Source organism: Corvus kubaryi, unplaced genomic scaffold (assembly GCF_017639235.1).
Source record: "Corvus kubaryi isolate FWS band 111438036 unplaced genomic scaffold, C.kubaryi_AGA036_p1.0 split1-131, whole genome shotgun sequence".
Lineage (NCBI taxonomy): Eukaryota > Metazoa > Chordata > Aves > Passeriformes > Corvidae > Corvus > Corvus kubaryi.
The window spans coordinates 26,738,798-26,808,765 of record NW_024582073.1 but is presented as its reverse complement, the minus strand read 5'-3'; the positions used below and the strand labels follow the sequence as shown (position 1 = coordinate 26,808,765).

General features: G+C 45.9%; 3 protein-coding genes across 8 annotated transcripts; 1 reads left to right on the top strand and 2 right to left on the bottom strand.

The window, feature by feature from the left end:
* Window positions 1-1,138: 1,138 nt before the first annotated feature.
* Window positions 1,139-9,777, bottom strand: THNSL2 (threonine synthase like 2). Of its 5 annotated transcripts, none has more exons than XM_042053591.1 (9): window positions 9,546-9,777; window positions 8,747-9,317; window positions 7,885-8,079; window positions 7,483-7,635; window positions 6,458-6,688; window positions 5,461-5,609; window positions 2,702-2,827; window positions 1,643-1,782; window positions 1,139-1,558 (listed from the first exon to the last, which is right to left on the bottom strand). In XM_042053591.1, exons 2-9 carry the CDS (start codon window positions 9,012-9,014, stop codon window positions 1,306-1,308), a joined length of 1,515 nt encoding a protein of 504 aa, XP_041909525.1. In that variant the 5' UTR covers window positions 9,015-9,317; window positions 9,546-9,777; the 3' UTR covers window positions 1,139-1,305. The 5 variants fall into 5 exon arrangements, with proteins under 5 accessions (XP_041909525.1, XP_041909527.1, XP_041909526.1 ...); XM_042053593.1 differs by having other exon boundaries at window positions 8,747-8,974; XM_042053592.1 differs by having other exon boundaries at window positions 8,747-8,971.
* A 9,678-nt stretch (window positions 9,778-19,455) lies between these two features.
* Window positions 19,456-22,820, top strand: FABP1 (fatty acid binding protein 1). The gene is made up of 4 exons (XM_042053511.1): window positions 19,456-19,598; window positions 20,645-20,817; window positions 22,056-22,148; window positions 22,701-22,820. Exons 1-4 carry the CDS (start codon window positions 19,532-19,534, stop codon window positions 22,749-22,751), a joined length of 384 nt encoding a protein of 127 aa, XP_041909445.1. The 5' UTR covers window positions 19,456-19,531; the 3' UTR covers window positions 22,752-22,820.
* Window positions 22,821-24,824: 2,004 nt separating this feature from the next.
* Window positions 24,825-49,278, bottom strand: SMYD1 (SET and MYND domain containing 1). 2 transcript variants are annotated; one of them, XM_042053509.1, is made up of 10 exons: window positions 48,896-49,278; window positions 40,214-40,390; window positions 39,356-39,569; window positions 37,813-37,943; window positions 36,022-36,060; window positions 33,161-33,353; window positions 29,663-29,755; window positions 28,385-28,548; window positions 26,700-26,868; window positions 24,825-25,276 (listed from the first exon to the last, which is right to left on the bottom strand). In XM_042053509.1, the coding sequence occupies exons 1-10, from the start codon at window positions 49,030-49,032 to the stop codon at window positions 25,118-25,120; spliced, it is 1,476 nt and encodes a 491-aa protein (XP_041909443.1). In that variant the 5' UTR covers window positions 49,033-49,278; the 3' UTR covers window positions 24,825-25,117. The 2 variants fall into 2 exon arrangements, with proteins under 2 accessions (XP_041909443.1, XP_041909444.1); XM_042053510.1 differs by lacking the exon at window positions 36,022-36,060 and having other exon boundaries at window positions 48,896-49,275.
* Window positions 49,279-69,968: the final 20,690 nt, after the last annotated feature.

The window sequence follows — 69,968 nt, the reverse complement described above, 5'->3', positions numbered from 1 at the left end:
TAAATAAGACACATTTTGTTGGTTTGGCTCTTCAAGCAGGGTGAATGATGTCCTCATGAAACATCATTCCTACACCCCACCATCATTTTCCTCCCAGCTGCTCAATCTATGCAAGTAGAGCTGTTAGCATCAAACACATCCAAGTGCTGTGGTTTTTACATCATTCTCAGCTAAGCTGTTTCCCGCATCCCTGTTAACTGGGATGGGGCAGCATCAGCCCCCACCCTGGAGGAGGCACAGGTCCCTCCTCTCCTGCAGGGTTTTGGTGGGATGGAAGGAGGTGGCATGGGGCCGGCTGTGCCGGAGGGAGCTGAGGAAAAGGCTGCCTGAGTGCCAGCAAGGCAGCTTGCAGCCCAGGCCAAACTTCCCACTCTTCCCGCATGTTCTGCAACATCCCAAGCTGAATCACTTCACAGAATTTACTTTTACCCTGTTAAATGCCACTAAACCTTCAGATTAATCCTCCCATTACAGGACTTCCTTTGATGGCAAAGGGGGAATTTCTTTTTTGATGGCAAAGGGGGATTTTTCCCCCCGGTATAATTATTCCCATTTTTCTTCCCCCTTTTTTATGTGCAAGAGATTCCTGCCAGATGCATGACTTGTGGAGGCAGCTCCCACACAAGGTATTTATATATTTATATGTATATGATGAGAATGTGGTATTGAAAGACCTGAAGTTTCAGGCAGAAGATAAGGGGAATTTCCCATTTCCTACTTGTTACAGTGGAAGTTGCCTGGGAAGAGTCTGCAGCAGGACTAGGACCAAAAGCTGTAAGATACAGTACTGGAAAGTATCTCTAAGATAAGCATGTCCAGGGAAAACATCTGCTATTTAACACTATCACAGAGCAAGTTTCAATACCTGGGAATGATCTCTGAAATTGCTTAAATCACAGGGATGGCTAAAGCAGATCCACTCCACTCCTGCTTGCATTTCCTACTGAGCATCTTGGGTGCTATTGGGATTTTCTGCGCTGAACATCCCAGCACAGAGCCAGAATCACTAGATAATGCTCAAGAAGCAGGCAACTGTGGGTAGTGCTAAGGAGGTTTTCTGTAACAGCCAGTAATGGTGGATGACCCAGGTTAACTCAGAGTTTAAATCAGTTTTTGTGACTTATTAGGAAAAAGGGGATACAACTGCAGTGCTCTTTATTGAAAATGTTATGAGATAGTCCATGTAATTCAACAGGGATGTGTATTCTTGCTAATAAATCATTGCATGGAGACTCCCAGCACAACACAGGGCTTTCCTGGGAGTGGAGAATGAGCCCTGGGAGGCTCACACACATACAGGTGTGACTACCTGGCCGGTGTTCCCACCCTGCTCTGGGGTGCAAACTGACCCGCCTGTGCCTCCCACTGCTGCGCCACGGCTTCAATCCGGCCCCGGAGCACCTGTGCCCAGTCCCATCCCCGCTCCAGGGGATTGGATCTGGTCTCCATTGCTGTTAGGGCAGTGATTTCAGGGGGGATCTGGGGAACCAGGTTGGCTCGGAGCACGGCATCCTGAAATTTGGCTGGAGAGGCTGGAGCCAAGCAACACCGGGGGATGCTGGAAAGGAAAGAAAAGCAAGAAAACTTAGGGTGTGAGCCAGCCCTGAGCTGGAGAGGCTGCAGGAACAAGGGCTCTCCCTACCTGTGTGGCTGTGAGTAGTGGTAGTGAGCAGCCACAGCAGAGTGGGGGCACAGCAGGTACTGGTTCTCCTCCCAGCAGTGTCTCATGGCTCCCACAATGTCCTCATCAGAGGCCGAGCATGATCCCAGGGTCTCGGAGAGCTGTGGGAAACAGGGAGGTTTGCACTGGGCATCACCACAAAACACGTTCCCAGCAGGGTTTGTGCCAGGCACACACCAAAGCAGGTGGAAATAGGGAGGCTGGAGGATGGGTTTTCCCAGGGACTGAAGGAAAATGGGTTGCTGCTGCAGCTGAGAGATGAGGCACTGCTAGAAAAAACCACAGGGATGGAGTGTGGGCAAGGGGTTTCCATTCACAGGCGCTGCGAGTGTGGGTGAACAGGAGCCAGGAGTCAGCTCCTCAGCTTTGTGCTGCCATTTCCAAGCTCTGAGGGAGCTTCTGAGGACTTGTAAAATCCACCTCACTGTAATAGCTCCTCTTGCTTTTAGTAATACCATTTTTTAGTATTTATCTTTCTGCAGCACAAACAGGAGTGGGCACTGGGCAAAGGCTGCTCTGTGAGGAACAGCACATGGGAAATTGGATAGGAAAAGGTAGGACTTTGCATCTGGCCCTCTCACAAATCAAATATTTGGTTTTCTCTTGTATCTCTCTCTCTGCTTTGTGTTTGTGCTCCCCTTTGCTGTAACAGTGAGGCTGAATTGCACCAAATTCAGCAGACCCACTCCCAAACACCCACTTTGTGCCAGCATCCACTGCACGATGCTTTGGTGCATGGCCAAGGATGGGGTAATTTCATATGCTATCTAAATAACTGCAGGCAATTTTTAAGTTAGTTTTGTGAAGAAAAAAGAGCCTGCTTCAAAAAAATATATATAAAGGGGTTTTTAACATGTCCATGTACACAAATTGATATAAAACTTCTGGTCTCACACTTAAATTTTTGGTTGGATACTCTCCCCTACGACTTTTTATTCTGAAAATGAGTTGAAAACACCTGGTAACAGGAATTCTCCTTACACATGTACATGTACAGTGTTGTGTGTGTGAGGAACTGACCTTTCTGTGCAAATCCTCTGGCAGTTTCAGCCTTTTTGAGATGTTGAATTGCTCCATCAGCGTTTTTATCTGGCAGCTGTCAGAGCCCGAGAGCAGCCAGAGGATCCTCTCCACATTGTAAGGCTCCTGGGATAACAAGGCAACAGGTGAGGAAATTCAAGCACCTGTTCCAGGGGGAGAGCATCCCTGTGGATTCTCTGATGCCTCGTTAGGGCTGAGGTCCCACCACTGTGTTTTTCTTGGTGGAAGCCAGGGTGGGCTTTTTGTCTTCCTATGCTCATCTACATCCCAAGACAAGTCTTTGGGAACACAATGTCTTTTGAACTGCTGACCTGTCAGAGCAGTCTGACAGTGACCATCAGATTAAAACAGAAAATGAAGGGATGACTGATGAATCAACAGCATGACCACATCTGTACCATCGCCGTGAGGAGCCCAGGCTAATAACACACTGTGTTTTGGAGAACCAGAAATATCCAGCTGTTTACTCAGTGTTGCAGATGCTGCTGTGAGTCATGCAGCTCCTGTGTGACTTAATGAGACAGCCAGCTCGCTGCAGGGCTGGCTGCTAATCTTCATGGACTTATAGGGCACATATAGGGCCTGACTGGCCTATATGGCTGTGTAGCAATCAGCATTGCAACACTGCAGCAGAACTCTGTGCAAGACCATACAGGAAGGTCCCAAACCAATTTTTCTTTGCCCCATCTCATTCCTGCATGTTTACAAGCACCAAGTAGCATTCATCCAGGTGGTCTGGCTGAGATACCTTGTAGAGACAGACAGGACAAGAGGCACCAACTTACAGAGTCCTCATCTCACCTCCTGGATGCTGGGTTTGGATGAACTCTTCATAACTTTTAGCAGCTGTGACCTTTTGTCAGTCCATCCTGTCCTACCTTGTCGAGTCATCAGGACTTACTCAGCCTTTTGTGTCCTTATCTGAGTGTCTTATGGCCCCAGTTCTGTTCTTCATCTTTCCACCATCGTCTCCCAGAGCCTCCAGCTCTAATCTTCAGTCTAGTCTGGGTGTAGCCTGCTCTTTGCTCTAGGCTGTCCCCTAGTTTAGGCTGTCCTGAGAAGATACAGGTCAGTATGCCTGGACTTCCATGACCTGCTCCTGGGGGGGCCTCCAACACTGTGCTCCTGATACCCCTTCTCCTGTCCTTCTTTCTGCTACTCCTACATCCTTCCCACATTTCCCCTTCATCCTTCATTCCCACCAGCCTTATGGCTTCCATTACAGATCACTGTGTTGACACCAGAAAGTCAAACTGGGCCAGGACCCTGGTGCAAGTACTGGCCTTACCATCTAAGTAAGGCTTTTACTTCTGTCCCATGCCACACTGGGGCCCAGTTTGGAGGACAGGTCATGGTGGGGACAAAGTCTGGCCATGTGGGCATGAGCTGTGTCATGCTTCCTAACCTTAGGGACAGAGAGCAGCCCCTGCTTTGCTTTAGGCGCTGCAAAGACACAGCATCAGCTGTGATTGTCCTGGGATTGCCCTCACGAAGCTCATCCACACCAGACTTTCTGCTTCACCTTCAACTCTTCAGGCAGCATCTAACAGGAAAGTTTTCTCTGCTTTACCTTAGTCTGCAGAAGCAGCAACCTAAAGAGACTGTGCATTCTTCATCCTTGAAGGTTTCCAACACCCAAATGGAAAAAGCCCTGAGCAATCCTGTTTGACCTCAAGGCTTATCCTGCTTTAAACAGGTCCCAAACAGAGACCTCCTGAATTCCCCTCCAGAGCAAATGGTCTATTTAGCTATGGAAATATTGGCATGGCTGCTTCAGATGTGAGCTGAACAGAGATGTCCCATGCAGCCATGGAGAGGGATGTGCAGAGGGATGCACTCATCCAGCTCCTCAGGAACCTCAGGGTATCTGCTCACCTGACTGCCTGCCCCCATGATCCCAAAGTCTGGCACCTGCTGACCAGTGTTGCTGAAGGGAGATGGGCTGAGAGAGGAGCCCCGTTATCCCTGGAGCTCTGAGGAGCCCCACAAGTTCCTGGCTTGGGAGGAAGGCCAAGCTGCAGAGTACAGCGTGGTGATGGGGGCATACGGACTTATGACTGCAAAGCATGGCAGTCCCTCTAGGCTCCCAGGTCCTCCCAGTGTGTTTGAACAGCTTTTGGAAAATCCAGGTAGCTTAGGGCCACAGAGATACAACACCAAGGGTTTCCCACTTTGATCACTTGTTTGGAAGCAGATCCAATCCTTGGGGATCACAGGGTGGGAGTGAAACAAGAGGTATTAGCTTCCAGGTGTTTGGTTTCTGTACCTCCATGACTTTTCTTTCTGAGGCCTTCCCCTGCCTGGTGAGGCTTGTTTTGCTCTGACCAAGCTGCAGACAGCCACAAATGAGGCATTTCTTCTGGACTTCTCTACCTTCTTCCTGGTCTCTTCTCTCACTCTTGGTGGAGCCTTTCAGAAGCATCAACAAAACCCTTGAGACATGATGGCATTTTTAGTTCTCTAATTGTCACATGTTGTGAAAATGTCCCTCTCTTGCTAAGCTTGCACAGAACAAATCCCTGGAAACCCAGCACTCAACAATGAAGATCAGAAAGTCAAGCCCTGAAAAGTGAGGGGGAAGGTGTTTGGTCTATCTCAGCTCAGCAGTCTGTAGCATAAGTGGTCAATATGAATCACACCTCCTAATGCATCATCGAGTGGCAGCAGGTGGAACAGAGTAAAAGATTTAAAAAATACAATATTTGCTATTTTTGCATTTTGGCCAGTTCACTACACACCTGGATATCCATGGCTGGTGCTAACGTAGCCTTCACGCTCTCTGCCAGTGAGAAATCTCCATGTTGAACAGTCCTATGAATGATGTCATTGCTGTTCACCACAGCAACAAGTCGAATTGGGAGACCCATCTTCTGGGCAATACAGCCAGCTAGAGAAAAAGAGTGAAAATACGCGTGTGCTTGATGAAGAAACACTCAAAGGAGATTTAGCAAAGAAGTCATTGTACAAATTGATTGAGCATCCAGTTCAGAAGCAGACACAAATTATATTCCCTAGTGGACTTTGAGATATCTGAGGTCAGTGGTTTGGTAGAGCAGAGATTATAAAATCCAGGGATGGAGTGCTCCACCTGCCATTGAAGACAGACCCTTGCTCATCTCCACTTTTGTGGATGGATTGGCAGGGGACCGACAGCTCAGACAGCTGCCAGGCAAGCAGGAGAGATGAAGATTTTGGGCTTTTGCCTCTCTGATGGGCAGCCTGGAAGAGCAGTGAATATATAAAATCCTTTATTGCTTTCATAAAACAGTTCTACACCTATTTTGGGACTGAGGCAATCAAGACTCTCATTTAGAAGGCCAGATTATGCAATTAAGAGTGGTTCTCCTGACCATGCACTACCACACAAACCAGAGTAGGACCAGGCAGGACTCCACACCTCTGTTAATGTCTCACTTAAGAAATCAGAGCCACAGTATTTCCCCTCTTTTTCTGCATCAAACACATTCTGTCCTCTCCTAACGTGCCCATCCTCAAGATAGTTACAGTCATCATCAAAGGGTGGTTTGGGTTTTTCTGCACCTTGCAAATCATCAGTGACACCTAAATTGAGTAATAACCAGACATGAGTAATAAAATATAAGTGGTTCTGAAGAAATCCTACCAGAGAGTGGGTGTTTTAATAAATAGCAATAGCCAGTATCTGCAAAGTGCTTTTGGTCCACAGATCACAGCATTCTCTCTCTCTTATCTAACCCATCTTTTTTTTCCCTTTACCTGTGATATTTCCTCCTCCTCCTGTTGGCACAACAATTTCCACCACTGGCAGCGGGGTGGTGTCCAGGGATGGGGCACACTGAAAGTAAGCATAGAAGTAGTGAGCAATCTGCACCATAATCCTGGACCAATTGATGGAATTCAAGCTCATCAGGTTGTATTTTCCAGCAAAATTGACATCAGCAAACAGTTCCTTGATCGGCTCATCGATTTCATCGCTGTTCCCATGAGCTGCCAAAAGGAGAAAGGAAAGATTAGATCTGCCAGCAGCAGTACATCAGGCACAAGGTATTTATGCTCAGAAATAGGCTTGGTCTCAAGCCCTGGGATTTGCTGTGGCCAGGAGTGTCCTGAGCTGCCTGTCTGCCTTGGGGGCTGTACAAACCAGGGGGTGCTGAGTGGCACCCCGTGGATGTCAGGCGGTTTCTGCAGACATGGCACTCTGGGCTCTTGCTTCCACCAAATATATACTTGACAGGAAGGCAAACGGTGTATGCCCTTGTGAGATGCCAAGGTGAGACCTGGCTGAGCAGAGGAGTCCATGGGAGCTCAAGCAGCTCAAGCACCCTGTGGTGATGCCAATCCATGGGGATGGCATGCCTGCAGCTCAATTTTATCTCATCTCTCTCCACAACATGGTGGTAGGGGGTGGATCACCCATGAAGGTGAGAGGATAGAGGGAAGGGGTGACTAAACACTTTTAGCAACAAAAAATTGTGCTGAATTTAGTGCAGCCAAATACCAACCACCTTCATGGAGGCAGCTCTGATCTGTGGCCAGGAGAAAAGGAAGCCTTAAACTTCTTGGTTGTCAAACGGGGGATGAACATCCTGCAGCCAGCCAGGTCATTGCCATCACCACGCCCAAACATGTTAGCCAGATGTCTGGGCATGGTGATGGCAATGACCCGGCTGGCTGCAGCTGCTAAAGCTGCAAATCCTATTGAGTAGCCCCCTCAGACTTTTAGGGTCAAGGTTTTGACACAGCGAGGCCATAAAGAAGACAGTACAAACAGCAGTGCCAACCAGCAAAGACGTGGACGTTGTCTTCAATGACGGTGGTCATCTGAAGTTCCTGTATCTGGGTGCAGAGCCCCTTGGGCAGCAGAACAAAGATGTCCACGTTCTTCTGCCCTCTTACACTCTCGATGGCCGAGCTCCCGGTGTCCCCTGAAGTCCCTGTTTCGAAGTGAGGAAGCACCAAGAAAAGCAAAAAATTGCTGTGTCACTCAAACCTGCATCGTTGCACTTTAAGAAAAAGATACAGAGATGCTCCATGAGATGTTTTTGGTCAGAGCACCCACCTCGGCATTGCCTGGAGATTATGAGGCAATACCACCCTTGGGCATCTTTGGGGAGGGCTGTGGGATGATGGCTCTTAAGGTAAAGGCCTGTCGAGGAACCTTAGCCCCAAGGAGTCATACTCACCCACCAGAATATTGACATGCTTCTGCTTTTTCTCCAAGAAGTACTGTAAAAACTGCCCTGTGCAGGACAAGGACAGGTCCTTAAATGCATAAGTAACACCATGCCAGAGCTCCAAAACATTCAGCCCATCTTTCAGCCTGGACAGATGCACGACATCCTTGTGTCTGAATCTGCTGAAGGCCCTGTCGATCAACTCTAAAGGGAAAATGGTTAAATGGCCTGTTAGATTGGGTAGAGGAGTGTTTTTCTCACCCATGGCTTCATGCATCTGTGCTCTTTGTGCTCCTGGGTACCTTTCTGCACAACCAAAGACTCTCAGTTGCTGGTGCAGTGACAGATATCCAACAAGTTATTCGTAGCTATTAGGAGTGAACCAGCTGAGCTTAATGGTGTTTGATAACTCTGTGCTAAGTAATCCCAGGTGACATGCCACACAATCAGAATACTGTATTAAAACATAAAATACAGGAAAGCCGAGTTTTAGCTCAATGTGCCGTTGAGACAGAGGGTGCAGCTGCCCTCTGGTGGAAGTGATAGCTCGTAAGTGTTAAAAACATTAAAAAACAGATCTCATGGCAAGCATGAAGCAGCAGAAAGCCCTAGAGGGAGCCCCAGCAGCGAGCAGGGCCACAACATCAGCTTGTTGCAGTCACCAGAACCCCCATTTATTCACAGGGGACACCTTTTCCACTAGTGCCAGCAAGGTGACAGAGGAGAACAGGGCACAGAAAGGAGCAGGCAATGGCGCAGCACGCTCCCTTCTCTGAGGGCTGCGAAGAGGATGGAGGGAAGGCAGGCAGATGCATCCAAACCCCCCAAACCCTCGTGCACATCCCTGCGAGCAGCTCCCCACTCAGCTCACCATGGAGTGCGTTCCGCGGGACCAGCTCGGCCGGGATGAAGAGGGAGCACAGCTCCTTGACCAGCCCAGGGTAGGAGAGGCTGCTCCACCTTCGCAGGGTGTCCCTGTCCAGCGAGGGGATGCACTGGGGCATGAAGAGGCCCCCATCGGGCGCGTAGCCAGACAAAAGGGCTCCCTCAAAGTTCACGGCCCTCACGCCTCCCCGTGTGCTGACGTATTCCATGGCTGCTGGGGAGGCACCACAGTCACTGCCAGGAACCCAGAGCATCCCCACACCAAGAACAGGCCCTCATCTCCAAAACTTCCCCCATGGACAGACAGAACTCCCCAGCGAACAAACCACCTCGTCCCACAGGGAGCCGGAGCAGCCGGGCTCAGTGGAGCGCAAACAGCATTTTGCAAGAGGTGGAAACGCTGCCTGGGATTTGTGCCAAGTTTCGAGCCTCCTTGTCCCTCTTTCCCTCCACCCAGCCCAGGGAGACATTTCCCCCCCGAGGAAAAGCCCTGGCGGCACAGAAGTCGCTTCACAAGCACGTCATGTCCCTTTGTGGGCCGTTTGCAGAAGCCGGAGCTTTAAATTCAAGAAAAGAGAGAAAAAGTAAATAAAAGGAAATCACCGTATTTTTAGAGGAAGCTGATTTTGTTCAAAGGGGTTAAACTAAGGACAGGATTTGACGCAGTGTAGGAAGGGCTGGGCTAAACCTTCCGGATTCATGCAAATCCCACCAAGCGGCCGCCGGCGCTGCTGACCGAGGCCTTTTCTCCCCCTGGCCCCGTGAACCCCCTCAGCTGTGCCCACCTCAGGCCCCTGGGCCAACGCTGCAGCCCCTCAGCACGGCTCAACGCGGTGGGCAAGTGGCCAGACAACCTCCGGCCACTGCTTCCAGCCCGGCCACCTTTTGCACTTGTGCTCACAGAAAACTTGTCCCCGCTGCCGCCCGCCGATGTTCCCAGGGCCGCGGCAGCCGGCAGAGACGGCCTGATCCAAGCCTGGGAATGGGAATATGTGGGAGAGACGGAGCCCAGCTGCTCCTGCTGGTACCAGGCGTGGGGACAAGGGGCAGCAGGCGCAAGCTGCAGCTAGGGGGAAATCTAGTTAAATATTAGGAGAGAGCTTTTAACCTGAGAGTGATCAAGCACAGGGCATGGAGACCTTATGGACTCTTGTACAACCCTGGAGACATTCAAACTTTAGCTGGGAAAACACAGAGGCACCTGATTAGACTGTGAGTTTTGGATTTAAATTTAAGATTGAGCCTGCTTAAAGGAGAGTTTGAGTCAGAAAAACCCAGAAGTCCCTCACAAGCAAAATCAGTCTGTAACTCAGCTCTGCAAAGCAAATTGTTCAGCCTCCCAACAGCCCAGTCACACCAACAGGGAAACTGAGGCACAGGAGAGAGAGGAGACACGGGAGGCGTTGTGCAAAAAAAATCCAGTTCTTCACAGGGAAGGGCTGTGCATCCCTTTGTTGCTTTTTATTTTAATACAATCAGCATTTTTTGAAGGGCAAGGTCAGCACAAGACCAGTGGCTGCACAAACCCAGGACACAGCTCAGTGCTGGAGCACGCACAAGGGCTTCAGCCCAGGCAGGCAGGAGCAGAGGTAAAAAGAATGGCTGATAATAACCTGCTGTGAGCCACAGAGCCCACGTCTGCAGCAAGGGACACATCACCTGCCAAAGCATTGGTGTCTGACCCTAAATACATTACCTCTCTCTTTCTTTTCTTACGGTTCTAACTGGAGCAATGATAAAAGTCTCTGGTAGAGAGTGGTCCAGTCACTGCCCTGGGCACTGGTGTGGAAAACAACTTTTCTACACCCAACATCCCAAATTACTCTTTCTGCAGGCTCTTCAGGTAGAGGCAGTAGGTAAATTTTAGGCTCTGGACAGAGGTACCTGTGATGGTGTTGCTCAAGGTTGAACAGGGTAGCTGTAGTAGAGCAGGAGGCAAACAGAAGCTTTTTAATAATATATCTGAGCTCAAAGAGTGGGCCAGAGCAGAGCACACCTCTAGGAAATCAGCTAGGGAGAAAGCTCCTTATCCATAATTATATAAATTATATCACCAACCAGCCTGCATCTCCCCACCATCTCTGTGCTCAGTATTCCCCATGACATTGCAAAGATGAAGCCTGAGTCACCCAAACCTCCTGTGACCCCATGGTCCTCCCTGCACCTGTAGTCACCAGATTCTCATGGCACACTGGGGTGCTCACCCTTTAATAGAGGTTTGTCCCCATTCCAGATGTGGATCCAGGTCCTTTCAGAAGGTGCTGGATAAAACAGGAAGGCTGGACCTTGTTCTTCAGGGATTGGTCAGGTTTAAATCAATGGTGAAACCTCCCCATGGCCATCCCTGGAGTCACTAAGCTCCCAGGTTTTACTTGGATGCTGAGATGAGTGGCTGATATCTCCAAAACAGAGTCGCAGCTCCTCAACATGCTCCAGTGGTAGCTAACACAAAAAACTGCAAGTGGTATCTCTGGAGAAAACAGTGAAATTTTAGAAATAAAGCAAATAGTAAAAGCTGCTGGATATGTGATTTGACTCCTCTATTCTAACCTCTCCCTTTTCCCATGATGGTGTGTGCCAAGGAGAATTAAGGACTTTCCTTCCTTGCCCATGCAGAGGCAGAGCACACTTCGAGCTCAGCTCTAATTCAGGCTAGAACACGGACAGGAACAAATCCATAGGGAAAACTGCAGCAGCTGTTAGTTTTTATTACCAATGCAATAATTTAATATCAATATACATCTTTGCAGGGGTCACCCAGCACACTTCAATGAGACTTCACCTATTCCCACCACCATGGGACTTTATGCCTCTGGGCATTCACTTACCATACATCTAATTCTTTTAATGTGTGTTTTAGCTGTGTGCAATGACTTCATTAATGCATCCAATTTTTTTTTCCAAGTGAAGAGCTTACAATGAGATTGATGATTAATTCAACATTACATCTGTCTGGAAAGCAGGAACCCTGCAAAAAAATGGATTACACCAGGATACCTGCTGCTTTGCATATGCAAAGAGGTTGTTGCCACAGGTCCATCCGTGCCCTGGGTCTATCAGCAGTGATAATCCTCCTGAACAAGGTCAGTGGTTAATGCTGGGGTGCAGGGGCTGCTGATGTGGCAGACACAGGTGAGCAGAGAACACAGCCTGGGACACAAACCAGGATGACAGTGCCGTTCACTTGGAGAGCTTTTCCCATGCTCAGTCCTGCAATTTCCATGCACTCAAGTTTATAGTGGCATTTCATTTTGGATGGAGCTCTGAGCAACCTGGTCTAGTGAAAGGTGTCCCTGCCCATGGCAGGAGGGTTGGAACCAGATGATCTTTAAGGTCCCTTCCAACCCAAACCATTCTGTGATTCCATGATTCATTCTATGATTCTTTAATATTATTTTGAATTTTTAAGAAAAGGAGGGGAGGAGTGTGTCTGTGCTGCCTGTCAGGACTCATCCACTGCAGCAACAGGTCAAGAACTGGAAAATGTAATAACCTCTAATTAACCTGATCTTACTCAGTGCCTCCCTATTCCTGCTAACAGACTTTTCCAACTTGTTGTTTTTTGTTTTTTTTTTTTTTGTAATGCATAGTTTTTCATCCCTCCAGGTAGAATTTCCTCAGCCTCTCCACCTTCCAAAGGCATCCCAAAGCGCGATGAGGACTGAGGAAGCAGAAAGACATGTATAACAGCGAAAATTCAATTTTTTCCTGCACAAATCCCCCTAAAATTTCATGTCTCAGCCCCGAGCACCGCAGCACTCAAAAACAAGCACAGCAAAACTCTCAACTTCTTGTTTGCTGAGCATCTTTTCCATCCTCCCCAGCAAAGTGGGCCCCCCTACGTGTCCCAAGCACAAGCAGTACTTTGGGTAGGGGTCCCCGGCCCATTTCCCCGGCAGGGCACCCCCGGAGTGCTGCCGGAGCCCCCGGTGAATCCCAAGGCACTAGATGGCGGCAGTGCCTTGTGTCCCGGCATCCAGGAGGCGATGCACGCCCCTTTCCGTGCGCCCATCCAGCCTTTCCCACCCTCCCAGAGGTCCCTCCACCCTTCAGGCTGCGGACGCCCAGCTATCCCAACACAAGCCGGGAAACACCTCTCCAAAGTTTTGGAGCTGAGGAAAAGGAAGCACGGGCTGCGTCCTGCGGCGGGAGGGTTGGATACAAAGCTGATGCAGGAGCTGATCGGGGTGGGAAGAAGGTTCTTAATGTTCACCCATCTTCTCCCCAAAGAAACCCATTCTGGGATTTTATCACCTTCTTTTCAGCAGGATCTCTCCTATCCCCATGGAGACACTCAGAAAGGGGCACACAGAAAGGACCCCAACTCTCATCCAGGTTCAAAAAGCACCAAATTTAATAAAAAAAAATCACATTACCCTGAGCAGAACAAAAATGTTCCCATATCTCCTAGTCCTGTCTCTGCCCACAAGCTGTCTGGGGTCTGAAACCCTCATACAAACAAAAGCTTTCAGACTTATAAGTGGCCCAGGCAACAGCAGGCAGGTCCAGAAAGGGAGTGACCAGGATATTGGGGATTTTGCAATGTCATTTACTACCCTGCATAGAGTACATCCCAGTGGGAAGTGTGTTATGTTGGCTGAGAAAAATTATGGGAGCTTATCACTGGGGGTTGTTGAAGTTGTGTGTCCCTTGCCCTCTCGTACAGAAGTGTGAACACTCACGGAGAAAACAGGGAGATTCCAGGTAAAAACTGCAAGGTTCTGGCCAGAAATCAAAGTATTACAGTTCTGCCTTTCTCAGAGGCAGATCTACATCTTATTCAGGCTCAGAATCTGCAGCAGGAAGGGGGCTAAGGAAGTTTGCAAAGTATCTGCAGCTGCACAGGCAAACGTGCACCCACAATTATTTATCTGAGCCTCATGTCAAGGAGATATAAGGCAGAAATGTATGACTGAAAATAAATTTAAATCCATGAAGCTGTATCTTTGTTACAGCAGAGGTGGTTCTTTCCCCCTCTTTCAAATCTGATCTAAATTGTCAGTATCTCAGCTGACATGAGGCAGAACTTCTACATGGGACACCTCATCTACAAATGTGCATAGAATAGACTTTTCCACCTTGGTTGATTTTGCAGGGCAAGGAGCTGCCAGCTTATCTGCACTTTCCCCACATCTGGGTGCAACTCTTTCCTCAGAGCAAGGTGTTTCACAACCAGGTCAAGGACATCTGTGTTGTGTTTTGGGTCTTGTACACCAAAGTGCAAGACCCACTCATAAAGGTAGAGCAGAAAGGGAGCACAAGGAATTGTGCAGTGGTGACTTCCCTGGTGGGATATTGGAGAAGCTGTTACCTGGAGAAGGTTGTGCAATCTGGTTCAACTATGCTGAAGTTTACATTACACTCCTGAGACAAATTTTATCTCAAATTCTGCAATCCCGTAGCTCTATGACCGCCCACTAGGGACTGCACCAGGAAGATGCTTTATCAGCTTCTCCAGGTGACTTTGGGAAAGTCAGGCTCCATAATGTGCAAAATGGGGATACTTGTGCTCAGGGAGGCACTTTGACTATCACAAACCAAGCAGGACCAAGTGGGACATGGGCAGTGGCACTCCTGGGCTTTGTCCACAGCTCTGGTCTTGCTGGCACCATGGTTGTTCCCCATGGAGCACCTTCCTGGTCCTGAACCTGGTGAAAACTCACCTGCTGTCAGACTCCGTGCAATTCTCTGCCCTCCTCACAGCTGTTTCCTGCCTCAGTGCTGACCCTCTGGAGGGTGCATCACTCCTGGCTCATTGCTTTCCCCAGCCACAGAGCACCATCTGCTAGGGAAGGTCTTGGGGGTTATTGCCTGGACTTTCCTTCATTTTATATTTAAATTGTGGTTCTGTATTTGCCTCAGGGAGAGATAGGAACAGGCTCCTCCCCACACTTGTATGGCCCTGAGAGGCTCTCCTTGACTAATCAGCTGCAACCCACTGTGAGCAGCACTGAGTGAGCCACAGCTCTTGATAAATCAGGATGAAGGGGAGCACAGCTGGACAGGTGAGCACTGGCCCACAGTGACAGCCAGGTGTCCCTCCAGGACTGGAGTTCATCTGACCACCTGTGGGCACTTGGAGGCTGCTTCCCTTTCCATCCCAACATGCCAGTCTCCTGCACTTGGTCACATGAAGGTTTCCTTATCCCCACTGAGTCTCAGGGGCTCTTCACATGCCTGGATCAGAGGGAGATGTTTGCACTGCAGGTGTGTGGTGGGGTCAGATGCACCATCTGTACTGGTTAAATGTTCACTGGCTCTGCTTTGGGGAACTCTTCCTGACCTTCCCCACTCAAGAACATTGACTGCTAATGGCTCCATTTCTTTCCCAACATTTTCTTTCCTTGCCCTGGCACAAACCAGCTCCATTAGCAATGAGCACCATTTTCAGTCCTTTCTCCTTTCAGTCCTGACTCCACAAATGGGCTATGGGATGGAGGGCAGCCTCATCCCACTGAAAGCCAAGCTGCAAGGACAATACCTGTCCTCTGAGGGCATAAACAGACGGGTCCATGTGCCTGGAGAGAGGCCACATCACTACCTCACAGATGTTGGAGGCAAGAGAGTGGGAAGTGGGAGGCAGAGCCAGCAGCTTTAATTCCTACTCTAAAGCAAGATCCCAGCAGCAAAGTCCAACTCTTCTGTAAGCTCTGCTGCCCCGGTGATCATTGGTAAGCAGAGCTAAGGCTCTTGTGCTATCAGTGATAGAGCTGCCTTGACCTTGAAGAAGCAATACCAACCCTCTGCTCCCTTTGATACCTTTGCAATGAGATGACAAGGGCTGAGGACTGCTGTTCTCTGAATATCAGCATCGATGGAAAGCTTTATCAAGCAGCAGCTCTCTGCACAAGCTACTGCTTTTGGCAGTCTTATCAGGGCTCTGATAATGACATATCTAATCTAAACCTATGTGAAATGGTACTTGCATGTCTGCAGCTTGGAAGTTACAGCTTGGAGGCAGGAGTCTCCAGCAGACTGCCAAGGCTGTTTTAAAAAGAAAAAAATCTGAGAAAGGTGTTGTATTTCATCTCAGTGCTGTCTTGGTAATGCAGCACAAAGAAAACCTGGCGGAAACCAAGAGGGATGGAGAGCTCACAGCAGCAGCAACAGCACCTTTTCCCATCCCATCCAACCTTTCAAAACAATGCAGCCATGTGGCCTGATGAAGAAACCTTTGCTCCTCAAGGTTCAAACTAGTCATACCAGAGATGTGAAAACCCAGCAAGAGACCAAGTTCCCAGGTTCAAGGGCAGCAGAAATAATGATTACCCAATGATACCAAAGGTTGAGACAGAGGGAAGCCCACCCGGGGATCTGTGACTGGCAAGCTTGTGGCCAAGCTTTTAAAATATATGGCATGGGGTTTTGGGGTGTTCAACTGGACCTGCACTAGAAAAATCCAGGGCTGAATCATCAAAGGTCCTGGCTTGCAGCCTTTCACATTTGGGCCAGGAAAATCCTAGTGTGGAGCCCAGCCCTGGCTTCCCAGAGCAGTGAGGTGCTGGGCTCCCTGAAGTCTGGGGAGTCACTGGTGGGACAGATAAGAGAAGCAAGGGAGGTGATGGAGTAGAGATACATGAAGACATTCCCAGACCTCCACAAGGCTGCCAGGGACCCTCCCCTGGGCTACAGCAAAATGCCTCTCCCTACACAGCGCTTTGACTGTAAAGTCATTTTTGCAGTTCAGAACTTTTAATTAAGAGTTTCACTTTGAACTGGAGGAGGCAGAGATTTTTTTTTTCTATAGGAGCCCTAAATCTCAAAATCTGGATATAATGTCCAACTCTTCAAGAAGTAGTGCAGGTAGGTGGGTGGCTTCCCAGACACTGAGTGAAAGTGAGAGCTGAGATCAGGAATCCCAGGGAATTGAGGGGAAGTCCTAAAAGGATGCAACTGCTCCACAGGCAGCTACAGAGGTGACAGAGCCAAACTCTTCTTGATTATGGAAGATGGTATAACATGAGACACCAGCCACAAATTGAACTTTGGGAGGTCTGGGTTGAGCACCTTCTTCCAAGAGGTGGGTGGTGGAGACCCAGGATGAGTACCCAGGGAGCCAGAGCAGGTGGGATTTGACATTTGGCCCAGACCATGGCTGATCCACTGGTGATATCTTTGCCTGAGAAGATCTGCATGTCCGTATCTCTGATTCAGGTGCAAAAAGCAGTAATAAGACACTTCACTCCTTTTTTTCTAACAAGATTCTAAGACCCTATGCTTTATTTTCAAAACAAATTAAAGACAGAAGTACCTGATGACTTCCCACAAGATGTAGCTTCCTCAATAATTTTTGAAAATGATCCATGCCTTTTCTCTTTATACAAACCAGATTTAGGTTTTGGGGAATGGATTTAATTTAATCAAATTATCAATTGACATGGCCTCGAGTTAGTTCAAATCAGGTGCATTTTCTTGGCTCTGGAGAGTTAAAGTGATATCGTATTTTAAAAGATCCCATATTCTGATGGGGAGATGTACAAGTATTCTGAACTTTGCTATTGAGATTAAGTTTATCTCACCTGCCATTTGCTCAGCAGGCCTGGCTAGATATTAATTACCTTGGCCAAATTTCATTCAATAAGCATTTCTCCTTTTCTTAATACTAACTTCTTTTTTTTTTGCTAAAGAAAATTAAAAGAACATTGAGCCCAACAGAACACAAAGAAGTTTTATTTTTGTCCATTGATCAAAAATAAGATGGTCACATTTCCAAATTTTCCAGCAGTGATTCACAGTCCCCATTTATCCAGCAGCAAATCAGGAGCACAGATATGCTATAGCTATTCACAGTAAGCAGAGAAGGAGAGGATGCCTACAGAAAACAACTTGGGGTCCAAACGGGGTGAATTCTCCCATAAGCCGTCCATTTCTGTGAATGGAAAACTTTCTGCCCAGTTACCAAGAGAATCCTGGACAATTATATTCCCCTTTCAACACTTGATGAGTGACATCCAGCCCTTAGGTGCTTCGTCTCCATGGACACGGTGGGCCTGGGAACTCTGCAGTTTTTTCAAGCCTAATATCTCTCCCCATCATGGAAAGAGAGGGGACCTGAACTGCCTGAAGGAGCAGCCAGAGGTCCAGGGCATGAATAGGTGGGAGGCACACGTGCTTCCAGGTGGCCCATGGCCAGAGAACTTTGGCTGACAGGAGGCAGGGATCTACCAACTTGGGCTGCTGCCAGGACACAGCAGAAGAGGTCAGTCACCACTGTCCCCATGAAGAGGACACTGAAAAGGGACATGTCAGCACAGCCCCATGTGACACCGGGGTATTCACTTGAGACAGGCATAAAAACAAAATGAAATTCCTAAGGTGATGTAATTCCTGAGGGGATAAAAGGAAAAACAGCAAAAAAGCTGTTTGGAGAAATTGCTGAGTCAACCCACCCCCCCATGAATGCTCTCTGAACCTGCCTGGCTCCCTCCACGATGTGTAGGCATGATGTCCCTACAGATTTTCTCCCCTCCCAGCCAACTTCATCCACTGTCCGTCCAACCAGCTGAGGTTTTCCCTCTCCTGCCTCATCTGGCAGACACTGCCTGTACTAATTAACCAGAAACTGAGGCTCGCTCCTGCAGCACGGAGAGCGGGGCTGAGCCGGCAGGAGCGGGACAGGAGGCAGCAGAAGGCTCTGACAGTGTCTCCAAATTGGAAAGAGATAGATCTTTTTCATTCTTATCCATGATTTCACTTCAAGAAAGGACAAAGGTGCTAGGAGAAGGGAAAACGGAAGAATTGCAAAGAGGAGAAGGAATGTGAGTGAAAAGGTGGAAAATCCCTGAGCTGACTTTCGGAGGCAGGAGGAATTCATTGAGGCAAGAAGCCGAGCCTGGGAGTCCAGACCCAGAGGATGGCTGCTCAGAGGCCGTGAAGCAATCTGGGACTCTCAGCCAAAGGGACCAGACTGGCAGAGGAGCCCAGCTCTGAGTCCTACTTTGGAGGGAGGAATGGGGCTCAGCTTGGAGGCTGCTGCTAGCCCTTCTTCTGATGTGGCACTTGGGAGAGTTGCAGCTCCAAGGGCTGGAATGCTCCTTCAGTACACGAGTGACTGTAGCCCCTATGGGGAAGGGAGATGAAAGGGGTTTGGCAGATCACTATTGGCACCAGCTCTCTATCCATGCAGGGCCATAGTGGTGGAGCCTGAATCAATCTGCAGTCTTCAGGTGGGCCAGTGCAAGGCCAGCAATTGATCTGGAGTCATTTTCTTAGGGGACAATGATGGGTTTGGGCTACTGCTGCATCTGGGTTACACCAAACCCCACCAGAACAGGTCTGTGAGCCAGTCAGTCCCTGGCAGTGTGCAGCCACTATTCTGCCAGTGATAAAGACCCACTGTGCACCCACCAGCGAGCAGAAGCCCCCCAGTGTCAGCTCCAGGGGACAACAGTCACCACGTTCTCCTCCTCAGGTGCGTGCTTCCACGCTGCAAGATCATTAGATGATTTGGCTCGTTCCTCTGATAACGAACCTCTCTGCACAATTATTATTTTTTTTATCATTTGTTTATGGATGCCACATTGCGACCTCCATGAAATGGATCTTATGGGGTGTTCCCTGCCCCCACATTGTAAATTGCAGTCTGTAAATTGTAGGGCAATTTATCACTGACCGTTGCCCAGTTTTACGTTAATGTTTGAACATGCCCATAAACTAATTACATCATCTTACCTCTGGCCAACTTTTAAGGCAGAAGGATGATATAAAACCAAGTTCTGCTTACCAGCAAGGCACCTTCTCTTGTGTTAGGAGCACAGAGACCCTTTCCACCATGAGCTTCACTGGAAAGTACGAGCTCCAGTCCCAGGAAAACTTTGAGCCCTTTATGAAAGCCCTTGGTAAGTGCCTGCATGTGCTATGTGCTGCTTTGCCCCCTCAGATCCCAATGATTTTTGGCAGCCAACTGTTCTCATGTGCTGATGATGTAGATTGAGACATCTCTTAGGTTTCCTGTCTGTCACCTAGTAATTGTTGGGCTTTTAAATGTATATGTGTGGAGATATGATCTCAAAATAGAAGAGAAAGCACCTCTCTGTCTTGGGGGCTGGGGGTCAAGAGATGATGGGTAAAGTTTTATGGCTTGCAGGAAGTCAGTGCTGGCAGGCTCTGCAGCCACTGGCCAGTGTGGCTGAGTGCTGCACACACATGATAAGCCAGCAGGACCCTGGTGGCTTAGGGGCATTGCAGATCTGCTCCATCAAGCTGTGAAATTTGAGGGCGAGCAGGACATTGGTCAGCCACTGTGCTGTGATGCTGCAAAGCCTCAAATCTCACCGTTCATCAGAAAAATAGTTAGTGTTGTTTAAATGCTAAATGATGAATGTGTCTGATAGATTTCCACTCATGTCTGTCACAGGGAATGTGGTCCTGCAGGGATTCACGGGGCTTTGTACTATTACTGCACAATTATGTGCCAGAAGGGCTCTACCTGTCAGATCACCTTCAGACTTTGGGAGAAGATTTTATAAACTGGTTCTGAGGAACCCTGAATCTCGTAAAAAAACCACTTTGTTCCTTTGTTCTGTCTTCATTTAATCCATTTTTCCTTGCCTGTCAGTGAAAGAAGGAAAGCAGGATTTATTCTGAGACCCTGTCTCTTTATTCTGAGACAAAGGTGATGTTTGTTCTCCCAGTCAGCTCAGTGGACAAGGGACATGCCTAGTTCCCACACAAAATCCAGGATGACAGTATTGATCTTCCTCCCCAGCAGACTCAGGGACCTGTGGCTCTTGGGGAAGCATCGTCACTGAAATGTTTTTCCGCACTGGAATAGAAATTTTCCCAGCTGTAGGTCCCCAAATCCTGCTACATTCATTCACTCAGCAGCAACAATCTGCCCACAGATGGCTCCACCGTTCACTCAATGTCTCTTGTTCCTGGGCAGGGCTCCCTGAGGACCAGATCCAGAAGGGCAAGGACCTCAAGAGCATCTCAGAAATTGTGCAGGATGGGAAAAAGTTCAAGGTTACTGTGACCACTGGCACAAAAGTGATGAAAAACGAGTTCACCATTGGGGAGGAGAGTGAGTTAGAGATGCTGAATGGAGAGAAAGTGAAGGTGAGTGAGCAGCCCCTCCTCTTCCAGGGCTGTGGGGGCTCAGGGACATTACATTTCCTTTCCAGCCATTCCCTCTGCATATGAGCAAAGGGACTGACCATACCACAGGTATTAATTAATGTACTGCACTTCCTGCAGAAGAAGCCTTGCATTTCTAAAATTATTTTAGTAGTCACTTTGGAAAGCACTGGGAGCCAGTGTTTTAATATCCCATTTGGAAAAGGGGGATAGAGATGCTTTGGTAAATTTTTTTTCACGGGAAGAGTTCTGAAAGATTTGAGGTGGAAAAAGATTGTGTCTTTTTGCAACACAAAACATACCTCCGCCTCCATTTTGTTGACTCAAAAGTAGTGCAGGAAAATCAGACAATCAGTCATAAACCAATAAATCTCTCAAATTTTAAGTCCCAGTAGCTGTTAACTTCTCTGCTAGCCTTTCCCACTGATTCAGGTTATGCTGGGTGAGATGATTTGGCAAGGTGAGGAGTTATCACCCTTGGACTTGGGGCAGCTCCTGCTCCTGGATATTAGTTTCCAGTGGTTCACAGAACGTCAAGGCAGCACCACTGGTAAATACGGCCTCTCACCTCTACCTCAGGAGAAGATGGTATTGCAGGGACTTTTGAAAGCAGGAGGGTGATCAGCAAAGAAATGCCCCGTGAATGGGGCTCTGAGAGCTGTCACGATTTCCAGCATCACTTTGGCATAAACCAGGGGGAAACAGTTATTAGAAGAGTTTACAGTATTACACTCTGCGTAAAGAGTTTTGCATCAGCAGCTCAAGGGCAAATGAACACATCTTATAGCTGGGCAAGACAGATAAACAGAAATAGGCTTTGCTGGCTTATTTATTTGTTTAATTTCATTGATCAGTGATAGCTGCCCTGGGACAGCTATCTGTAGCCTTTTTAGATGTGCAGCTCCCAGGGGGCAGAGACTCAGCAGATGTGCCTGTCCCTTGATGAACTTTCCACCGATGTCTGAGTTTCTGAAAGCTCCTTAAATAGTTTCCCACCTTGACTGAGACTCGCTCTAGCCCCTTACTGTCATCCAGCTCCCAGACACCTCACCCCAAAGGAGGCTGCTGCAGCAGTGTGCAGTAGGTGGGTGGTGATGTCGTGACACACCCTGGCCCAGCTCAGCTGGCTCTGCAGTCCCCTCCTACTGAAGCAGGGGAAGGACAAAATGCAGGGGTCGAGGTGGTCTCCGCAATAACATGAATGCTCTGTCTTCCACCAGGCTGTTGTGCAGATGGAGGGTGACAACAAGCTGGTCACACAGCTGAAAGGGATGAAATCTGTCACAGAGCTCAACGGAGACACCATCACCCATGTAAGTGCAGAAGGGCAATGGCTGGAATAACAGAGCTGCCTTCAGGGACCTGGCCCTAGGAAACTACAGAGGTGCTGGGCACCTTGGGGAGGTGCTGGAGCAGAGCATGTGCTTGCACACAGGCTCTGCAGCCAGGCACTGAAGGCAGTTTCTCATTAGAGTACAATCCAAAAAGTACTTTTAAGACCCCAGTTTAGGCAGAGCTGATCAAAGATTCAGATAATGAGGGCATGTTCTCACTCACCCAGAGGAACAGGAATGTGCCAGGGCTTGGCACTCTTAGAGAAGAGAGGTGAGGCAAACTGATCCCAGCTGAGGGATGCCAGATAATCCCTACCTGCTTTGGGGTATCCATGAAAAAAATCCAAAGCTTTAAAAATTCAGTTTATAAGAGATAGGCTGGGGATCAGTCCTGTTTTGATTTGCAAGACCACATCCTAAGTACAGTTTGGAGCTAAAAACAATGATGATCCTTATTTGTCCCTTCCAACTTGAGATATTCAATGACTCTACAAATTCATAAAAAGCTAATACCTTCCATTTCTTTTTCAGACAATGACCCTCGGTGACCTCACCTTCAAGAGAGTCAGCAAGAGAATCTAGAAACCTTACACATGCCAATCTTTTTACCATGTAAAATGTGTCCATTAAAATAAAATTTTATTGAAGCTCTTCATTGTCATCAACCTCTTCTCTGCTGCTATAAATAGACACAAGCCTCCAAAGCTCATGGAAGCAATGGTAGAAATTGGGCAACAAACTGAGCTAAGGGTGTGCTGAGGTTGGGGAGTGGAGTTGAGGCAGGGCACAGGCTCAGAGCTACTCACGATGCTGATGAGTGTTCTTCCAGCCCTTTCCTGGGGACAGGTGCCAGCATCCCGCGGGGGATGTCCCAGTAGGTCCTGTACCCATGGCTGATCTGGCTGGGGAGCACTGGGCAGGAAAAGGACTCTGTTCCCTTTCCTTACAGACATGGCCAAGGTGACCAGAGTGACCAGCAGGGCCAAAGAATGGGGTGGTTTAGGTGGAGTCAAGGAAGTGCCAGTGCTCCTGTTTGGAGAGCTGCCTTGAGGAAGCACCCAGCATGGGCTAGCAGCTGCAGTCTTCATCCTCACACCTCTGAAGTAGGATCCATCCCTATAGGCTCTGGCCACCCCATCCTCATCTCCTCCTCACCCCTTCCCACCAGCAGGAGGGCCACAAACTCCCTTCAGGTGTCCAGTGTGTGTTTCACCCCAAGCTGCTCCTGATAAATTGGGTTGAACTGCAATCAAACACTTCTTCCAGGGTGAAATACAGATTTTTGTCTCCTGGCAGGAGATGGGCTGGTTGTTCTCAGTGTAGACAGAGGGAGCAAACTCATCTCCCATGCTCTTGCTTGGCACTTCAGGCCAAATGGAGATGCAGTTTTCTGCTGCACACAGGAAAGAAAACTCTTCCCTCTTATCTGCCTTTTCCAAGGCTGGTGCTTGGGTGATGATAGGGAATTGTCACTGGGAAATGAATACATGGCTGCGTGATACATCTAGCTGGGATGATGTTCTTACAACCTCTCAAAGCTGATCAGGATGTTAGGAAAACACCACAAGTGCTCCCCCACCTCCTTCTGAAACCCCAACACATGCCACCAAAGGACCAATTTGTTCTCACATGCATCTCTGCCAGGACTCCTCTCTGCCCAGGAAAGGTTTTCATATCACAGATCAACACTGATCCTCAGGCCAAGAACTGAACCAGTATGGATTGTCACACAGGGCAGCAGAGAGGTACCTCACGGACAAATGGAAGGGCTTAGCTGAACAGTGCCTAAAAAGCAGATGTTAGTCTTTAGTGAACTCAGATCTGGAGAAACATCAGCAAAATCACTGAGAAACATCAGAGAAGAAAAGCCCTGGTTTTGTTTTCTTTCTACGCTGCTGAAGAGCAGGTAGGGGATTCTTGAATAAACCTTTTCCTCTCCTGGACGTCACTGAAAGTCTGCAGGAAATTAGTAGGATTTTGAGACAGATGGTGAGACAGCAAATCCCTTTTTCATCTAGAAATCCAGCTTTAGTCATTAGACTTCTCCTTAGTTCTGTTGGCTGTCCACTGGCAGCTGATCTATGGACTATCCCTTTTTCCTCAGTTTTTTGTTGATTAGGCACCTAAGTCTAAAGGCAGGTGCTGAAATGCATCAGAGCCCCCAGCTCACCCTGAAGGTGAGCAAAGGTAGATGCCCTCCTTGGAAACTGCTTGCCCAGTTAGAGCAGTCCACGCAGCCAGTGCATCAAACCACAACAAGTGGCTTCTGGCACGGCCCCATGTCCATCACTGCAGACATTTTCTGATTTGTAACTAAGGAGAATAATTTATCCCAATTAACTTATCTTGATGTCAGAATTCCATTTAGTCTCACTTGCAAAGAGCCTACAGTTTGATGTTGCACCTGTGCCAGCTGCAGAATCATTTTCCAGCAGTTTTTCATCAGAAAAATATCATTTAACACAAAACACCACCTTGGGTGGGTCTTGTTCAGTTTGCATTCATTGCCCACAGGTGTACACAACACTTCTTGGAACTGGCTTCCCACTTCTACCATCCCATGGACACTACTGGAAAGAAATTATCCCAAGGAAGCAATAAAACCCCTTAGGAAAAAATCAATTAAAATTTAACAAAAGAATTCAGAATAAGGGCTAGAGAGAAACAGGCTTCCAATAAAAATGTAAATAATTTGATAACAGGGTTTTTTGCTTTGATTTTTAATGCCTTAGTGATAGAAGAAGAGTGTTGTTTCTGCCAGGACCTCTTCTGCTTTAAGCCCTCTGAAGATTTTTCAGGATGCTCCCCCAGCAGGTCCATGCTGTCAGATTTGTGCCATTGGAAACAGTCCTTATGGATATATCACACTGTTGTATCATATTCCCAATGTTTGGAAGTGCCACAGGTGATGTTACCCAGCAGGCATGAATTGGTGTCAAGCTCAGGGTTTATTCCTTTTTGTGGAAGAGGCTTGGTGCATTCTCATTGCTGGGTTCAGGCATGACCTGGATCTTCTGGTTTTTGAGGGCAGCTTCCCTCATCTTGTAATACATGAACTCATTCTGCTGGAACATGCGCAGCTCCATCTCCGTCTGGACACGCATGACCTGAGGGACACAGCAGGTTACAAACCCTGTGATGCAGGGGACCTCGAAGCAAGTGAATAGAACATTGCCAGAAAACAGGCACTGTCCCCAGGGGATGTCCTAGGCCATGCAATGACTGAGGCACCGTGCCCTCGGTGTCCTACCAGCAGGACCAAAGCTGACTGGACACAGATATTCTGTTCTTTCTCCAACCCCATTTGCCTGTGTACTGAGGAAGGCATCAGCCTTTCCTGCATGCAGCTTTTCCACAGGCTACTGGGAAGCCTCATGCTCCCAAAACCGATGCAGAACCTAGAGGTGATGCTGTGCAGAGCCAGGGAGTGAGTGCAGTTCCCATCCACACCCTGGGCCTGGCCCATCACCAGCGTGGGGGTCACCTCAGGTGGGAGGAGAGGGATGCTCAGTCCCACAGCTGCACCCTTTACACCCCAGGATTCGTCATCACCAGAGTCATTCCTAGTGCTGCATTACAGCAGAGGATCAGAAGGGGTTTTAGGATACATTTTTACACCCCTCTGTGCATTTATTCAACCCTTTGTTTAGGAGCACAGAGATAAGCATGTGCCTTATATCCACTATTTTCCTCCTAAAGTGTGAAAGGAAACACAGAAATGGAGGTGCTGTGTCTCATCCTTTGCTACACATATGGAAACAGTGAACAGATTGGCTTGAGGTAGTAGATATTAATTTTTCTGAAGATATAAAATTGCACTAATAAAGGTTATAGCTCTGCTATATGGGGACTAAGACATCAATAAAGGATTTCATGTGGTATCCTATAATTTTTCGGGAGTAATAAAGGAGAATGCTATAAAGCCAACAGGTCACATCAAGTGAATTAAAGGCTAAAGAAATGATAGACTCCCAGCTGAAATTGTAAGTAATTCCTCACATCTGAGCAGATGTAATTCCCTGGGATCTCAAGATCTTGACTCTAAGCTAGGAAATGCAGTCATCAGTCATCTGAGGAAAAAATACACTGCTGCTTAGGAGGAATGGGGAGTGATAAATAAAGAAGAGTGGACACCAGTAAAGAAAATCAGGTGGTAAACATCCACCATACGTAATTTGATGTACTCAAATTGCAACGTCATCCATCTGAGAGCAGTGAAATCAGGCCGTTGAAAGAATAGGAGGCTCTGTCTTTGGGCACAGCAGTTTCAAAGAAGAGTCAGGGGCTCAGCTGCCATTTCTCATGTATGTTCTGGTGCAGAAAAAGAGGTATTTTTCAGGGAAGAAAATTTCCAATAAGAAAGGACATGCATTTCCCAGCAGAATATAACATAATCTAGATAAAGCCACAGCACCAGTATGAAGCAGTCAGCACTTAATACATCTCTCAGCCCTTACAGATGATTGTTTCCACAGCTTGACTCTAATCTTGTCCAGATAGAGAACAGAGATGACAGGAGATGACACCTACCTCCAGGTCTTTGGTAATTGGGTGGGAAGGTCCATGGGTTATCAGGAGAATCGCATAGGCTTTACAGATCAAGCCATGGCCAGCTTCAATGAGGCCAGCATGCCAGTGAGTCACTCCTGCCCGCATCACGGCCATCCCCAGCTGCGCGTTGTTGGGATGGTATATTTTCCTGGAAAAACATTGGGTAATTTTAGTTCAGGAGAAATCTGGGTTCCCAAAAGTGTCATTGACATGATATGCTTGCCAAAGAGCAGATAGTTTACTCAGGTGAAGAGCCTGTTGCAGCCTTTTCCCCTGAAATGTTCCCTTCTTAGAAAGGGTCAGGGACACATTACTCAAGGACAGAGCTGTACAGGGGCACAAGTTGTGAAAGATGGGATGTGAACTGGGAAAGTTCAACACCTGGCTTGCAGAAAGCCAAGGTCTGTCATCTTATGCCAAGAGAACACCAATCTCTGTCATTATTTTGGCACAAACAGAACCCAGATCTGACCCCGCAGCTCAGGTGGCACCAACTTAACTTGACACACTTGGAGCAGTGAAAATGCAAAAATCACCAGTTTCTCATTCAAAGTGGGAAGAGAAACAGGTGGTTCCAGAAACTCCAGAAATGTTCATCTCACCCTCTGCAGATGCATCCCTATACCTGGGAATTGTCAGCGCCTAAGGCGGGAAGACTGAAACCGCTCCTCTGCATCCAACTTTAAAAGCTGAAGCAGAGTTAGAAGCTGATTGGACTTAGCTGAAAACCTGCCCTCAAGGGCTTATTTGGCATTTTGAATTGGCACTTAAAGCAAGAAAGGAAACTACCGTGGCCTGAGAAACTGAGGAACACGGAGGGGAAGGAATTTCCTCTGTGTCAGTCAATTAGTTCAGTGCCAGGGCTGGGACATGAAGTTGCTTGTCAGGCCTGCAAGCCAGGGAGGTGACTCTGTCACCCCTCTGCAAAAGAACAAAATATCACAGGCTTTTTGGAGTAGAACTGACCAAAAAGACAGGCAATGAGTGTGAGATGGTCTCAGCAGGAGAGTGAATGATACGATGAATTGGGCTTTTCTCTCTTCTCTACAGTTTCCATTGTTTTTCTTCTTTTCCTGTTAAATACTCATCATTCCTGTCATAAAACCTCAGTAATAATAAAGCACATAATTTTTAATGTGAGATTTACCCTGGATCTATGTGAACTAAATCTGAATTTCTTTATTCTCACTGAGCTTTTAGCACAGGACTATAGAATTAGCCAAGACAAAACCCATGTACTATTCAAGAGTGAGGGAATGTCTTGAGTGACAGCCATTTGACATGGCTTCTCTTTCCTCTTTGACCTCTCCTTCCTGCAGGGTGCAGGGAACAGGCCATCTCCTGCAGTCACAGCCTCTCTGTCCTGCACCGAGGCTCTGTGTCTTGCTATCAGGGCAGCCTTGAGATGCTTCTGAGACCAAACAAAAAGGCTAATGAAAGATGTTCCTAAACCATTTGCCAGTTCCAGTTTAGTACATCCAGGTGTTTGGGAGCTCTTGTGCATTTAAGAAGGGGTTTCTGTCTGTCTGGTGGTACAAAAAAGTCCCCATCTGAATTTCATCACCACTGCCTTGATGGGAGTAGATTAAGAAAATTATTCCTGTAACACACAGCTTAACATTGCGTGAGCACAGAGAGCTGCCAGAAGTAGGGCACAGACGCACAGGTAGCCATCCACCATCCTCTTGGCGTAGTCAGCTGCTTCCTCAAACATCTGGAGGTAGGAGAGCACCTCGGAGGCAATGCTGAGGATCCTCAGCAGGTAGATGTTCGTGTCCCCCAGCACAGGCTCCTGTTTTGTCAGGCAGTCACGGCACAGCTTCACAACCTGAGCGTGGAGGAAGCAGGGAGAGGAAGGGTAAGTCCAAGCGACTTTGGGCCTGAAGCTGCCACACCAAAGCCCTGTGGCTTGGACAGTCCTTACCAGTCCCAGAGGCCAAGTCAGCCTCTGTGAAGGTTGGGGAAGAGAGGATGTGCTTTGATTTGTTAAGAAACATCAGCCGAGCAAAATGATTGGCACTCAAAGCTTTCTCTCCAAGGTTACACTCGTAAAACTGGTGAGGAAAACGTGATGTCTTCTGCTCAGAAGAAAGACTCCAGGAGGCTGGGTACTGTCAGGTACCAAGTGCCTACAGGACTCTTACACCCCAGTGCCATCCACCCAGCCTCCTGAAAGCACTTGGTGACAGGAATACTCTCAATGACCCCCTGGGGCTGGAGACACAGAGCTGCACTGTTCCATGCCTGACCTAGCCGTGATTCAGTGTCCTGATTTCTGCTCTAGGCTTCAGCCTTTTCCCAAAGACAGTTAAAACCCAGAGGTTGTTACTCAACCTCGAGTGCACTCTGAGGAGAACAATTAAATATTTCCTGGGTGAGCAAAAGAGGGAGAAAAAAAGAAATTACTTGAGCTCTGTCACCCATTGCCTTTGTTGCCCCAGATGGGACATGTTTCTACCAAACCACACACCTATTCTCAGCACCTGACAAATGAGCAACACAAGGTGCTGAAGTGATCAACACAGGCAAAGACCCCTGACAGTCTTATCCCACTCTCAAACCCACTGTCCTTCTTTTTGTGAGGCTACCTGGCAGAGCTGACTTCTTACACCTGCCCTGTAACTCATGATTTTCACCAGGAGGCCCTTGGTTCAACACCCGTGTCAGTCAGAGGTTCTTGAAGTCACCTGAATCTCCTTGTGTCATCACTACAAAAGAAGTCAGTGTGGGATGTCTCAGACACGGTTGTCCTTCACAGAGGGCAGAAACCAGTGTCAGCTTCTTCAATTTGAGCTTCCAGGAGGGCAGGAAGCACATGGGGATATTCAGGTTACAGCAATGGGGAGGTTGTTTCATCCATAAATCCCAAATGTAGAGGGGGACAAGGCCTGCTTTCTTGGGCAGTGTGTGTGCAGCAAGAGAGCAAAAGGACCAGGACTCACCTCGTGGTAATGTCCCTCCATGCGGGCCTTGTTGATCTTCTCCAGCGTGTCCTTGGAGAGCTGGATCACCTCCTTCACCGTGTCTGCAGAGGGCTGGGAACAACATTAGGAAAACCAATGAGGAAAACACACTGCCTCACACTTCCAAAATATATTGGTTGAAAGCGTGCTTGGCCCCAGTCGGCTTAGTGGGATGTCTCCCACATCACCCAATTCCTACTGCTGGATGAAAGTACCAGCGTGTCCCTCAGACCTGCCCAAGGCTGAAATGAGCTGAAATGGGTCCTGCTGACTTCAGCGAGAGTGTTACCCATCCGGGTAGTGGCCATGTCTCTGACAAGTGTGACTGGGCTCCTCAACTCTCCCTGCCACTCCTCCCCTCTGGAAATTCACCCTGCCACTGAGAGGTCTTGTGAGATACCAAAGAGGCTGTGAAAGCCACCAGCTGGTGAGTATCAGGTGTTCCAAGTACAGCTGCTTGAGAGAAATTAGGCTCTTGAGTCAGAGATGGGTGGAATAGGAAAGATCCCTGAATTTTACCTACCCTGAGAATTGCTGTCATTAGTTCCAAACACCCTAAGATGGCTGAGCTCAGATTCCAGCTGCACCCAGAGAGGGAAATGTGTTTTCCTGCACACCTTAAAGAAATTTGTGTTTCACTATGCATTTAGAGACGTGAAGCACATTAGGAACACCTGTCAAAACACTAATGAGCTCATAATTAGCTGCCTCTTCTTTCTTGCTTTAATACTGAAATATAACATAATATCCAGCACAACCATTCATCTTGTGCTTCTCTGAGCCCTTCAAGTTTGCATTTTCCATCTATTCTAGCTATCATGACCTTCCTTTTCACAAATGAGACACCTGAAATCAGCCCACAATCACGTGACTCCAGGAACTTTTGGGAAGAGCCTGGTGTGGAGATACACAGCAGAGCCAGCAGCCAGGAAGGACCTCTGGGTGTAGATCAAAAGCAGAGACCCAACATTGCAATGAAGGATGCAAAGATTGTAGGACTATAGGACTCTCCTGTTGTCTTTTTTCCTACACCTGGTCAATTAGACTTTTGAGGAATCTGAAATGCATCTAGTTGGGAAATCCTCTTCAAAGTTTAGTATTGAGGGAAAACCAGTAGTTTTCAGAGCCATTTACCTCCCATCTATTTATGGATACGTTTGTGTTATGATTTATTTTTCTATAGTCTTATACTGAAGCTATTGTAGCTAATCAGATTTGGGCAGCTGTCTGAGCAGCACACAGGGTACCCTGGGGCACAGAGTACATCCAAAGGCAATGTTAACATCAGTGCTGGGCTGTCTGAGTCAAGACTCCCAGAATAGGGACCTTAAACAGCATTCCCATGGTGGCTTTGTCTAATAAAAATCCTCCCTTGCCTTTACTGGACTTGTAAGTCTGTTACCATTATAAACAATGGGAACTTTGCTACTCTTTGGAAGAGGTGAAGGACTGGAGGTCGGAGCAGCTGTTGAGGATGGAAGCTGTCAATCTCCCGTGTATTCCTAGCACTTTTTCCAAGCAGCTGCGAGCGCTGCTGCTCCCAGGCAAGCGTGCCTGCATTCAGGAAATGCGACCCAGCCGACGTGCTCTGTGGGTGAGGTCAGCCTGGATCCTTATTGTCTGTGGATGGGGTGTATTTTTAATAGCTGAAATCATGCACCTTGCATGCTAACAGGCTTTTTCTGCACAAGCACTTCAGGTTGTGGAGGACATTCCCCCAGAAGCATGTGTTTTCCTGCTGTGTGGCACACAGCACCTCTAATGCTCACCAAAAGGGGATGGTGCATCCCTAGTGGAAGGTGTCCCTGCCCATGGCAGGGGAGACAGAAGGAGATGGTCTAAAAGGTCCCTTCCAGCCCAAATCGTTCTGTGATTTATGGTTTCACTGTTCAGTCAAGGCTTGATAGCAGGTGTTGAATGAGAGTTGGAATCTTTTTGTGCTGTCTACTGGGGAATGTGTTCAAAAATATTTCTGCAGAAAGCCGGAAAAAAATCCTTCTGCATCAGAGAACTGAGCTCTGGGACAGCTTTATATTGTAAGTGGAGAAGTACAGTAGCCAGGATTAGCTGTAAGATGAAGCTTGATAATTTAAAATGGAGTTATAAAGCAGGGTCTTTTGCACTAGAGAACTTGACCCAGCAAGGAAAGGGTCTCCTCTATCCCATGTCCTATCTCCCATAAGGGAGCTCCCTTATATCAGCTTGATAATATTTCTCTAAACCTTTCTCAAGGAGAGATTTACACTCTGCAATAATCAGCCTTTCCTGGCTGCCATCTCTCTGAAAGAAGAGTTACAAGACTGAGCTTGGCTTCCTGGCACCTCCTGAGCGGGAGGCTGAGGGTTCTGTGCTCCTTTCCAGGAAGGTGCCTCTCACTGGGTCTCTCCTGGTGGCACTGCTGGTCTGAGGTCACATTTCCTCATCCCACCTTTTCTGTTTGGTTTCCCACCTGCTCCACATCATTCCCTGGGCTGCACTGTGATTCATGGTGTGACTGCTCAACAGTGCAGATCAATGACTTGATGATATATTTAATTGCCCTGCCTCACTTTCCCTTCCCTTACACACTTTATAAGGCTTGCAGGAGGAAAACCCCCCAAGCTAACACTGCCAGAGAGCACAAACCTATGAGCAATTATATCCTTGGGTAGAGGAACTAAAAAGAAGCTCCTAGAGCTGCCAGCACACTCATAAACTGGAGCAGTTGACCAAGGAGCACTTCCCACTGCCAACAGCAAGACGCAGCCTTATACCCTCCTGCTCGATGACTTGTGAGACCTCCCAGGAAAAGAGAGATTACTTAAAAATGAGCACTTAAACATGTTAATTCCTCACAGTCAATCTGCCCACAGCAACCACACAAAAACGTCAAGCGATGGTGCAAACTCCCTGTGACAGGCCTTTGCAAAGAGGGACTGGATGTTCAGGCTTCCCACATTCCTGGAGCTGGTGTGATGGTACAAACCACAGAGCTTCAGCAGCAAACAGTCCTGTCGCCACAATCACCTGCAACACATTTCTCTTTCTGCTGCTCAAAATGTAGATTCCCTTGCAGTTTCTCAGAAAACAAACAAACAAACAAACAAAAACAACAAAAAAACCACCCAACCACGATCTAAATGCCAGCATTTTTCTTAGCTCTAGACCTAATTTTCCAATATTTTTGCATTCTGTCTATTGATGGACTTTTAGGTTAAAGGCACCTTCTGGGGGCTTTTTTAAATTAAAAACTGCGCTTATCTTGCATAGTAAGGATTAAGCTGGCCTTGCATGTTGGGCTTGAATTGGTGGTGTGTCCAATCAAGGTTTAGTTCTGTTCTCATTTTACCTATTGTCATTAGTCATGCTTTTGCCAAAATCTGACTCTGTTCCTATAGTGTCCCCGTGCTGAGAAACCACAGTCCTGGAGACCTGCAGACACCTTGGTGGAGGAGATGCAGCCACCACTGGCTTTGGACACAGCAGGACAAACCATACCTTGCTTTCCCCTGCCTTCACTGCCAGCATCAGGTCATCCTTGAGCTGTTTCTTGCAGTGCTCACACGTGCAGTCGAAGTAATATTGCTTCTTCAGCTGCTTCTGCCGCTCCTCGCTCAGGTTGAGGAAATCCACGTAGGAAACAGTGAGCTCATCCCCTGGAGAAATCTTGCTCAGAGCCCGCAGCTCGATCCTGAGGGCAGAGGAGGTTGGATGTGCACTTGGAGAAGCAGCAGAAGCAGAAGTGGAGCCACGGAGCCATCAGGAACAAATCCTGTGTCCTGCCCTGCCTTGCAGAGGTGAGCCCTCACCCTAAGGCACTGCTTTAAGTCTTCAGGGAGGAAGTGCAGAGGTAAACAGCAGTCTGGTTGACTGAATACAGAGCAAGAACACACTCACACCAGTTTTTCCTGCCCCTCTGCAAGTCCCTGGCAGGGATATGTAAAGGTCTGAGCTATAAACAGGTTATGGCTTCATTAATTTATCCAGATGGGGGCTGAACCTAGACATCAACTTTTATTTTGTTGCAGATGTCACCAGAAAAAAACCCCACTGAGATCAGAAATACACACCAAAATGCTCAGTTTGGATTTGGGGTCTTTTTTTAAGTACTGCTTTGCATGCTACCCACACACCCCTGGCTATACTCCCAGATCCTGAGCTGTGCTGCCTTCGGTATTGTTTTCACTTTGAAAAGTTAAGACAAATTCCCCCTGGGTGCTGCATAAGAGATGCTTTCACCATGTTCATGCATTTCCACATAAAAGCTTAGAAATAATTATCTGGAAAGAGTCTATTTTCAAATAGCTCATTTGACCTATTACCACAATTCAGTTGCCAGTCTCTTACTGAAATCCACGGCAAGCCCCTGATGACAGGATTTGGAAAGCCAGACCTTTGTACCTGCCTTTCTGTCATGTCATTCCCTGCAAAAGGTCTTAAATAATGTGGGCACTCAGAACTATTCCTGTGCTGTTTCACTCTACACACTGAATCTCCCAGTTACTCTGGGCCATCTCTCAGCTGCAGGGGCTAAACATGCTGGAGAATTTGGCCAGAATTGGGAAAAAATCCATCAAATACAAACTGTGAGGTGGTTCTTCTGTGTCCATCTCCTCTCCCAACTACTAGTGAGCTCAACAATGTGTTTAATGTCCATGTCTGCCCTGAGATGGACCTCAGGGGGACCTGCTGGCTCCCATCTGAACATGAGGTGCTTTAGGTGGAACCCAACAAAAGCCTCACTAAAGGCAGAGGTGGCAGAGGACTCACAGGTATCACCAGGTGCATTAAAAGTAAGTATTTTGGGGAGGACATGACTTATTCTCTGTGATCATGATTTTGCAAAGGGGTTGTAGTTCTCCTGTAATTCCCTTTTATTTCCCTTGGAATCCCTGTTACAGGCTCTCAGCACCATGGGTGTTGCTCTGAGTCTTCCAGCTCTGCTAAAGCTGCTGTCAAAATTCCTCTCCTCGGCTGGTCTTGACCTTCTCTGGGTGTTGTCATAACAGCAACATATTTTGTACAAAATTTATCACTAAACATGCCATTGTCACAAAGGGCAGCTATTAGTCATGTCACAACCACGGGAAAATGCCAGACAGAGAGAGGTGCAACCTGCTCCTCCAGGAGGAAGTGCATAAAAAAGAGCAATTCCCATCCTAAAGGTTTACACTATAAACATTCTTGTTCACACTTAACAGGATGCTCGTTGAAGTGAGTCATGCAACCAGAGAAGCAAAAGCAAGCCTCTGACTTTCATGATGCCCCTGATAGCCCAAGCACTGTAGGAGTATTTTAAGCAGCCATCCCTTGTGCGGAGGGGATTGATTGCCTTTGGGGTAAGCCAGGAAACACATGGCATATTTTAAATACTGTAGTTAAAAAGCCACTGTCAGCAAGGAGCACACCACTGAGCTTGTCCAGGGCTCTTTCCCCAGTGTCTGCCATGAGCAGCAGGGACCTTGATAGCTGCATGCACAGGCACAGCGAGTGCCTGATAGCTCAAAACTCAAATTGCCCCAAATAGCAATGCTAATCAGAAGTGAAACTTTTGCCCCATTTTTTATGGCCCTATCTATAATGTACTGAATAAGATTCAATTGTGAAGAAGAGCACTTCAAATGTATTTCACATCTTCTTTGGGGAAACTCCATGCCCGCTTGAAATTAAATTTTAAAACACAACAGTGTCCCCTTAAGAACACTGATTATAATATACCAAATGCCATGAGTTAAGCAGAGACATTTTTTTGCACATATTTTTGTGATTTATTTAGTTCGGATCAGGTAACAGTGGCATCATTAAAAGGTGGAACATTAATCATGGATTATGATAAAAAGGAATTGAAACCTACATCTCATGGTACTGCTACTGTAGGCAACGCATTCCTCGGGCACAGTTTGTTGCAGAAGAAATGTAGAGTATTTAGTGTGTCAGTAGCACAGTCATTTCTCATCTCCTAATATGCAAGGTTTTATTTTGGGCTGCACAAGATTAGTGAGACCTTGTTCTGATTTTGATGCTCTTGCCATGGTCAGGGGAGGAGAAATGAGGAGTGGAGAGGGGAAATACTGACAGAGAGGAAGCCAAGGGAGAGGGTGGGAAGGCAGACAGGGAATTCACCCTGGGGAAAACAGTCATAGTATTACCACTATCATTCTAATTTACTACAAAATGCAGAGTTAAGTGAGGTTTGGGTTTAGTGGGGCTTTACACAGGGGAGGAGGGAAGTTTAGAAAACAGGGAAAGTGAAATTTGGTGCAAACAGAGGGAGCCCCTTGGGGTCTTTGCATCTTTTCCATTAAACACAGGGCATGAGGGGCACAGGGAGGAGAATGATGCTTTCAAGACCAACCCACCTCATCTGTGTGTGGAACATTGATCTTACAGCCTCATGACTGAAAGACAAAACAAACACCTGCGGTTTACACACATACAACAACGAATAAAATGGGTACATGGCATAGCACTGGACATTGTACTGACAGGAGACAAGGGAGTTCCCTGTTCCTGGCTCCTGCGGCACTGCATGAGAACTTCCCTTTTGCTATGCAGCTGCCAGGACCAAACTGTCCATCACTGGGCCATAGAGGACTTGATGAAGAGCTGCCCTGGCACTGTGAGTTTAGGAGTGGTCTAGGTCAGGGAATGTGCAAAACCTGCTCCTGACATTTGGCAGGAACTAAATCTCCTGCGCAGAAAGGTCTCCACTGACATCAGCAGTTGTGCTCTCTAGAACAGAGCTTGAAATGGAAATCAGACTGGGATATCAGCCACAATTTACCTGGCCAATAACCAGATGGTCAAGTTTAAAGTCAATAACCAGATACATGTGGGAGCTTTGACAAGCTGCCAGGCAAATAAATGCCATTCGTGTACTTACCCAGAAAGTCAGGGCTGTTATCACTGCTGGTTACCTGCCCCACTGCTGGAAGTTGTTTGGAGTGGCTCTCCCACCACCCCACTATGGATCCAATCCAGGGCAACTGGATATCACAGTACAGACTCCAACCTGACTTTGGATCAGACCGTATTTCCCACCAAGGTAATAATCCTAATGCAGTTTTGTTTTCTCTTGGCTCATTTACCAGCTGCTTGGTAAATGCTGGTGTAGTTTTATCAGGGAAAACCAGCAGTGATAACTGGAGTGGAGAAGCAATGTGTTAGTCAAAAAAGGAGAGGCTGGGGATGGGGGGGTTAAATTAGAGCACTAAAGTTTAGTAAAGACAGGTAGCTGTAAAATCACGGTGGAAAGTTCAGAGGAAATCCTGTGGCTGTGCAGTTTCTGGCAAGCAATTTCCCACAGTTAATGTCTTGCACACACTGCAACTTTCTGAATCAACAGCAGTTTATACCTGCCATGGCTTGGAAACTGGGAAGGGCAGAGCACTCCTCTTGTGGGCTACCTCCACACCCAGCTCTGCTGAAACATCCCTGCATTTCCCACTGAATGTTATTCCATCTCACTCGTCCTGCAGAGGTTTTCTTACAGGACTTGGGTGGGAATGGGGAATGCCCAGAGGCTGAGAGCATCCTGCACTCGCAGGTGACTCTGCTTGCAGATAACAAACACTTCTGTCATTAAAGTCTCATTGCTGAAGAGTTAATCAGTGATTAGTTGGGATGGTACAGTCTCACCGGATGGGGACTGTGTTAGGAATGGTTATAAACACACCAGCAGATACTGATACACAGCTGATTGCAAGCTTCGGTTATGAGAAACTCTTGGACTGTGGACTTAGAATAATTCTTAATAATTTACTCCATGGAATTACTCCTTAACTATCTATAAATGAAGCTTCAATATGAGGGGTGAGTTAAACAGCTACTCACTACTTTATCTACCTATTTTGAGTCTAATTACAAAACTGATAAGAAACCAGGGAAAAATTCTTTGCTGGTTGCTGGATTTGGGGCCAAATCTGGTGTATTTGTCAGTGTATCAGATGATAATTTTTTAAATAACAAGGAGAGAAACCAGGTTGTCTTTAGCAAGAAAATACTGTTCGGGCTTTTTTTCCTGAGCTAGAGAAGGAAATAAGAAAGAATAGATTTTCTGGGGCAGGGACCTGACTCTGGGGGTGACAGAGCCTGCTGAGTTGCCTGTTAGGATGCATGCCTGCTGCACCAAACAAAAGAAATCCACTCACTTGCCATTGTTGAAGACAACAGTGCAGTTGGGCCAGCAGTCGTGGTTGGCCTGGCAGAGGTTGGGGAAGATTCCCACACCAACAGCCTGCAGTCCTCTTTGGTCACTGAGGGTAAAGCCATTGCAGCTGATCTAGTCCCAAAACACAGGCAGGAAGAAGCATTAAAGGAGAAAAAGCTGAAACACTCCAGTCAGGATAAAACATCAAGAGAAGCAAAGCAGGACTCATGCAGAAGGACCAGCCCAAGGCAGAGCTGAGTAAACATTATGGAGTATTTGCTGTCAGTGTTCACCTGGGAGGTCTAAGATAAATTTGGTTTGGTCGTGCATTGATTTCCATATATTTGGTTCCTGCAAATAATTCAGAAAAAGGTCATAGGAAAATGATTTTGAGGCAATTCCAGCAGAAAGCAAAGTTCACACTCATGAAAATAGGTATCAGTTAGAAATTAACCTTTACTGCTGCATTCAACCTGGTCATCAGTCATGTTTGCTGGGTTGCCCTCAAAGCTCATAAAAAGCAGCTACTAGTCTTTGCTGTGGATTTTCAGAATGATGACTTTGCATGACATATATTCCAAGACTGAATTATTTTACTTTCCTAGATAATACACTATTATCACATAGGAACAGAACAGTTTTCAGTCACAAGCATAAACAATATCTGCAAAGAGAAAATGTGATAGAATAAACCAAAGGAAATAATTAACTCAGTCACTGATTATTTTACCCGGTTAATAGTTTTATTTCCTTTGTGAACTGATTCTGTAGATTTTCGGTACTTCCTTGCTTCTCCACAGAGAAGCTGTGTTGGTCACTAGCACATAGGGTCTCCCTGTGTCCAGTGGACTGGATTTTCTTTGTGGTGTGGGTACCAAAGGATGCTGTGTCCTCTCCCTATACTGGGACTGGCAAAGGCCAGCTTGTCTTGCACAGCAGCCCCTGCAGAGGGGTGAGCAGAGCATGTGTCTCCTCTTGGCAGTGTTGGGAGCTGAGGGGATAGTGCAGGGATACCCAGGGCTGGGAGCAGAGCAACTCAGCCTTAACTGGAATTTCCCTCCCTGCTACACTGAGAACAAAACTTTGTAGTTAACAAGTTAGTAATGGATATTATTAAATATATTGAGTATTTTTTACTGATTTTATTATATATTACGGCTATGCAAAAAATTGAATGCACACAGTATCAATAGATATTAATGTATTTACTAAAACAGATCTGCTATATTCAAATATATTCTAGATTTATTTACTAAAAAACATATTTAGATTTTCTCAGCTCTCCCAGGTGCAGAGAGATGCCCAGTGGGACTTGTGATGAAAATGCAGCACCTATGATTCAGCCAACCATTTGTCTGCATGTTTAGACAGCCAAAATGTTTCAGCCCTTGCCATGCCTCAGTTTCCCAGTGTCAGTGCAGAGGAGAAGCAGGCGGGGAATGGGATGAAGTCACCCATCCTCAAATCAGACCTGCTGGAGAGTTCCTCCCAAAAGCTGGCATTACAAACCCTCCCCCATCTGCACTCCCACCCCTCTAACATACCACTCCGAATATGTGGGAGATGAACTGCATCCCAAACTGCTGGCAGTGGGGTGGCCAGAACTCCAGGAAACTCTCCACGTCCATGCGCAGCTCCTTCTTCTCCTCCTCGCCAAAGCTGTCCACGTGGTTCTGCAGCTCATCAATGGACACCAGGCAGCCCTCGGACAGCCCGCTGCCCTCCCTCTCGATCTTCCACAGGATGCGGGCAGCCAGCCTGGCCAGGAGACAGCCACAGGTGTTACAGCACCACCACCACAAGGAGAGAACAAAGGACCATCAAAATTCATCTCCTGGAGCGGGAAAGGGTGTGCAGGCAGACTGACTGAGACAGGCTCAGCATCAGATGGGTGATGGATGGTCACCATCCCCAGCCTTCTGAAGGAAAGGGAGATATGCAGGGTTTTGTCCCAGCACCTGTGTTCTCACCTGGAGAAGTGCAACAGGCCCCCAGGTCCCAAGCCCTCCACAAATGCTCCCATTTCCTTGAGGATCCCTCTCATTTTCTTATGGTAGGGCCAGAACGTGAAGACAAATTAATGTATCCTATAGGCAACTTGGGGAAGAGCCCATCTCCTCTTTCACTTTTCCACCTACTCCCCAGTTTCCCACACCTTCTAAACTATCCAGGGTGGGTTTGCCTCACCATGTTCAGAGTTTTTGGGGCACAGAACTGAGAAAAAAAATAGCACATCCTTTGCACCATTGATGCTCCTCCAGGTCCCTATCCCTTCAACTCAAGCATGCTCTTGGACTTTCCTAAACCTTCTCCCACCTCCACCCTGCCCAAATCAGGCCACCCAGCTCTTCCTTGCCACGGGATGCCCTGTCCTCTCCCGGGCTGCCGGGGCCAGCTCTCACCTGATGTTTTCGGTGGGTGCCTTGCCGTGCCTCTTGATGGCAGAGCACTCATTTTTGTGGTTGAGCCAGGCCGCTCTCTGGCAGGTCCTGTCGCAGTAATAGGCAAACTTGCACTGCCCGCAGCGGTGGAGCCTCTCCTGCCGCTTGAAGCAGGTGTGACAGATGACGTGTATCAGGCTGGAAGGACAGAAGGACACGTTGGATCAGCGAGGGCCAGCTCTGCCCAGCAAAGATCCCGCCAGCTTTGCACCCCTGGGCTCCCTGCAGCCACTAAAACGGACTCTTCGTGATTTTTGGGGAGGATAGAGAAACATCCTACCCAGCTTAATCCTTGTGTTCTTGCCCAGTGCTGTTGCTGTAAGTTAAATGGTCATGGAGTAACTGGGACTCCTTCAAAAGGGGTATTTCATCTTTGGGGGATTCAAAAGAGGATTTCAATTGTATGCATGTAACTATAACCCAGACCCAGGGAGGGGTGCGTCAGAGGATACTGCTGAAGAAATCTGACCTCACATCCTCCCTCTGAGAGTGTCCAGGGTCCCAGACTGAGGGAAAACCTCCCCCATAAGCCCCTTCACATGTCCAGCTGTTGCTCCTAGAACTTAATTCACTGAGAAGGAGGAGGAGACACTTTCGTCTCCTGTCCAAAAAATTTTGGGACTTTCCCCTTGCTGCTAGAGAAGGCTTTTCACTGCCTGATTTGGTGTCTCCAGCTGTCTGCTTCTCCAGGCAACCGCCCACTTCTTCTGGGCCTCCAGCCAGGCTTGACAGTACAGGAGAATTTAAATTCCCATCACTCAGCCACTGCTGGTGCCAGAAGGGAGCTTCTCCTCACTGCAAAAAGCTCAGGGACCTCAGAGGCTTCATGGTCTAGGGCACATTTATCATTGTTCATAACACAGAATGGGGAAACTGAGGCACGAGGAAATAAAAAAATTATTGATGATCCCATAAGGAGGATATGTCACAAGCAGGAATCAGACTCACAGTCCCAGAGAATGCAGCCCAAAGACTGTCCTGCCTCTCTACTATACCCATAGATATATATATATATATACACACATATATATGCATATTTATATCACAGTCCATTTAAAATGCATTTTCTTTTCTGTGAAAATATGTGAGCTGCTGACATAATCTACCGTGTGCCTTGGCTCTTGCAGGATAAAGAGGGCCACTGATTTAAAAGCAGGATGACCCCCAGCAGACAAAACCATGTGCAAAAATGAGGTTTGGAAAATGAGATTTAGGCAAGTGAGCAGTGCTGGAGGGAGCCCAATGCAAGGCAAGCACCTGGGATGGGGCAGGGGGAAGCATGTCTGGGAAGGGGGATGCAGCCAACTCTGCTTTGTCAAATGGAAAAGCTGAGAGCTGGTGAGAAATGTGAGGCTGTGCTCTGTCAGCTGTCAGGTCAGGGGGACAGAGAGGTGCAAGAGAGATTACACTCCTTGTAAGGCAAAGCAGAGCCAGAGAGCTGATAAAACCCACATGGTTACGTCGTGCCAGGAAGCACAGGGAGATATCTCACATGGGGAATGGGGGTCCCTCCTGCCACTGGGGTGTTTTAAGGGCAGTCAGAAAGCAAAAAAAAAAAAAAAAAAAAGAAGTTTCCTTGTAGACAGGAATGACAGGTTGGAAGGGAGCATGGTGCAGAAAAACCCAAGTCCTCCAACAGGTGCTTCTCTCCCCTCAGTTTGCTCCCTGAGAACCAAAAAATACTGAAATGCTGGCTTTGCATTTTGCTGTTTATTGCACAGGGTCTCCAGATTTTCCAAAGCAAACCTGGCTGGCAGAACCTACCACCAGCTCTGGAAATCCCTCATTTCTGAGGAGATGCAGAAATGCACTAAAAAAGTTATACAAGACTTTCTGAGAAAGCAAAGGAACAGCCCATGTGGTATTGAAACTGCAGAGACAATTACTCGTGGCTAATCTGTCTGGCAGGTGTAAGAAATACTGCATCTCTTACAAAACCATTATGGGATCCTCCGTGCCCCAAAATGGTGTCAAACAAGACTGGATTTATTGATACAGTGTGTTACCAGGACTCCAGAGACCTGGGCTCAACTCTTGGAACAGTAAAAGAGTCAGGAGACACAAGTATTTGAGATCTGTTGCCTAAATCTTCAACTAACATCGCTTAAGCATTTGCAAGCACCTAAATCCCCCAGGTGCCCCTTGGCAGTTGTGCAAACTCCTGCTGTGTCAGAGGAGCTCAGAGCTGGATGGCCCAAAAGGGAATGGCAGAGTGGGGATCTCCCTTGGCTGGGTTCTGATACCATCTGTCCTGGAGACAGACAACACCCAGACACCGAAGGCTCGCAGTGTTCACAGCCTCCTCTCTCTGCAGCGTTAGGGTTCTCCGAGTGAAGCAGCCTGAGATTAAATTTAAGTCTCTCAGCCTGTGGAAATCATTGGTCTGTAAAACCTCTGTCTGGTCTAGAAAGTGTTTAACACAACCCAAAATGGCTTCAGGTATCCCAGACCTCTCCTCCCAGTACAGAGAGCAGCCCACATCCACACGTCAGCATGCTGCATGGCCAGGCAGCCTCAAAGCTCCTGGGGAGAACCCTGGGGAGGTGACTTCTGCTGTGGCACCTACCCAGGAACCCTGGAGGTTTGAAGCCCCTGGCTCTTGCTGCTCAGCTTCCCTTGCTTTACCACACAACAACACAATTGCTTTCTGCTGTGTCTGTGCACGCCGTGGCCTCTGAGGTGATCACTGCCCTCTTCCACATATAGTGAGAACTGCTTCTCACCCTGCCCAAAAGCAGGATCTTCCTTACTACAGTGATGCCTCCAGCCCATCACAAGCTTGCCAGGTCAGGGATTTGGGACTGACTTAGAGGGCAGATGCCACTGACAGATTCACTGAATGACTTTCTGGGGAGACTCAGGTTTCCTTGGCCTCCCACCCAAGCATCAGCCGAGCTGAACTCTGAAGGGCTCACGTTCTCTGGAGTTACATAGGTGAGAGGCACAGCCACAGCTAATCCTGGGTGTAGCAGGATTAAAGGACAAAAGCAGTGATTCAGTGTGCCAGCCAACAAATGCAAGAGGTAACAGCACTGACAACTAAACCATGGCTCCTGCAAGCACGGCTCACAGTGAAAGCAGAAGAAGCAAATATCTCTTGTGACTGCTTGGACTGGATTCAGACAGATTAAGGTCTGTTGGACCTGCCAGGACAGAGGGCTGAGCACTGTCACAGGAAATGTATTAGCCTCATCTCTGAGACATGCACAACCCAAACATCTGCCATCCAGCACCCACAACATCTCATTCATTGGCCTGGAAAAGCCAGGTGAGATGGCTTTAGGGCAAAGAACAGAGGAGGATTTCATTGAGTAGCTGATGGACACAGTGAGTAGCTCACAAACTATTTAACATGGGTTCATGCTATTCTGTGCATCACAGGTGATACACACAGATGGCCTAACTTACACCTAAGTCCTACTTATTATTGCTTGGCAGGGCAACTCTCTCCTCAGTCTGCTACAGAGAACAGCATAAGAACAGCTTAAGATGTAGGTAAAGTCTCCTTGGCTTTCAAAGCAGGGGCTGTAACACTTCATTAAAAACAACAGCCTAAGGAAATGCACCTGCTACCTAAAGATTAATTATTAGCATAAGAATGGGTTTGCTACTTTAAAAAGGGTTTGACCTTAGTATTTTCTCCTTTAAAATGTCAGGGATGACATATCCTAGTTTTTCTGATTTGAGTGGAGGATTTATTTTAGAATAAATTGTGACTATTTTATTTTTAGTCTTTCATTACAAGATTTCCCAGCCTCTTCTTAGAGGTGTGGGGGAGGTTTTCTTTAAAAAAAGCTAGGTTTTCTCCCAGGTTTTATTTAAAGTTTTGAACAAATGAGATAATAATAAAGAAATCAAACCCCAGAACATTTTTTAAAATGTGAATATGATCACATTAGCTCTCAGTTTTTATCAGTATCAACTCAGCGAATTTGTTCCCACAATCTTTTCAGTCATGCTGTTATGGAAAATTTTGGATTTCTTATATCTCTAGGTCATTTCAACTACAATAACAGAGCTCCCCATGTTTTCTCGGAAAATGTTTTCAGCCTCTTTCATACATCAAAAAGAAGTGCAAAAATTGCATGATGTCAGTTTTTAGCAATTTGCAGATCACTCATCCAGCAGATCTTCAGATGATCTTGGCTTTCCACAACATGACACTGTTTTCCTTGACTACTGTCCCTCAAACCCCACGGGTTAAAGAGCAAACCTTCTCTTGGCAAAGGCTGACAGAGACATATGAGGCATCCCCTTGCTTTTAGGAAATGTAAGCTCCTACAGGCTTGAGAGCCAACTGATGTGTCAGAGGAGAAGGTCCCATACAGTACATTGAGCCCAGGCACTGGGAATGCTGTCACCGTGAAGGTGACAGAGGAAAGGAGACCTGGGTTCTTCAAGGAGACAGCAAAGAGGGAGGAAGGATTAGAGAAAGTTTCAATGAGAGGCTCAGAGGCTTTGCAAGTTGAAAAATTACCGCAACAAAAGCAAAAAATTGCTTGAGATGTATTTCCAGCTTTCTGCTTCTACTTCAGAGCAAAGCAGGCCTGACAGTGGTGTTTTCAGAGCAGTATTTCAGCTGATAACAGCAAGGCTGAATCAAACAGAGATCAGGCTGTGTCTACGATTTATCCTGGAAATCACACAGAGTTCTGCACCCCCTTTTAATCAGTATTCACCATCTCTTTAAGCAGCCTCCTCTCATTCAGGTAGAAGTAACAGGCTTGATACAGGAGTCAACATCCAGTAAACACTGGGTTAAGGGACAAAGTTATAGAATCATAAAATAAGAATGGTTTGGGTTGGAAGGGACCTTTAAAGGTCATCTAGTCCAACCCCCCCTCCAATGACCAGGGTTAGCCTAGTGAGTCATACCCTGGCCTTAAAATCTAACTATGAGCTGACTGATGTTTATAGGAACCTCATTTTTCTTTGAGTTTTATGTACTTCTAGATTAAAACTCTCTGACACTGTGTAAGAAACTGCTGCTCAGATGACCATCATTGGTCTGAAGAGTACAAGCCCTCACCAGCCTTAACGACTTTAGGGACTTCCAGGGTCCCTGTGACCTTCAGGGGCTTTCCAGAGTGGGATGCAGCCTGTAGATTTAGACACCTAGATGTGCTCATCTGTACCCCCTGTGTCAGAGTAGAGGTAACACCACCACACTCAGTTCAAAGGTAGATTCATTCATTCAGCTCAAAGGTAGATGTCTGTGTTCACTGCACATTATAGGGTTCCATTGATTATGTCAGCATTTAGTGTTGGATTCACTTGTCTGGACACAGGAGTCCAGTGTCAGGCTCTGCAGGGACATCTGATGATAGAGTTTTGTCAAAGAAAACATTTCTCCTTTTTCTAGCAAAATAAAATCTCCACACCTTCTCAAACTCAGCCTCCTACTGGAGGACAGACACCTATAAAGTGCAGTGGGGTGACAACCTCAGGTCCAAATTGGTTCAACAGCTCCTTGCATCTCTCTGTGCATCTATCTCTATCTACATACGTAAGTCAGGCTGAAGTCTGTGCTGTGATATCCAGTTGCCCTGGAAGAGCCTCTCCAAGCAGCTTCCAGCAGTGACAGCAACCCTGAGGTCTGACTTTCTGGGCAGTAAGTACAGATATCACATTTTATTTGCCTGGCAGCTTGTCAAAGCTCCCACGTGTAACTTGTTGCTGACTTTAAACTTGACCACCTGGTTATTGGCCAGGTAAATTGTGGCTGATATCCCAGCCTGATTTCCATTTCAAGCTGTGTTTTAGAGAGCACAACTGTGTTGTATCTCTGTAGGGCTGCTCCTGCTAATCTCAAAATGACCTTTGCTTTGCCTGCATGTCCTATGCAGCCACACAGAAGATCACTGACCTCTGCAGTACAACTGCCTTCCATATAGCTTTCAACAGCAAAATCAGGGGGTCAACACCCACAGACTGGGAACAGACTTCCCAAAAGATTGAGTTCTTCAAAGGGCTGCAAACACTCTGGTGCTTCTGTGTGGTCTTTATGCACAAAGAAAGCTGAGATCTCTGGAAAATAGGGTCACATATTTGGTAGGACCTGAGCCAAACACTTAAACCCAGCAATCATTCATAGTTTAATCCCTTTTCCATAGTACACATACACAGTGCTTTCAGCAAGACATGGGAGATACTGAGTCAAGTTAGGATGAGGGACTCTGGATTTTGGGTTTGCCTGTGCAGGCTGAGGCCCTTTTTAATAGACACCAATTTTAGGACCTATACATGTGTGTTTGAGGACAAGGAAAAGCACATGCCTCTTCCCTGAACTCTTCATCCATGCAGAGACAACAGCAGTTCTTTCAGGGTAAAATCAGCTGCCATGGCCCGGGGTGGATTTATTCTTGTAGGAATAAAGAATACTAGGATGCAGGCAACCCTTCTTTGACAGAAATCAATTCAATGAGGCTTGATGCAATTGAATACCCTGGGACAGCAGTAGGAGGTACCTTTAAAACCAAAGCCCTGGGTGTGTAAGAAAAGCATCAGGGTGATTTCCACAAGAAAAATGTGTGTTTCCATTACATCTCGGGCCCAGGCTATGCCATGCCAAGCACTAATCAACAAGCATTTCTTCTCTTTCGGAGATTTTGGGACTGCGTTTCACCACTGACCTATACTCAGTGCTTTGGGGTGAAATGTGTCACAGGAGGGTATGAATCCATTATTATTGCACAACAGTTGCAGAAAAGGGTTGTGTTTACCTTGACTCCTTGCTGCTCAACCTCTAGACCTGCCCTCTGGGAGCTAAACAAGCCCAGCATGGGGAGGAAGGGAGGGAAGCAGGGAAACACATCTCCCCCCATCTGAGGTTTTCTGTTGGAAACCTCAGCCTAAAACACAGTCTGCAGTCTAAGAGCTGATGCAGTGATAACTTCTGCCCTTATCTCATGTTACATAAGTGACATTTGAAAAAGCAGCAAAGCTGTAGCTCCTCAGCATGGGCAGCTCTGCTCTATGCATGGTGCAACATTTCACACAGAACAAAAAATGTTTTTAACCCACCATCAAAAGTCTAAATGTTTCAGTGGTTTAAGAAAAAAAAGTATTTTTAATAAGGCATATGAGAGAAATAATTGTCCATAGGCACTTCTGAAGAAAATCACCACAAAATTCCAGCTAGTGACACGAGTGAAACTGAAGTACGAGATCTAAAAGGACACATCAAGGAGAAATGATTTTGTCACCAACTCCTGTAATTGAGCTCAGGGTGAAGACTTCAAGAACTCAACATTTTAAAGTGAAAAATGACATTTTTAATGTGAGCTCTTGCAATGACATACTAAAATAAAAACTAAAGGTGTCATTCTTGCTATGGCAAAGATTCATAATCATGTTCACCCACTAACAGTTAAAGGACAAGGAAACAGTGAAAGACACAAAAAACTTATTTCTTGCTCTCTCCATTTAATACCCAATTCTCTGCTACTGTCAGATCACACAGTGGCACTGATCAGCTTCAGCTGCAAGATGACCGGGGTTAAAACAGCAGCACGACCTCTGCTTGTGTCCCAGACTTCGCTAACAGAGCTGATTTAATCAGAGAAAACTCAGTTAAGCAGAATTGCTCACAGCCTTGCTTAGTGTACAGGGTATTTACTAAAGTTTCTGGCTGTTTGGGGCTAAAATTTCAGTCTCAGGACTCACCATGATGCCCTTGAAGAACACTTATAACTTTCCTAAGCTCAGAATGAAACCTTCAGCTAAGTCCTCAGTTTAAAAATTCAGGCGACATTCTATTCTCAGTTAGCATGCTATAATGCTGAACAAATTCTGTGAACAAATTCAGAGGCTTTAATTTAGATTTAGCCCAAACGAGATCAACATAGAAATTGGTTCTTTGCATCTTTTCTCTTCCAGGTTATTTAAGTGAATCCCACTGATTCAAAGGGCAGAAGTGGGCACCTACCAGCCACACCAGCAGCACAGGTTGAGTGAATGTTGTGATTAAAACAAGCAGCAGAAAAGAAAAATATCCTTGCACCAGAACTCAGTGTGTGGCTACATCAGTGTGAACATAAATTTAAAACCAGTCTCTTGAAAGAGCAAAAGCAGACACTTGTCTCCAGTTAGCTCAGCCAGCAGTAAATACTAAATCTCTGTAACAAACAGAGTCACTTGCTGACCCCCACCACCTCCTAGCTGGAGGGCAGCAGATGATGAAGCTGCAAGTGCAGCTGGGGATGGCACACGTGAGCAGAGCACAATGGAACTCGTTTTTATCATGTATTTCCCATCAGAGACTTCAGCAAAGTCAGTCTGAGATTCCTGTGCACCTGAATTACACTAACTCCCAGCAGTTCACTGCAGCGTAGCATGGGGCTGGTTTTGTGAGGCACTGAATACATGCAACTTTCACTGCATTTCTAAAAGGTTACCAAGCGCCTCACAAGGTCACGCCCTGGAAACAAACTGCACCATACGAAAAGTGAAAAAGCTGATCTGAGCCCCGGGAAGGACATTCACTACAAGCTGTGAATGTGTCTTTAGAGAAGTGCTTCTGACTTCCCTCCGATCCCTTCTCTGATGTCATCCAGACACCTCCAAACTTTTATACAACCAGTCGGATGAAATTTTGCAGCGAGATTACTTTCCCTCTGAGTTTTACAAGCGCTTTTCTCTTACCTGTCAAAAACCACGGCTGCATAGGCTGGCTCTGCAAAGATGACATCCCCAGGCAAGAATTCCTTCTGGGCTTTCAAACCCCTGCCTTTGCCTTCAGTTGTGAACACTTCCACTGACTCCATTCCTCCTTTGGTCATCCCAGGGGACCCCAAGGCTTGGGAGGTGGGTATCTTGGAGCAAGCCAAATCTCCCGTCACTCCTATCAACTTGGACGTGCTGCAAGGCCACGCTTATAAGAGGAGGGCTGGTCTCCCCCCACCCCTGGCCACATCGATTCCCATAGGAGGGCAAGGGGGTGGGAGCAGAGGAGGCAGGAACCGGAGATGCTCTGCACAATATCGCCGACCTATGCGGGGATGGGACACGGCTGGGATTTCTGCTTCATTAGGAAAACCCTCTCCAAAACGTTGGGAAAAGTTTCTCCCAACCACAAGAAGTTGTATATATTACAACTCGGCTTAATTTATCCTCTCCCATTGGAGGGAGAGTGTATTCTCTTTGCAGGGTATTTTTAGCGACCACATGCTTCTGTCTCTCAGGAAGCAACAGCTGAGACAGTGGGATGGGGAGGGCTGGGATGCCTCTTTCTGACCCCTGCACTGTTGTCTGGCTTTTTCCAGAAATCAAATAAAGCTGCTTTATTTTTACCCTCAAAGAGATGGACAGGGTGTTTAGAGGCAGGGATAACAGAGAAACACGTGCCTTGACATTCCCAGCATCCTGTCACCACCAGGAAAAGAGGAATTCACTTCCCGAATGCCAGTGGCAGCACATGTACAGAGCAGTGTGGAAGGAGCTGGAAGGACACCAACAGTTCAGCACAAACTGCAGGAACAAGCAGGACATCTTAGATCCTCTCACCATCTTGGATGCACTAAACCGGTTTGAAACAGCACCTGAGAGCTGTCCCCACCTCCAGTGCTCAGCTGTGGAAGAGCATCTGAGCCACCTGAGTGGAAAAGGAGGGTCCACCAGAGAGACTAAAGTCACAAGCAGCAAGGCCCTGGCTTTACTCTCTGTTCCAGTGCAAGTTCAGAGAGACACAAGAAAAGGCCATCATATGTAAGAATGAACCTCACTGTGAAAGCTGAACCCAGCCCAGATTGCCATTCAGCACTTTGTTATCATTTAGTAGGACTTCACTGGGCTAGTTGCTGATAATCTCACCCTCCACCTCAAGGAAACCTGGTGCTGTTTCCTCCTCCATCTCTAAGCACTGTGCAGATAAGAATGATTGCAAACCTCTTCCCACATCTCTGTGCTGCATAGAAAAATCTGCCTGGATAACAGCAAAAGTGAGATGCGGAGAAATAAAGAGGGTAAATCCTGTACATCCTGTGGCAGTAAAATAAATCCTTTACATTTCGAAGGCAGTGGGAAGTACCACCAGGCTCTTCAAGACACAGAACTGCTCAGCACCTTTTGCTAAAAGCCTCTGGCAATGCTCCTTGCCTGCAAATTAAGTCTGGTATCATAACAAATACCCTGTCTTACAGCCTGCCCACGTGTGCCAAGCACAAACAGTATCAATCCACAGCTCCATAAATTCAGGGTGATCTGGCTGTTCATGTGATTATGAGCAGTATCTTCCACAAACAGCCAGACACCTCCACTCCTCCTGAGGAAGGCCAGAGCTGTCCCAGAGCCATCAGCATGAGCCTCCCAGCTCACACTGAGCAGCCTTGAAAAGTCACTACAGGCAATTAACTCCTACAAGCAATTACAATTTTAGCTGCAATGCTCTACATGTGTGAAAGGTGATGTCAGAATGCTCTGGTCTCATCTGTTATTCACGAGTTACTCCCTTGGCTGTAGGCATCTTTTAGAAATTGCCAGAAGGACTTTAGCACCTCAAAATCAGTGCTGATTGGTTTTTTCCTCTCAAACTCACATGACTTGGAGTGTGGCTATATTGAGCTGAGTCATTAATCACACTAAGCACTGTTTCTGGTTCCCAGATAACAAATAATACAGAATAGAACAGAATAACAGAACAAACAGTATAATTATATCAAAGAATCTATTTTTTCAAAGTAGGTGCAGGATATCAGGGATTCCTTCTTTTTCTATCTGTATTTAGAGCAGTGAACCTACTTTGAGCCCCGTGAAAAAACACTGAATTTCAAAGCCAGCTGGAGAAAAATGCCAATTTGGGAGCATGGAGGAAGGCTGACCCCTCAGCAGGAGATTATTCTGTGCTTTGGGGCTGTCTGGATTCGGGGCTTGAGGGGTGAGTAGCCCTATCCTCCCAACAGGAGAACTAACAGCACCCTCTGCTGCCCTCTAAAAATTACCCAGAGCACGATTTTATCAAATGTAACGGCAGCAGCCTTGGACTGTTGTGAGCAGATCTCAGACAAGTCACAAATTAGAGAGGAAAAAAAGGGGAAAAAAATCCCTGTGCCAAGCAGGAGCTCCTCAGACTTATCCTGTTACTGCAATCCAGCTTTAACCACCCAATGTGACCCCTCACAGGGTGAGGGGATGCCCTGATCTGGATGAAGCCCCTGCTTTGGGGCAACAGCAGGGACAGCTGGGGGGAAATTACTCAGCTCGTTCTCCTGGGGATGGAAAGAATGGGGGCTGAGGGGAATTGGGCCCTGAAGAGGGGTAGATCAACGGGGTGATGAAGAGAAGGGCTGTTATCAGGCCTAGTATTTACTAGGCAGTTACAAGGCAGTTACTAGTAATTATTAGGCAGGTATTAAGTAGCTACTAGCAGCTGTTAGGCAGACACTAGGCAGTAACTATGATTTACTAGGCAGCTACAAGGCAGTAATTAGTAATTTAGTAATGGTTATGCAGATAATAGGGAGCTACAGAGTCATTACTAGCAGTTCTTAGGTACTAAGATGTTACTGGTGGTTACCACACAGTTATTGCAGCGTTGCTAGACTCTTCCTAGTAGTCACTGAGAGGCTCTTATTGTAGTTACTGAGCAGTTACTAGGGGCTTACTAGCTCTAGGAGTTTCTAGGAATTACTAGACAGGTGTTACTTGTTGTGAGGCAATTACAAGGCAGCTACTAACTAGTCACTAGCAGCCATTGAATGGCTTTGGTCAGTGCTTTATAAGTACTGACTGATCAGTTGTATAATGAAAATCAAGTTAAAAAACAAAAAAAACACACACTTAGCAATGCATAGCTGTGGGCTTTATTTAAAATATGTGAAGCATCCATTAGCAGCAGTTTTCCCCATTGTCAGTTAAATTTAGTAGTACTCTTGGAAGCAGAAATAACTCCAGTGGAATTAATCACTCCCTTTAGAAAGCTACAGCTATTTTAAGCAGTCAGCTTTCTGGAGGAAAGTATGCATGCTCTTCAAAGGAATGTACTTGGGGAAAGTTGCAATATGGTCTTACTATGTTTAGGTTTAAATTCTGGTTTTCTCACATATTTCCCAAATTGAATTGTCATGTTTCTGAACTCCAAGATGTGCTTTGGTACGTTAACAAATTCAGAAGTACTTTGATGTCCTGGAAATTTCAAGGGGATTTAAGAGTCCGAGGGTAGTGTTTTTTAAATCCTCAGTGTTTAGAGGTAGCTCACACCCTTATTTTTAGTGCAGAGCTGGTACAGGTTTTGCCATGAGCCAGACACAGCAAGGATTGTTGGCTGTGTTTGTCAGTTCATACAAGCCAAACAAGCTATGGAACTGCGTATTATGGGTACTTTCTGGTCTGATGATCTGTGAGAACAGAGGGTATCCTTTTCTTCAGTGCAAAATCAGCAGTAACTTTCAGCTTTGGAAAGACCCAATGGCACAATTCTTTATAAGTTTATCACACAACTCACACATGCTCCCCTTGGGGTTTTTGTTTGTTCTAGTGTAAGGAGTTTCTTTTGACTCAGTGGTAACAAGATAAAAGCCCCTGTAGGAACGTAGGACCTGTAGGAATGTAGTTAATCTGTAGTTACAACCATGCATCCTTTTCTAAGACTCAGTAAATAGCTCTCATATGTTATAAATTCTTAATTTCCCCCTTTCCGTCCTTCAGCACATCTTATTCACTTACTGGAGAGGAGAAAGAGTTTGGGTACCAATTTACTGATCATGTTTCTCACCCAATATTCCACAAACCCATCTTAAATAGCACTGGGAGCAGGCTGAAAACTAATATTGCACAAACTGCTCTCTCACAATCACATGGGAGATGTCAGAAAAGAGCTGGGCAGAAGGACAAGTGCCTTGTCTTAACCTGCCCCAGAGAGGCTGCAAAGCGAGGGTTGGGAGGTGTATTTCTTACTGTGTTCTTAAGGCACAAGGAGGACTAAAACAGGACAGTGTGGAAAGGGAAGAGTCTATTATCCTAAGGATTCTTCTTTGGAAGAAATCAACCACTCAGCATAGACTGAATCAGCTTTCTGTTGCACCCTAGTCAAGTTTTGATGGTGTCTTTCAAAAAGCAAAGCACAGTTGGTTCAAACCATGCTCACAGAAATTGAAACAAATATTTGTTTTCTGAAATCCTGAGCTATTTGTTGCAGTAAAAATTATTTGACACTTTAAATAAGTGCAGCTTTTTTTCTGATAAAAGCAGAATAGCTGATTTCTGTCTGCTGCAGCATTGACAGGCTGCCCAGCTCTCGTGGGTGTGATAGGAAGGAGGAAGCGGAGGACAAGCATAGCCATGTGTTGTAGCCAGATTAGTGATAATTTAGTGTTCAAGGACACATATAAAAGCTTGTAACTTAACTTTTGTTACAGTATCCTGTGGGGAAAAATTCTTAGGCTTTGAGTGATGAAACTCGTTTATGGAAACATGCAAGTGCCAGCATTAACAGCATTTATTTCCAAGCAGAATCCAGTTTGGTGTTTCATTTTTTACATTCCCATGAGCTTTGAAAACAAAACAAAAATCACTCAAAATATATCCAGTGAGTAAACTCACTGAGAAAATGAAAATTTAATGCTACTATAATATTGTTTCCTTGGAGAAAAGTCTTTCACCTAACTGCAGAAATGGAAATCTCACTGGTTGAGCCTCCCTTCCTCATGTAGGAATACAGTGCTGTAATACCACAGCCCAGGGTATTTGATAGGGGATTTAAAGGCTGTTACCCTTGTCTGCCCCTTCTAAGTTGAAGTTCTGTGGATATCTGAGTGTATTTCTAAGCTTGTTGTCTGTACAGTGACTGTGCTTCCTGCTGCCCCACAGCCAAAAGGGACTGGATTTCAGCGCTGCTCTTTGCCTGCAGTTTGAGACACCTGATATTCTCATCATCCAAGCTTTTGTTCATCTTTCCTCCCCTGATGGAGCAGGAATACGATGGCCTGACTACAAGCAACAGAGTTTGAACATCACGTAGAGCTGCAACCAGTCAGCTGAGCCAAATGACTGCGTGCAGGCGCCTGCCTTTCCTGCTTGCAGAGCGAAACAAATTAATGTGGCGCACGTGATGCTAATTAACCTGTTCTGCTGTGCCGCTGGGACAGGCTTGAGCATGCACACCGACAGTGCGGCTGACAGGTGGTCCTGGCGAGGTGTGTAAGCCCGTGGCTTGTGAGGATGTGCCTCGCAGACAGCCATGTGAGAGGGCTCATAAACTGAGAAAAGGTGTGAGTCAGCGTTTGCTCTTGAGGAACTGCAGTTGCTGTACCTGATTCCTCATTAAAATGCCTACTCCTCATTAAAATGCCGTGTTTGCTGCTGGCATTTGAAGGTACAATTTGGCTGCGTCATTTTGTGGGTTTAACACCTTGAACTTGAAACTGTATGTCTTTGCCTTAAGGGGTTTGTCTAGCCTAGACATTTTCTTTACTCCATTATTCTACTTTCTGTCTTCTTTGCCCTGAAGAATTGGGAAAGAAAAGTTAATAATAGGCTAAAGCTGGGAGCGTTTCCTTTTTAATCAAGTGGTAGAAAATCCTGGGGTGAACAGAGTTTTTTAAATTACCTGGTTCTTGATATTTTAATTAATGTTACCATTTTTCCTACCACGTTTATATTACCCCCAGGGAATGCTTTTTTCCCTGTCTTTCCTACATAGAAGAATTCTACAATTAATGCAGCAAAAATAAGAAAACAGACAACGAAGGTTTAAAGTTGGAAAGACATTCGCACATTTCTCTCAAGTAGTAAAATATGCAAGTATAATACTCTTAAAATGTCCTTAAGCCTTCTCACATCAGTGGCTTTATGGAATTGCTGTGCCAATGAGAGAAAAAAAATAATTTTTAAAAAAGCTGGGTGTGATTCTAAGATCACAATGGAGAATAGAGAAGCAGTAAGCAAATTATATTTCAATTCACACAGTAAGAGTTTGATTCATTATTATTAGGCAACTTGTTTGGTTTCAGATTTCCAAAACCCACCTCAATTATTTTTATTCTTCTAATTTATTTGAAGTGCTTCAGGTTTTTTGTTAAGAGAGCCTGAAGTTCCCATTGCCTTCTCAATGCCCATGATATCCATGTCTGAAGACTGAAGCAATGAAGTTGTTCTCTGGCTTCACTGTTATTCACTATTATCTCAGACTGCTTTTAATTTCACTTTGTCTGATGTATTAGCTGCTGTGGCTTCTCTCGGAATGCACAAGTCAGGAGACTACACCAATAAATAGTTTCAAGCTCGCACTTATTGTTGATTTATTCTGCTTTATTAACAGTTTCTTTCTATTTATTCATGCCGTTTTTAAGTCACATTGGAGATAAGAATGAGAAGTCATTTTTATGAGAGCAAAAGTGGATGTGTTTAGGGAACACTTCATGCACCAGTCTTTGTAAAGTTTGAGTGGTTTTTGGTAATTAATAAATTTTCAGTGATCCATGGCTTGTCTTACACTGGAGAATTTGTAAGAATGAGACCAACTCACTAAAACATTAGTTTTGAATAAAATTATTACCTTATAAACCTCTATCTCAAGCTTTTAAAGTGGTATCATAAAAAGTGAAATGATGAAGCAGAACTCCAAGTGTGACTTAAGGTGAACATTGACTCAGAGGGAACAGTGATGCAGCATATACACTGACTGTCTTTGCTCAAAGGAGTTGCTTACAAAAGCACGTGGTTTGAAACACCTGTTTTCTGATGAAACCAGGGAATTCAAGAAAAGATTGTTCACACCCTGAAAACAGTCATTTAAAGTGATGCTGTTTATGCTGGTTCTGCTGTTTAGGATAATACTGAAAGGTCCCATCGAAGTTACATTCTTAAGAATTAAGTTTTAACTCATCCCTTTGCAGTAAGTAACTTATTTCTCCTGTGCTACCATTGCAGGATTCAGAGATGCACAGAAATAAAAGCCAGATTTCAAACTTAAAAGCCTAAATACAAATGTACTTCCATGTGAGAATTTATATTTAGGGGTGTTGATCTAGTCTTGTCCCCTGTCTCTGTGCAGAGGCATAAGCCAGCTTTCCAGCCCACTTCTTTCTCACCTCCTCCCACCTCTGTCTTTCTTCTCTGTTAGGGCTCCATAGCCTCTGGAGCATGTTTGGAATTTAAGTCTGATTGTAAAGCAGCCCTTTATTAAAATGCCCAAGTATTTCAAATGACTACTATAAATGAATAGTGTTACAAACCCAAGAAGGAATACAGAGAGACTTTTTTGTGCACGTGTTTTGCTTTTTTAGCACTTTGCAGGCGTTTTGATTGATAAAATCTTTTTGGCACCGATTCTGTGCCCTAGACTTTAAGTTCTTGAATCATCATAAGAGCTAAAGTAATCAGAAGAAATATTGTACGACTGCTGAGAGTTAGTAGCCAAAAGAGTCGTGTCACTGTGGGTAGCAGTAGTCTCCAGCATCTGCTTTCTTTGGCCTTGACAATCCAACAACAATAATATTTTGTTTTTCTTGGCACAAATATCTGCTATTTAAAGAACAGCTTTTAGGTAGTACATTCATGGAAGTCTAGGCTGTATTGCACATTTACTTTCTGGACCCACAAGCGAAGTGTGACAGAACAGGAAGATGTTGCCAGTTTTATTGCTGGATTTTCCCTTTATGCCTGGATGGTGCCTGAGCACTCATTTCCTATTCTGCCTAATGAGCTTTGACAGGTGCTTTTCACAGCCCAGTTCCCTCTGAAAAGAAGTGTTTCTGTAGTGCTTGGGAAGGGTGATGGGGCAAAGCAATGGAACAGGTGTGGCAGATGGTGTGTTGTGAAACTGAAAACAGGGCCATAACTGCAGAGGTACCAACCTGCTCAGTGAGATTTCTCACCCCAGAAGCCAGAGAGAATTTTTACAGTGCTCCACACTTCCCATGAGCATGGAATTAAATCTTTGAGGGATCTTTGTACTTCTTTTAATGGGACCTTGTGGGTACCTGAGGCTAAATGTCTTGTGCTAAAATCACTTGCCAAGCTCTTCTTACCATTCCAGTAGGATCAGACTCATACTCTGATTTCCAGAAACTCCTCAGGTGTGCTGCTTCTCTTGTGCATTCTTTTAGATACTTAAACTGCTGTTAATGTTTACTGTGGCTATGGTATGTCAGTGAACTTCACAAGCCATGAGCTCTCACAGCATGTCCGTGGCACTGCCAGGTGTCACAGGTTCCAAAATACAGCTGAGGAATCTGTGGCAAGGGCAGACCATAAGACCTACCAAGAATCACATGAGAAGATACTGCCATTGGTTCATGGTAAATAGGAGATGTGGGCTGGATTCATGTCTCCAGCCCAGAAATGTGGTTTTCCCTCCAAAGTTTGGCTGCTGACAAACTGTTTAGACTAAAAATTAAGGGAAAACAACACTGAAAATTACTGGTTGACTTCATCATGTGGTATGAATGCTTGTATCTTTTATTAAAAAAAAAAACAACTAAAATATTATCTTGTATTTGTTAAACATTTTCATCAATATCTTTTTATTAAGGAGCAGTACCTTTGTGACAAACAGTAGTTGCCCTGCTCTGTGGTGAACTATTTCCTAATGTCTGAAGTTGAGCCACTCCAAATTCACAACATCAGCCCCATTGAATATTTTGGAGGCATATAAATGACAAGGTCAGTCTGGCAGTTCTTCAAGGCCACAGCTTTTGATTGATTCTCTGAAAAGTTTCTGATGTCATGGTTAAAAACTGTCAGGTAGCTTTTTAAAGTTGTTTTTCTTATTTCCCGGGAAACACGTCTTGTGAATCTGAAAGCTAAAGACCTCAAGTTCAGCTTCATATTTATAGAACTGGTTGCACACGGGCAGGGGGAGCATCGATCTCCCCATGCTCTGTCAATTTTTGTGTGACAAATAGCCTTGAGGCAGAGTTAGAAGGAGAAAGGTCAGACTTGTTCGTGACCCCTCTCTGGGAGTGAGCAGGGACATGTCATTTAGCAGCTGAGGATGTGCGTGGTGGCCTTGGGAAGGAGCCTGCAGTGTCCCAGACCAAACTGAAGACCATTTGCAACTCACTGGTTGGGATTTAAGTGAGAGACACATCTGTTTATTCCTGAGCTTGCCTCCATGCAGCTTCTCAGAATACCATCTATGAATACACTGCCCAACATTACATATATATACACACATATATATGCCTAAAAGTGCAGTAACTAGACAGAAATAAAAAGAAACAGGCTACGCATATTTGTACATTTTTTTATGTGGTTTGAAGCTGAAATTATACCAGATCAGGGTTTTTAAAAGTGGTTACCCAGCACTTCTGAAGTTGCCATGCTTCCAACCCACCTCAGCGGCAGCTGCTGCCTCAGTTTGTGGAGCAGGATGTTCTGGCCTTGTTTGGGCTCAGGGAAGCAGGCGAGGCTGTGCTGTGCTTGGCTGTGTGACACTGGCAGAGCTGGAGCTGAGCTCCTGTGCTATTTGTCAATGTAACAGCAGGGGAGTGCCAGGAGCTGCATTACAGCGGGTGACATTGCCATGCTCGTGGTGCTGCTCTGCCTTCCCCAGCCAAGATATTGCTTGGGAGCCCTGCCTGTTTTATGTCAAATGCGTTAATCATCCTGTGACCACGCAGAAAACCTGAGCAGAGCAAATCATTAAGGTTCCAAAACGGAGACAAACGTTTTGAATCCTGTGTCTTTATTTTTGAGGGTATTTCTCTCTTGGGGCAAAGGAATTACTGGGTTTAACAGCACTACAAGTGTTAGACCGAGGTAAGAGGTTATTGTAGCTCTGCATTCATCACTGCTGATTCAGTGACATTTTTATTGTTTATATTGATGTTATATTGTTTATATTGACAAAGGCTGAGCCCAAACAGAGGAACTACATCGTTAAGAGGTGGGAAATTGGCTTAATGAGGAAAAGACAATAATATGAAAAGAGAAATAAGATGTGATGAATTTACAAAGAAGAAAGAATCTTAACTCCTGTCAGCCTTTTTACAGTATTGAGGAATGAAAATGGATCTTGCAATAACAAAGAAGAGCAATATTTGAAGCTGTCCCTAGAATATATTTCAGTGCAATTCATCAGCTACTGTAAAATATTGAGGATAAGGACACAGCAGGGTTCAGGATGGCTCCAGGAGGCACAATAGATGTTACTTGGCCAACCAGACTTTTACTCCCTGTAATCCAATCTTTTCACTACAGTGGTCAGAAAAAAAAAGGTGAACGAAACCTCATTTTACATTTTACATTATAAAGTTTTTAGGGGTTTTTTTTGTAGTCTGCACTTGGTTGGGTTTTGTCTGCCAAGAAGGCTGTGCAGTTCACTGCTAATTCAAGGAAAATACACATAAAGTATGGTCCTTAACTCATTTAAAGAAGTCTGTCTTTGAAACAAATACATGTTTTCCAGTGAGAAGCTGTGCAAATTGAAGTAGAGTGGATACTGCCCATGATAGTAACATTTCCTAGACTTGTGCCTAGCTGCTGTGGAATTGGCCTTTTTTTAAACTGGGTGGGAGGTTTTTTAAGAGAGAATACTCTTCCATCTATCATTCTATCTAAAAACTGCTCTAGGTAGCTCTTTTTACAGTTTAGTACACTTGAGCAAACTGGTGCAATTTTCCTCTGTAAATGCCTTTTCTGCTACAAACACTGGCAATTCATGTATTTTGTGTGCAAGAAGGGCTTTCATCTAATGGTCAGAACCAAGTAATTGGATTTTCTTGTGTGAATCCACTCAAGTTATTGTGTCCATCTTACACTCCTCTGCTTGAAGGGGTTAAGCTGCATAAATCAGTAACAGTAGAATATCGAACTTTTTTGGATGCCTTACACCACAGCATACAGAATCTCTAAAGGATGAGCCACCTGGCCCATTGTATGTCATAAAAATAAAGTTTTTATTAGAAAGTTAATTCCTGTATTGGAAACTGATGGCACACCATGCCAGTCAGCAGCATTTTGATACCCAGTCTGGCATTCCTTGTTGGGGCTGCACTCCTGGGGATGATACTGTCTCACGTAACACTTAAACTGACCTTATTTTAATTAAATCTGGACTGACAAGATTGGTACCTGTTGGTGCTTGCTTTGGGTCAAGTATCTATAATAATATTTGATTTTTCAGAATGGTTTATTCTCACCAGCACTTGACAACAGGTTACTGGAATTATCCTGCATTGCTAGAGACATCAGAAATACTCTGTGATAATGTTTAAGCCATGGTTACATAGCAACTGTACACCTTACCAGCTACCTTCATAAATACTGGTGTAAAATTCATCAATTCTCGTGTAAAACTGCAGCAGAGACTCTTATTATCTATAAATGCTGTTTATGTCATTATATCAGGACCCTTGTATGGGATGGGATCATAGTGTACTTTGAGTTTTGCCCCTCTTTTGCAGTCTCTAACCTACAGGTTCCTTTTCTTCAGCAGCTGGGGCTGGTTATGACCTGTGCCCTGTCTGTAATACCACGCTTACTTCCAGAGTGAGTCCATTCCATAACTCCATTCTCGCATGAAAGGAAGTAAGCACCAGATGAAGAAAGTCAAAAGGTCTTCTGTTACTATTCCTCTGTAGTTTGTACTTTCAGACTTTTTCATGAGCCCTGTTGTCTGCTGTTAAGTGATTTTAGTAAGTTTATGGGGTTTTTTGGTTTTGGGTTGTTGTTTTGTTGTTTGGTTTACTGGTTTTAAGGTGTACTGTCCACTTAAACTGAGATTCTGTCCTAGAGTTCTCATAGTTGCATCTTCATTGACAACCCCAGGGAAGGTCCTTAAACCTTTGCAGTTTTCCCACTTATTTTGCTCTCTGGGGGTAGCAGCACCTATTTTGGCACAGCATCTGCAGTGCTCAATCTAGAAGGAAGTGGCCTGAACTTAAATATTCCCTTTGACAAGGCAAAGAGGACCTTAATCCTGAAAAGTGCCGTCAATTGTGTTGCTTTCAGGATTCATCAACATTCATCTCACATTTGGCTTAAGGTATTTATGGGATAGATGGTAGCTCTTGTACTTTCCCTTTTACCCAGGAGAAGGCTGCCAGGTGTCAGTTGCAGAATGGATTTTGTGGTGATTTCAGATGTACTTCTTAGAGAGTTCTGTTCGATTAGGCTAGGTATCAAAATTGCTTACATATTAATCATTTTGATAAGACATTTTATAGAATTGCTAAGGTTGAAAAGACTTCTAAGATCATCAAGTCTGCCCATTAAAAATTTTTACGTGAAGGCACAATAATAATAAACCCACAAAAACTGATGTAGAACTGATAGGATTTTAAATGTTTGCTTAGTGAACAGAATTAGAATCCCCAAAAATAGGAGTGTAGGAAACTGCTATAGGCCTATCTACAGTTTAACAAAATGATTCCAGATGTTATTTGCTGTTGGGGTTTCAGTTTGGTTTGCTTTTTTGGTTACCAGTTCTAAGTGGAAAATTAGTCCATTAAACATGGAAATGGTTGCAAGGTATACATTGTCTAGTAGATTTTTCTCATTGCAATCCGGACTTTTAAGGAATGAGAGCAGCCATGCCAAGAAGGACTTGGAGATACTGGTGGATGAGAGGCTGGACGTGACCTAACCATTTGCACAGGCAGTCCAGAAAGCCAAATGTGTCCTGGGCTGCATCACCAGCAGTGTGGGAAGGTGAAGGGAGGGGATTCTGCCTCTCTGCTCTGTTCTGGTGAGACCTCGCCTCGAATAGTGCATCCAGCTCTGGGGTCCCCAACATAAGGACATGAGTCTGCTGGAAAAAGCCCAGAGGAGGCCATAGAGATGCTCAGAGGGCTGGAGCACCTCTGCTATGGAGTCAGGCTGGGAGAGCTGGGTGCATTCAGCCTGGAGAAGAGAAGGCTGCAGGAGACCTTCCAGCACCTTCCAGTGCCTAAAGGAGCTACAAGAGAGCTGGAGAGGGACTTTGGACAAGGACCTGGAGTGACAGGTCAAGAGGGAATGGCTTTAAACAAGAGGGCAAGTTTAGATTGGATATTATGAAGAAAATTGTTCCCTGTGAGGACGGTGAGGCCCTGGCACAGGCTGCCCAGAGAAGGGGTGGATGTCCCATCCCTAGAAGTGCCCAAGGCCAGGTTGAACTGGGGCTTTGAGCAAAGTGATCTAGAGCACAGCGTTGGAACAGGTGACCTATAAAGGTCCCTTCCAACCCAAACTATTCTATGATTTTATGATTCCATAATGGTTTCAAGCTCTTGTGCTGCTCCCAGGACTCATGAGTGAGACCTTCAATAAGCCACAGACATTAGATACATCAGTCTCTGCAGGGTCTGGGATATCCAGGGAAAGGCAAGAGAAAGAGGAGAATTGCAAAGTCTGCCTGCAGTGTTGGGAGCACGGGTTGTGTAGAGGACCTGAAGCCTGTGTGACGTCGCACCAAAAGCTGCTGGACTGAGTCAATGCAGTGAAGTTCTGAAAACTGATCATTTAAAAGCAATTTCATAAGAGACTGTTTAGTGTCTTTCTCGTTGTCTTCAGGTCACAGGAAAGCTTCTGTAAGCCTTGATGTGGGATCTGAAAGCCATCACACTGTTGGTTTGCACCACGCCGACTGTGCTTCCCCTGGGGTGAGTCTGTTTGAAGAGCCACCTGTGCTGAGCTGCTGTGCTCAGTAAATCTGCCCAACTGAAGCTTTCTGTTGTGGGCTGTTGTGCTGTGGGATAGGGACCAGGGCCCTCAAAACCTTGAATTCTGTCTGATTTCTTTCAATTTTAGTTTTGTGAGTATAAGCGGTAGGTTGAAAAGCCCTGAAAAATAATGTAGTCTGCTCCTTCTTTCTTTCTTTTTTTTTTTTAATTTGTATTTTGGGGTTGATTGCAATCTTGGCTCTAGATTTTTTCTGCTACTGCTAAATTATAAATCTGGGTAGTCAGAACCTGAGCTGTCAAATAGTTTAGTCCATCTTCTAACAGGCAAACTTAACTAAACAAAGCTGAGCAGGGACATGTAAGTGCCAGTAGCAATTCACTGGTCAGAAGTCCCAGGAACCTGAACCTGAGGTCCATGGGGATTCAGTTCAATGTTCTAAGTGTACATGGGGTTCTTGTCCTTTCCTAATCTCTTCTGATCTTTATTTGAGACAGATAATGCCTCTGCTTTCTTCAGTGGTTCTCTTTTCCCACTCAGATCTGACCTTTCCACTGGATTTCTGGTACTCTGTCACAGAGTATTTGGCCAGTGTCATTTATTACTAGGGCACCCTTGCTCCATATGGTCACGCTGACCTCCTTTTCTTAGGAAGTCAGTCTAAAAAAACTTAGAAAACTTTCCCAGCAGATGGAAGGGCCATGATGTAGTACTCCACTTGCACACCATGAACATACTAATTGAAGGGGAGTAAGTGCCAATCGACTCGCTTTTGAAAAAAGAGTTGCACTTTTGGAAGTCAGGAGGAGGAGATTGACATCTCTGAAAGTACTGAAAAAGCATGAGTTGGCAGAAGAAGGAAATGGTTTTGGTTTGTTCAGTGATCATTCCCAAATGTGTACATGAGCTCCGTACTCTGCTCGCCCACCCACTGGAAAGTGGTTGCAGAAACTGTGTAGAATAGCTCTAAATAAAGGTTCTTGGTGTCAAACATGAAAGATAAGATCCCAAATGAAGTGTTCTTGCCATATTTCCATTAAAAATGATGAATCTATGATGTAAATGCTGCAAATGAGACATAGCAGATTCTCATCTGGCAGAAGTGACTTACAGCTCCAATTTAGGTAAGCAATAACCAATTTTCTATGGTCATAAATAATGGTTATTGTTCATGTGTTTCCTGATCTCCTTGTTCCTGGCCTTTCACATTTGTGCCAGTAGTTGTCTACATTTAAAGTACTAAGCACAGAGATTGATGATGTTATTTACTCTTTACTTAAAGACATCATTTTTCACTTCTTAGAGACAAATGGCAGTAATGAAATCTAATTCTGCTCATCTGTTCCTCCCATTAAAGCTACCAAAGCATTACAATTCTGATTTGAGAAACAAATGGAGCCACAGATCTTTGTCACATCTGAGCAGAAAGTCTTTCAGATCTTCCTGGAGACCCCTTGGAGACAGCAGTGTCCTGGGCAGGTACAAGCATTCCTCTCTGAAGGTCCAGCAGCACTAAATTAGATCTGTCTCCTTGTTTGGAAAACTTGTGTGCCGCTTGGCTTTGTGAAAGAACTGCTCCCTATCTAAAGGACAACGTAAAACTGTACATGTAGCAGAGCACAAAACTGAGGTTAAAGCTGCTGTTTAAAACCGAGTTCAAATGGAGGACTGCTGCATTTCAATTTTGGCTCTATTCCTGGTTCACCAGGTCACCTGGATTAAGTCACTCTTCCAAGGCCTCTTGTTTCAGCTACAAATGGTGCAGAAGGAGGTCCTGGCAGATTTCTCCTGCCCATGTTGTGCCCCTGAAGCAGATTGCTGCTGCTACTTTCCTTCCTTTCTCCTGAAGGTCACCATTCCTTGGACATCCTTGTGTCCCTGTGTCTGCTGCTTTCCCTCAACGGCAAACAGATCTGCTGAAACTCTCCATAAGGGCAGCCAATATTTGAGGGAGGTGGGACCACCTTTCTGAGGGAGCAGGAATAACAGGAAATGCCTGTAAGCAGTGAAATTGCTTGTTCAATGAATGCAGTGGAGCCCAGATACTCATCTCTGAATGCAGCTGTCACATTCACTGCCCTATGAAGACTGCCATGAATGTGCAAAATAGTGCCACTATTTTATAGTTTGTTTTTGCCTTTATGACTTTTTATACTCTGGTTTCATGACTGGCTGCAGTATGTGAAAAATCTGTAGTGAGATCCTAGTGCAAGGTCTGCCTGAAAAAGGCCACAACTGAAACAGAACATCTCAGAGTGAAGTGAGCAACAAGTGGTTTCCACGGTGGAAGGTTCTCATCAAAGAAAGGGAGAACCACTGAATCACCTTGTGTGCCCTGAACTCGGGCTGTGGTTTCAGCGAGGCACACCAGGAGCCCCAACACCTGCCAAGTTAACCCCACATCTTGGCTTCTGAGCCATGGCCTTGTCACATCTAACCTGATAACTTGCCCAAGCATGTTTCCATAAAGACTGAGAGACATTCAACCAAAATCACTACAAATCACCCAAATACGCCTTGAGCTGCATCTCAAATGTACCATTTATCTGTGGAATCAGATCACAGTGTAAAACAGTTGTTTAAGCAAGTCAGAGAACTATTACAGCTTAATTAAATTAAGGGCATTTTTCAGCATGGAGCTCTTGGCCAGCACTGCCATCCCTCAACACGGATGCTGACACTGTGCTTAGTAGCTGTGTGTATCTGTCAGAATACCAAGAGGAGAGCACCAGGGTGAGGCCTGGGAGATTTTTATTCTCTTTCCGGCCTTTTCACAGCTTCTCCTGTGATTTACAACTTGCCACGATTGTGGCGCCAGATGATCTCTTCCAGCTGCAGCTTTTTCAACCATAACATGTTGTAGCTGCTGGTTCTTTGGGACATCCAGTGGTGGAAATGGCCTGAGGGAGGAGGTCAGAGCCCTGCCAGATCTGCTGGTGTCTCTCCAGCTATACCTGTTTCCTATCCTGCTTCTATTTTCAGAGGAAGGTGATGAGCAGCCAAAGCATGGTATCTTTTCAATCCTGTAACGGTTCTTGATTATACCCTAAAACAGGTGTCACAAAAATAGTCACAAAAACCCCCAATGAAAAGGAAATTATAAATAAGTGCAGTGCCATAAATCTGTGGCACAGCTTCAGAAGAGGAGCACCAAGTGTTCCTCATCTCCCTTTCAGAGCTCGATTTACAGGTGAAAGCAAAGAAGTGCTATTTCCACCAGTTGTTTTTTTTTCTGGCAAAATGAGGGTTTAGGCATTGATTCCTATTGAATTTAGGAAAATTCTGCTTTGATTTCAGAGGGCTGCAGCAAACTGCCTGCCCAGCTTTGCTCCTAGGAGTGTGCTGTCAGTCACTTCTGCTCCAGGGTGGAACACTGAATGTGGGCATAAATTTAAATCAAAGTTTCCACAAGTGACTGACATATCCACAAGCCCTGAACACCTGAGGGAGCCCACCTTGCAGAGTGTGCTGGGTGCCACTTGTCTCACAGTTGGGCTTCACTGCAGAATTGATACTTAACAACACCTGGAAAAACCACAGATCGTCAGGTCACAGACCTTTTCTTCTTCCATTGATAGGCTCAGGTCTTTGCTGTTCCCGTACTTGAGATATGAAAGTTTGAAATAAAACCAGATTCTCAGTGGGGGGATTGTGAAAAAGTGGTACACTGTGGGTTTTTTCTCTGTGAGAGCTGTGGAGAAAACTGAAAACCTGTTTGTGCAGGAGAGGGGAAATTTAAAAGATCCGACCTTTAAAGTAAAGTAGGATTTCTTAGAATTAAGAATGAAACAGTTCCCAGCAGTGTTCTGAGCACTAACTTAAAAAACAGTTGAAATGAAGTCGTTTCCCCCAAAGCTAAGTGCTAGAAGTTTCCAAACCATCTGCATTATGAATTCAAGCTCCACAGACTGAACCACAGTTATCAATAATACCATGGTGTGTGAGAAATACACTGGGTGTGATACCTCTTGCATATAGCAAAGTTTTTCCCTCAAAATGTTTCTTTTGTAACTACATTATATCAGTCTACATGTGTAGCTTCTTTAGGTGATGGAAGGTGCTAGAAGGTCTCCCTAGAGCCTTCTCTTCTCCAGGCTGAACAACCCCAGCTCTCTCCAGAGCAGAGGTGCTCCAGCCCTCTGAGCATCTTCCTGGCCTCCTCTGGACTCACTCCAGCAGGTCCACATCCTTCTTATGCTGGGGGCATAGCCAACTGCTGTGCCTAAAAAAATATAACAAATCACTCTGCCTTGCTCACCTTCACCCCAGCAATGCTCCCTCTCTTGCCTTGCACTCCCCATGTCGCCACAATGCCAGGAAACTGCATTTCTGTCTGGACAAGGGAGTCAGTCTGGGCAAAGTAGTGTGTGACCACTGAAATGTGAGACTTCTCACTTCTCCACACTGTCATGTTCAGGGTGGAGGAGGATACCTGGGAAGCTGAGGTGAAATCAACTCATGATAGCAGAGTTGTATCCTGCAAAACAGCATCAGATCCCATCAGATTTAAATAAAGTCTGGGTTTTGGCACCCTCTGTGAATGGCCAGCAGCTGGCATTGCTGGCATTTGTGTCTGTTCAAGCACTTACCCTTCTGTGATATTTTTTGAAAACTCTCAGGATGCACGTCTCTTCCCTGCTCAGTTATTCCATATCATTCTCTGAGAGTGTCTGTACTCTCAGCCTAAACAAGGAGATAGACTCATTTGCTTAGAATTGCCCTTAAAATGAGGGGATTTTATGGAAGTGGCTCTGCTTTCAGGAAAATCCCACTCAGATGAAGAAGGTGATGCCAGCTGCTTCACTGCCTGCCTTTTGGTTTGTTTACAGCTCTTTTTATTCTCCTCTTTTTTTTTTTTCTAGCTCAACAAGTGAAGAAATCGACCGCACACGTTCGGGGGTGCCGGCTGCCGACCCCGGCGCTGTGCCTGCGGTGGAGGTGTTTTGTCACCCAGCCCGAGCAGAGCCACCCTCCGCCTGCCCTGCAGCTGCAAGCAGGGGGATGCACACCCGTGCACAGCCTGCCTTTCATCTCTCCACTCTGTGCTCGAAGCAGCGAGAAGCACCAGCTGCAGAAGGAAAGGAGGCTGAGACAGCCCTCCCTAGCTGGTGTCCACCTCTACCTCGCTGTGCGGCCTCATCCGCTCTCCAATGCTCATCTCACAGCTACATCACCTTTCATTATGATTTTACTGCTCTAGCAGCTAACTGGGTTAAGATTACCAACAAGGGTTCTGCAAGCGTGAAGGAAGTGAGGACACACATACCACTGCTGTTGTGGTGATGCTTTCTTGTTCATTAGTGGGCGTGCTGTTAAAACAAATGAACCTTTGTTTCTTTCTTTTTTGTTTTGGCAGTGTTTTATAGACATTCTGATACATTTGCTTAGGCAAACATAGGCAAGCAGGCACCTTCGTAGCCTTACTGCAACATTTGCTCATGAAGAGCAAGGATAACACAAGGGTTTTTAAGAGGGATATTTTTCCCTTTATCTTCTAGCCTGCGCTTTTCCAAATAATTTCATGTCTTTCTATTCTCTTTCCAGGTGACTGTGACTCCCATCCACTGGTGAAGATGTTGAAAGCACCTGGAGGAATGAGGGCATTTTGATTGTCCCATTCTGTAGAAGGCCTAATTCTTAATTACAGTTTTGTGTTAGCCTTGCCAAATTCAACAGTCACACTAACGAGAGATATCTCTCAAAATTGGGATTTGTTTCAATTATGTTTTATTTTTAAGAAGATGTGTAAACCCTCAAGAATTTCCTCTGCAGGATACATCTTCAGTCATTTCACCGTTCCTAAGAGTAAACTGACTCCCTGCTGAGTTACTCATGACCCTTCTCAGCCAGGCTGATACATATCTGATCACTTCCTGAGGTTGTTGTGAGGAATAAATCAAGCATCTCCCTTCATGCTGAGTGCTGGCACATCACAGAATTTCTCTGAGACTCTATGAAAGAGAAAAAAATCAACCCAAACCAGAATCTGTCCCACATCCCAGATGAGCTACCCAGCACTTTAGCTCTCAAACCAATTCTCCTCATTGTGCCTCTCAGTCCTGATGCTCTTCCTCATTCCTCTGCCTAAAGCTCATTTCTTCCATCATGCCCATATGTAACAAATTGTGATCAGCCAGGTTATATCACTGCACTTTTATCGCTGTCCCTGCTTTCTCCCTCCTGAAGGATGATCTGGAGTGACAGTCACTTTCAAGAAGCAAGAAAACTGGTGTTAAGGAAGGTGGAAAGCACCTGGTGCAGGAAGGGGCAAAAGCTGGGCACGGGAAAGAGGGAAGAGAGAGGAGGAAAGACTAGAAAAAGAAGAGCCATGGCCAAGCCTTGAGTCTAAAAACAAAGTTTACACTGGAGAGTGACTTTTGTCAAAATGCTGATGATGGATTTGAGAGGCAGCTCTGACAGAGGAATCTGCCCAGCTGGCCCTGCCCAGAGAGGTATGAAATGAACCTTGATGGTCTTTAGAGCTTCAGAGGCAGAACCCTGCTAAAAGCTCCAAGCTCTGTTGAACGATTTTGTGTGGGGATGGGAAATCAAAGTCTGAGCTTTTTCTGAGCAACACACTCAGGTACAAGCCTAGCCAGGGAAAGACCCAAGCGCAAATTCCTTCTCCGTTTGACTTGAGCCCATGTGGGATGTTTAGGTTCAGGGTAGCTGTTAGGTCCTTACCCCAGGGCTGACTCTGGAAGTGACCCTGTGTAGCCATGATCAGGTATCTCCACACAGCCACTCACCTGTGCTTTGGAGGAGATGGAGACTCCATGTCTGCTCAAATGGAGTGAGGACCTGCTGTGGCACCTCTGGGTGACTGCAGGGCACCTTCCAAAACCAGCAGGATCCTCTGCAGCAGCAGCAAATATCCATCAGGCCAAGTACACAGGAGAAAAAAGAGAAGTATCTCTGCGGTTTTGTGAGATATATCCAGAGATCAGCACTTACCTTGGGTTAAATTATGTGTTTGGTACTTTTCTGCCCCTTATGAGCATTTTTTAGACTCTTCAGAGGGCCCCAGCAGGTCTGGGGTTCCACTAAGGGTTCTTTGTACATCACTTGTTCAGGTTGAGTAAAAACTGCTTCTCAATAGCACCTTAACCCTTATTTTTCAGAATTTAATCTGAATTACTGCCATGGGGCCAGGTCAGTGGGGCTAGTGACCTGCTCA

Bases quoted from the DNA above. Each gene is read 5' to 3' on its own strand.
- FABP1 (XM_042053511.1), top strand. From the start codon at position 19,532: ATGAGCTTCACTGGAAAGTACGAGCTCCAGTCCCAGGAAAACTTTGAG. The intron at 20,818-22,055 runs GTGAGTGAGCAG...GTCTTCCACCAG, and splicing joins TGAATGGAGAGAAAGTGAAG to GCTGTTGTGCAGATGGAGGG. The intron at 22,149-22,700 runs GTAAGTGCAGAA...TTTCTTTTTCAG, and splicing joins ACGGAGACACCATCACCCAT to ACAATGACCCTCGGTGACCT.
- THNSL2 (XM_042053591.1), bottom strand. From the start codon at position 9,014: ATGCTCTGGGTTCCTGGCAGTGACTGTGGTGCCTCCCCAGCAGCCATG. The intron at 6,689-7,482 runs GTTGGCACTGCT...TCCTTTTGGCAG, and splicing joins CAACGTCCACGTCTTTGCTG to CTCATGGGAACAGCGATGAA. The intron at 1,559-1,642 runs GTAGGGAGAGCC...TTTCCTTTCCAG, and splicing joins CACTACTCACAGCCACACAG to CATCCCCCGGTGTTGCTTGG.
- SMYD1 (XM_042053509.1), bottom strand. From the start codon at position 49,032: ATGACCAAAGGAGGAATGGAGTCAGTGGAAGTGTTCACAACTGAAGGC. The intron at 37,944-39,355 runs GTATGTTAGAGG...TTTTGGGACTAG, and splicing joins TCTCCCACATATTCGGAGTG to ATCAGCTGCAATGGCTTTAC. The intron at 33,354-36,021 runs GTGGGTTGGTCT...CTCTGCCCTCAG, and splicing joins ATGTTCCACACACAGATGAG to GATCGAGCTGCGGGCTCTGA.